The following is a 72,089-nucleotide window of genomic DNA, read 5'->3' as shown; positions in this document are numbered from 1 at the left end:
TCTCCTACTGGTTCGATAACCTTGGTCTCATCACTGAGGGAAATACCTACCGTCGTTGTGCTGTATCATCCCTTCCTCTTTGGGGAAATACCGACGTAGCTTCAAGCCACATCAAGTAGCAGTAGCATTTCCTATGGACAGCGCTACTGCTAAATTTTCTTGTATTTTTTCCCACAGCTTATTGGCGCTGTATTTGTATAGGTTTTACACAGTACTTTCATCATATAATTTTTTGACCATGATGAGTTATTATATATACCAGTTGGTGAAATGAACGTGGATTAGATTCAAGTGGAGGCAACATGGTGCAGATCGAAAGTACTACTTGGATTAGTAGTACTTTCGATCTGCACCATGTTGCCTCCACTTGAATCGGATTAGTAGTACTTTCGATCTGCACCATGTTGCCTCCACTTGAATCTAATCCATGTTCATTTCACCCACTGATATATAATAACTCATCATGCTCATACAATAACTTAGCATCATGCATCGCCATAATATGTAACAATCATTGTTATCATAATAACAAGTCCTATACTCATCATCATCATAGTCATCCAACAACTTCTACTCGTTAATAATAAAAAGTCATACTCATCATCATACAACTTCTACTCATTATCATAATAACAAGTCACTCTCATCATCATACAACTTCTACTCGTTATCATAATAACAAGTCATACTCATCATCATATAACTTCTACATAATAGCAAGTCATACTCATCATCATCTTAGTCATCTAACCAACCCTAGTTAATTATTCTTAGCTCAAGATCATGAGTATTAGCTAGGACCTACTACCCTCTCTAAGGTAAAATAGCATAAAACAAGATAGCCCCTGACACTCCATTATGGAGAATGGAGATTATCCCGTCTCCAATTCTTGTGATTCGCACAATGTTGCTTCCAAGTAGCTCCCTATGATTGTCCATACATTTTTTCCATTCTTTGATTGTCATGTCTTCATCGGTTTTAGAAATCTGGTATGAACAACGGTGAAGCCTACGATGACCTGGCCGTAAGCTAATAACATCAAGGCGGCCTTTCAGAAACATCAGATCAGGCACACAATCCTTTGGGATTTTCTGTTGAAAAACATAATAATAATGTCATAGTTAGCAATGTAGTTTATCTTTAGAAGAATATATGCAAAAGATGAATGGATGTCGTAATAGTAAAAAATCTTACCAGGCCATCTCCATGGATGTTATCGTAGTTCAACACGTGCACTGTAGCATGTATTGACCATAATGTGCAGGAGTTTCATAATTGATATTGTAATTCTCAACATCAATAATAGATGAGATAAGATGTTCTTTCTCCTCATAAGTTAATTCAGCACCATCAGTGTAGTAGGTTCTGTCTACCATCTTCCGTACATTTTTTGAAGAATAAAAATAAGCTATCAATGGAAATAAGCTATCAACTAATTTGAAATAAACAATATAAATTACTTAATAAATATGTTTGAGCAGCTCACATAGAGGTAGAATTGGAAGCGTATCAATAAGGACCCAAATGTCCATATTTTCTTTGTTGATGTCATCTTTAGGATCACCAAGATCGAAGGTGACATACATACCCTCCTGGAAATCATACGCCTTCCACACTGCTTCTCAATTCCAGCAACCAAAATGGGATACGCTCTCCGAATTATATAGCTTTACAGCAAAATCATAACCATGATGGGTCCTGAGATGAACTATCTTTGTCTCCATATTTTCATGATCTTTGAAACTCAGATGCTCCAAGACATAGCGTCTTGCATGGCATGGGATAAGCTAGTTGAATTGTAAAAGACGGAAATTACATGTTGAAGAAGCAGAAGTCATGCTTAATTATGAAAAAAGACTTGTTGTTGCGTACCATTTCAACAGCGAAGGTCTCGTCAAGCTTAATACTAAAGCGCCGATCGTCTACCAGGTGAGGGCTATCTCACAGACCCCGGTCGTTGCCGCACCAATCGCACTCTGGGATCCTATCGTCGTCGTCAGACATTTCATATGTTCATAATTGAAAGATTAAACTTCTGAAATTAAATATATGCACTACAAAAACTGAATTAGATCATTATTATTCATCACTGGTTGACTATCGGTCTATCGAGTCTTTTCTTGAAAACTCTCAGCGCACGTGTGTATATATTCGACCGTCGGTGATGGTCGCTCCTCCCTTCGTCCCCGAGTGCATTACACCAAAATGTCTAGCACATGGGAACGAAGGAGAAGTGACCCCCACGACAACGGTCAGGATTCTTCGTCCTCTCATATATGGTGGAGACTCTCCCTCATTGATTCCTCTCTGACTTTTGCGACCGTCGGTGATGGTCATTTTTCTCTTCCTTCCGTGCATTACCAAAAGGTCTATCACAAGAAAGAAGAAGAAGAACGACCCCCACGATAACAGTCTGCATTCTTCTTCTCTCATATATGGTGGAGTCCTGATAGACTTAAAGTCAACCTCAAATACGTTTAATTATGTTTCTAGAAAATCCAGGCCACTCGATATTTCCTACATATTCTAGCACAAGTCATGCCAAAATTCATAGAAAAATCTGGCATGACCTTTGCTAAAAAGGAAATATATCGAGCACCTGATATTTGCGAGAATGGAAATTAATCAACACTAAGGTAAAACATAGGCCACTATGAGGTGTTCCCTGCAAACATAGGCCACTTGGGTAAGCACTAGTAGTACACAACACTACATATCACATGTCTAAATCTCCATCATATTTGAAAGACCTACATTGAAAATTTTCTGTTCAATGGAAATTGTCACAACTACTCATCTAGCTACTAATCTACTAAATCTATCAAAACATCTACGTCATCATCGACAAGGGGATTTGGCTGGTCTCACCTCGAGGTTGGAGGGGGTCGGTGACGGGGACGAGGGCGGGGATGATGCAGGGGCTCATTGATTTCTGCAAAACCGAAATATAAACAAAAACATTATTATCCTCATCTTAGGGCTTAGTGAAACCCTATGTCTAAAAAAACAAAATTTGTAAAACGTAGTTCTAACCCTAATAATTTGTACTGCCCATCTATCCATCCATTTGCCTAGGACTCGTTCAGGCTATGATTCGATATGGGTTGTAGTCGATCGGTTGACGAAGGTAGCACATTTCATCCCAGTAAAGACCACTTACACCAGTGCTAAGTTGGCAAAGATATACATGACCAGGATCGTATGTCAGCATGGAGTTCCGAGGACCATCGTATCAGATAGAGGAACCCAGTTTACCTCAAAGTTCTGGAATCAGTTGCATGAGACTTTGGGTACCAGGCTAGAGTTCAGTACAGCCTTTCATCCACAGACAGATGGACAGACCGAGAGAGTCAACCAGATTCTGGAGGACATGTTGAGAGCTTAATTTTCTGGGATTTTTTTAGGCTAATTTGTTTGTATTTATCGGTGTTTCATTGCTTCTGTAAAAAAATGTTTTAAAAAAAACTGCAGCCCACTAGGCCCAGCCTCTCCACGACCCAACTCTGTCATCTTCCCCCTCCATGCACGTACACTTACAGAACTTAGAAACGCCATGGCCGCTCAACCTTCTGCTTCTTACTCCATCAATTCTAGTCACCGTTTCATCTTGCAATAAACACGAAAGTTACTGCCCATCCTTCCACGAGTCCATTCAGACCATTTATCTTGTGCATAATTGCCATAATCTTCCATTAGAAACCGATGTACTGAACGTTAGCATGCGGCGCCAGATCTCCCTCTCCCGTCCTTCCTTGACCCCTATAAAACCCTCTGCGCATTCCCCTCTCAACCCTCGTCCGAAGCCCTCTCCTTCTGGAGATTTTCCCCCTCCCTAACCTCGCCAATTGCTCGCCGGAGTTCGTGGATTCCGGCGGCTTATCCACCACACCAGGAGGCGATACCGACCCCGCGTACTGCTCCTCGGATCCGCCTCACGTTGCTCTTCACCGTCCCCCATGCTTCCTTCGCCGAAACACACCGGAGCCGCCTTCTTCCTCATCGCCGGCGACAAGTCCGGTGAACACCCATGCCAAATTTTTCTCTTTTTCCAGTATGTTTTTCAATTTCAGATTCTATACCAATTCTTGTATCTTGTATATCTTTTAGTCTATAGATCCGATTTAGTTGATTCTTTTTCCTTCTAGTTCATAGAAATGCCCTCTATCTAGAGAACCAAACGAAAAATATTTTTGAAAATTTTAAAATTTGAATTCAAACAGATCTGAATTCAAACTTCGTTAGGCCGTAACTCGAGTTTCGTAACTCCGTTTTAGGTGATTCTTTTTGCGAATCGAAGCTCGTAAAGTGTACTTTCTGTTAAACCCAAACACACATATTTTTGCTACTATAAAAATTACGTTCTGTACAGAAACTTTATTTGGATGTTTTGGAGTTTTTCGAAGTCTTTCATTTGTTTTCTTTTTGGATCTTTGCTTGTATGCTTATGTATGTTATTGCTTGCTTACGCTAGATCATCCGGAGTGCGAAGCTTGCTACTACGAATCTTTAGGGTTCAACGATCATCAGCAAGGCAAGTTCACACTTTGATCATAATTTTCAATACCCAGTTTTTTACTATGCATTAGTTTCACCCTCAAAGATTGCATGCATAGGATTGGGAACATGTGGTTATGCTATGTAGTTCATGTGGTGGGAACCTATGACCTTTGATCACCCCGGGAATATTCGCTATATCATATCTTGCTTAGCCATGCTCGTAGATGGGGATTGGTATGTGTGATCCATGCAAGTTGTGAGAGTTTATAATTTTGGGATAACCTAAGGTGGCAACTTTAATACACATCTGAGTGGAATGTTCGGGGCACCTGGAGTAACCATTGCTTGCCCAAGGGGAATCCCGGAGTACCCGTGTGATTACCCTAGGTCCACCACCCAGGCTCAAAGGGATCATAAGATATTTCATGCCTAGAAACTTACGTGTGCATCCACAAGCCATTATGGTCTCTGGCATAGTCGAGTAAGTTGTGTGACCTCTTTCCGTGGTAGACTAGCTGATGTAGGGGAAATTAGGTGTACCGGTCGACCCAGGATTAAGGGAAAACGCTTCTGAAAGGCTATGTCTTGATCTTCCGATCATGGAGGTGGTCGAGTCTTGTGGGGAAAAGTGCGCAAATCTCTGCAGAGTGTACAAACTAATCATGATTAGCCGTGTCCCCGGTTATGGGCAACTTGAGTATCTAGAAGTGAATTATTGGTTGATCTCATCACTCTATTTAATGAAATTATTGGGTTACTAATAACTTGGGAATTTTGGGATTGAGTTGGAGGAACCTTCTCAATAATGGCATTTTAATTTACTAGTAAATAAAAATTTATTCCTTTGTTGTAGGGTAAAATTGGCTTTATGCAAAAATTAAACTTAGAGCCTCTACCAGCTAAATTTGCATATAGAGATAGTTTTATTATTATTATTATTCTAAGGTGTGAAATTGCCAGCATATTCCATGTGCTGACCTACACGGCTGCAACATCTCATGTTGCAGACTTTTCCGACGAGGATTATAGGTGCGATAGGTCGTTGTTCTGCACTCAGTTTGCCGTGGAGTTGGATGGACTCATTTATCTTTGAAGCTTCCACAGTTATTTTTATTTAGATGGCCCTTGGCCATATTATTGTAATAATTACTCTTTTGAGGACCTCGATGTAATAAAGTGTGATTGAACTCTGTTATAATTCCTCGAGTACTGTGTGTCAGCATACCGATCCAGGGATGACACCTAAGCACAGAGACTTCGATGCATTTTGGGTCGGGTCGCTACATGGAGACTGTCAGTTGTTTGGACCAGATTTGATTAAGGAGTCTGAAGAGAAGGTTAAGCTGATTCGCGACAGACTCAAGGTAGCCTAGTCCAGGCAGAAAAGCTATGCAGATTCCAAACGCAAGGAGATAGTTTACGAAGTCGGAGATAGAGTTTATCTTTGTGTGTCCCCACTTCGAGGAGTTAAGCGATTTCGAGTTAAGGGAAAGTTAGCACCACGTTTTGTGGGACCATACAAAGTTTTGGAACGTATGGGAGAAGTTTCTTACAAGTTGGAATTGCCCGAAGGATTGTCAGGAGTCCACGATGTGTTCCATGTTTCCCAGTTGAAGAAGTGCCACGCAGAGATGGCCGATATCCCTCTGAGAGATACAGTGCCATTGGAAGCGATTCAGTTGGATATGGATTTGACCTACGAGGAGAAACCAGTCAAGATTCTTGAGTTTGTCAGCCGAGTCACACGCAGCAATGTTATCAAGTTCTGCAAAGTTTAGTGGACCACCGTACCGAGGATGAAGCCACTTGGGAGCGAGATGAAGACCTACGGAAGGATCACCCGCATCTATTTTATAGCCAACACGAATCTCGAGGGCGAGATTCATCTTAAGTGGGGTAGGTTTGTAACATCCCAAATTTTCAATTTGGAATATTATACATTAGATCATCATTGCATATCATATTTTATTGCATTTTGGGTTGATCCTAGAAATTCTACGCAACTCAAGGACCCATGGAGAGAGTTGGGGATTTCGTCGTTTTCATATTTGAGTTTTCTCAAATTTGGAAAAGAGGATCGTTTGGTTTAAATTATTTTTCTCTTTGAATATTTCTTATATGAAAATAAAAGAGAGGGGCTAAAATGACTTCACCAAAATAAAGAAATATTGGAGGTTAAATATTAAAATCAAATAAGAATTTTATTCGGAGTTTTATCGCTATTTTATTTGAATTAGGAAAAAATGCATTTTTCAAAATTGCATTGGAGGTCCAAAGAAATGTTCACTTTGTCATCTATATTTTTCTAGGACGGGGAAAATTTATTTTAGGATTTTTGGAGTCCATTTAGTATTTCTTTTCTTTGTTTATCTGCGCATCGAAATATTTTTCTTAAAAAATCCTACCAACCTAACCGGGCCGTGTTCGCCTGGGACACTGACCCGGCCGGCCCTTTTAAAGGCCGAAGGCCCGAGCCACCAGCGCCCCGCCCCCGAAACCCTAGCGCCGCTCGAACCGCCGCCGCCGTGCCGCCGTCCCGCGCCGTCGCCGCGTCGCCCTCGCCGCCTCGCAGCGCCGCCGCCGCCTCGTTCCGCCGCCCCTCCGCCGAATCCCCTCGCCGCCGCCAGCCCCACCGGAGTCGCCGCCGACCCCGCCGGACCTCGCCGAGGTAGCCCGCTGACCGCCGGCGGTTTTCGTAGGAAACCGTATGTTTTTTTTCTGAAAACCCTAAGTTTTTATTTAGTTAGATCGGTTTTTTTATCGATTTAGTTAATTAGCGGACGTTCGTCCATACTTTCGTTTTAATGAACGTTGTTCACCCGTTAGCCGCAAACAGCGAACGTTCATTCATTAGCCTATTAGTCAGTTTTTCTTTTTCCAGGGTTTTTCCGTGATTATTTTTGATCGCGATTTCTGCCCTGATTTTTGTTTTAGTTTATCTTTTGGCTTGTTTATCGGAATCAGGCGATTCAAGCGCCTAGATCTTCGTCGCGAAGCCCTCTTTATGTTTAACCAACTTGAACAAGAATTTTGTACTGCAAAATTTGACTTCAGTCCAGATTAGTAAACAGATCTTGTTTCTTTCACAGTTTGAGTTTCGTTGCTTCGTTTGATTTGATTCTTTTCGCAAACCAGAGTTCTTAAGTTGAACTTTCTGGTTAGATCTCTTATTTGAGTTTTACCCATGCTTCTAGTTGAGTGCTTATTGTATGCTTTGTTTGTTTGCGATAGAGTACCCGGAGGGTGAAGTGTGCTACTATGAGTCTCTAGGTTTCACGGATCATCAGCCAGGCAAGCAACACTTTGATCATACCCCTTTACTACCCAGTTTTACTGCATCAGATCAACCCTTAGACAATTGCATGGTTAGGATCTGTTTTAACATGTGGGTTCTGGGAAGTAGATGATGAGGTAGAACCTATCGCCCTGTTTACTTATCAAACTATGGGAGTTACTTCTACGTTGCTTATATTGCTATGCTATGCTCGTAGATGTGGATTGGTTTGAGTGATTCATGACAGTTGTGAGTATTGTTAATTAATGGTTAACTTAAGGTGGCTACTTTAATACACATCTGGGTGGATTGCTTGAGGCACCCTGGAGTATCCACTGGTTGTCAGGGCACCTGGAGAATCCAGTGTTGTCCTAGGATATCCCATAGAACCCGTGTGATCATCCTACGGTCCGCCACCCAGGCTCAAAGGGATCATAAGATTATTCATGCTAGAAACATCTGTGTGTAGCCTCAAGCTATTATGGGCTCTAGCATAGATGAGTATGTTGCATGACCTCTTTTAGTGGTGGGCTAGCAGATGTAGAGGAAAGTTGGTGTAACTGTCCATCTAGAGTAAAGAGTTATTATTTCAGAAAGACTTTGTCTTGATTCCTTCACCATGGATGTATTCGATTCTTGTGGGGAAAAGTGCGCAAACCTCTGCAGAGTGTATAAACTAATCATGGTTAGTCGTGTCCCCGGTTATGGACGTTTTGAGTATCTAGTTCTTGGATTATCATGTTAATCTCATCACTCTAATATAATTTGATTGGGTTTAATGTGATGCTTAATTGGGGTTGAGTTGGAGGAACCTTCTCAATGTTTAACAACCACCATGATAGTTAAATAAAATTTATTCCTTTGTTGTAGGAAAAAATTGGCTTTATGCAAAACTGTAACCATAGAGCTTTCCACCAGCCATATATGCATGTAGTGTTAGCATTTGTTTTGTTCAATACTCTATGTGTTACATTGCCAGCATATTCCATGTGCTGACCCGTTTCGTGCTGCAACGTTCATGTTGCAGACTTTTCAGACGATGAGTAAGGTGCCATAGGTCGTTGTCTTTCACTCAATGATGCCGTTGGAGTTGATGGACTCACTTTATCTTCCAAGCCTTCCGCTGTTATCGATTTTAGATGGCCTTAAGCCATATTATTGTAATAAGTTCTCTTTTGAGACATTCGATGTAATAAGTGTGTGATTGCTACTCTGTTATAAATCCTCAAGTACTGTGCGTGTCAGCATTACTGATCTAGGGATGACACTGATGCACAGAGATCGGACTGTTTGAGGTCTGGTCGCTACAATGCAATATATCAAAAATACCATAGTCCTAACCATCTATCTATCTATCTATTCATCTATTTATCCATCTATCTATGCAATGCATGAGGGGTCAAAGGGAGGGAGAGGGTTAGAGGGAGAGGGCTTACAGGGAGAGAGGGATGGAGGGAGAGGGTCGATCAGAGGGAGAAGTGAGGGTTGGAGGGAGAGGCAGGGTAGGAGGGAGGGAGGGAGGGAGACATACCGGGCGACATCGGTAGTGCGACGATGGCAGCGGATGACGGCAGCGGGGGATAAAGTGTGGGAAAGGGAGAGTGATCAGGCTGGCTGTGGGGAGGATGAGGTACCATTAGAAGTAGTGCTGGCTGGTGGCCCAGCGCTATTGCTAAGTTGGGCCCACCTACTGGCACCATGCAGAATTAGCGGCAACGCTGGGCAGCCAATAGGTGCTACTGCTACGTCATTAGTAGTAGCGCTGTTTCCGGACAACTGCTACTAATACGTGTATCCCTGCCGGTGGTGGTGGGACCACTTAGCAGTAGCGCTACCAGTAGTACCAGCGGTACTGCAACTATGCTCTTTGTAGCGGTTGTTGGCATCCAGCGCTATGACTAAGTAGTAGTAGCGGTGGCCTGCTAACCTGCGCACTACTAAATTTCTATGTATAAGCTTTCTCCTAGTATTGGATCCACACTCTAAGATGCGTTCTCTGAAGTGCTAAGAAAGAATATGTGTTGGATCGACCACTTGGTGATTTCCTGGCACCAGGAGTGTCTCAGGATGCCATCAATGTGTTTATATCTCACAACAATGATTTCAGTGTTGTCAAAAGTATAATGCTATCTTGCAAGGCTCAAGTCTTATAGAAACATTTTGAACAACTCAGTGTTGTCGAGATTGTCGAGGCACTGGAAGTTCTGTATCACAAAGAACCAGCTGATTTTCATGATATGACTAAATTAATGGATGAATGCAAAATAGCAGAAGTTGGGGCATAAGATGTCAGGCTTGCAGACTATTATGATAGTATTAATGCGATGGAAATTGATTTTCCAAGACACCAAAAAATGATTTGATCCTTACTTCGCTTTGAAAGTGATGTTCAAAACCAACAAAATCGGGATGCAGAACCAACAAAAGTTTTTGGTGAATAAAACAGAAAGTTTCAAAAACAAACGCAACACCAAGAGGAACAAGGGTGGAGCTTCTTACAAGACTATATGTTTCTACTTCAGAGAGAAAGGACACTAGAAGAGAAATTGCTTGAAATATCTGGTGGGTAAGAAGAACTTGTCTTCTAGTAAAAGTATAAAAGTTATACAAGTTAATGTATTGATATTCTACTTGCTGAAAACTTCAAATCATGGGTATCAGATACCGGATTTGTTGCTCATATTTGCAACACGATGCAGGGACTACAAAAGGTTCACAAGTTGAGAAGAAATGAAGACATCACGCATGTTGGGAATGGTGATGGGATTGGTGCTCAAGCCGTCGTTGTCATGACTTTATGTACCTTCAAGATTTATACTAGAACTAAATAATTGTTATTTTGTTCCGAAGTTATGTAAGAACATTATCTCTAGATCATGTTTGATAGGTGACGGTTATTCTTACAAATCAAAGAACAATGGTTGTTCAATATATTATGAGCTGAAAGCCATGCAATCCGAAATGGAGTCCATGTACAAAAACCAAGTTTGGAACTTGGTCAATCCTCCAGAGGGTGTGAAACCCATACAATGTAAATGGATCTTCAAGAGAAAAACAAATGTGAATGGTAATCCTACCATCTATAAAGCAAGGCTAGTTGTTGATTATGATGAGACTTTCTCACCAGTAGCTATGCTTAAGTCTGTACAAATTATGATGGCTATAGCTGCGTATTTTGATTACGAGATATGGTAGATGGATGTCAAAACTGCTTACCTAAATGGATATATGAAAGAGGATGTGCATATGATACAACCAGAAGGTTGTGTCGATCTTATAGATGCCAGAAAAGTCTGCAAGCTTCAAAGGTCCATCTATGGTTTGAAGCAAGCATTAAGGAGCATGAATCAACGTTTTGATGAAGTGGTAAAAGAGTGTGACTTCACAAAAAATGATGAAGAAGCTTGTGTATACAAGAAGTTTAGTGGGAGCTCTGTAGCATTTCTAATCTTATATGTGGATGGCATATTGTTGACTGGAAACGATACAAAATTCCTTAGCACAATAAAAGTCTATTTAAAGAGTGTGTTTTCAATGAAAGATTTAGGCGACGCTGCATATATATTGGCCATAAAGATCTATAGAGATAGATCAGGATGTGTAATTGCGCTAAGCCGGCGCACGTATGATGACGGGAAAATGGCGGGCGTGAAACACGCGTCCACGTCATTGATACAGAGTAAAATTTAAATGCATAAAATAAGGGTAGAATCAAATATTGCAGGTACTTTATTTCCAGAACTCTTACATTTACATAAAAACTCTGTTAATTACATCTCCGAAAAGAAAACCCCTAATTAAGAATTCCAACTATCCTATTACATAGAATTGCAACACATGACCACTACAAAATGATAAAGAAAAAATCGCTCCTCGTTGTCGTTGAGGCCGGTGTGCTCAGGGGAGCATCCTCGATCTTCTTCAAGTTATCATGTGTCTTGTTCATTTATATTTTTACCCTTGTACTATTATGAGTAGTACATAGAGTATGAGTGCGATGTATGCTTTTTGCAGATACCTAATTTGTGTAGTCGACTTAACCAACATATGCTAGTATGACCATGCGGCTATCTTAATCAACTTTCAGGTCATTTCATTTTAAGGAGTGATGAGTCGACTAGCAGAGTATCCACTTAATACATGCATGCTACATCTTTTATTGATGCATATATAACCATGCATGCGATGATGATATATGATTTAATCCATGTTAGCCTCTGTGCATGCATGGAAATTTAAGAAAAGGGGGGTTCTAATATTAGAACCCTCTCATATGTTATCTTGTTGGATTTTGTTTGGTATGTTTTGATGATGGCATCTGCTAAGCGAATCGGTCTCTTTTGATTGGGACTAAAGCGAGCTAGATGCAATATCTATCATTTTATTATGGGTCACATGCATATACCCTAACTATTGGTGGACAGTATATGCGTGTTGCATAGAGTCTATACGCTCTAGATTTCATATTTTTAGATATGTAGGATTATATTTTTTTTACTTAACCTACACGCATTCATTTTCTTTTATGGGCATATTTTATTTTAGTGCAAAATGAGACAACTAACATTTTTATTATCATATGTTTACACGTTAGATTTCACTTAGCGTATTCTATATGCATTAGAGTATGCTCATTTCATAATCTGTATGACAGATGTATGTGATGTTTATACCTCCCTGTTTGTATTACTACTGACGTGGCATAGCATGTATGTACGCAGTGTAACCAACAAGAGGCCTCAAATATGATTTGGCAAGCACCCGATTTATGCATTTTCATGCACTAGGTATGGAGGTACATGCACAATTTACATGACCTTGTTTTGTGCAACTCAAATGAATGAAGAGTGCTTTTTTTGTAAGCACGTACTTATTCTATGATTTTATGTAGCTGGTTATATGGGGTTTGTGTATGTTCCATATTTGTTTTCCCCCGAACTTTACCTTTGCGTCGCTCTCATTTATGATGGAAGGGAAAATATGTCCTCCTTAGTTTGGGTCGCCATGATAAACCAAGGAGTGAAATTTATCCTCTTTGACATAATCGCACTTTGGCTCGTATCATGATGATAAGCCAAAGGCAAAGTTGACAAGATGGAATTATATGTTGTATGCTCCTTGATTTGTATCATGATGATCCGCCAAGGAGTATTTTTGTTTCTGCTCTTAAACATATTTGCTCCTTGACTTGTATCATGATGATCAGCCAAGGCGAAATGTCAAGATGGGGCTATATGGAGAATGCTCCTTGGTTTGTATCACAATGATCAACCAAGGACAAATTTTCTTTTCTTAAATATAAGTGCTCTTTAACTCGTATCATGATGATCAGCCAAGGAGTATTTTTTTGCTTTTAAACATATTCGCACCTTGACTTGTATCATGATGATCAGCCAGGGCGAAATGTCAAGGTGAAAATATGTGAAATATGCTCCTTGGTTGGTATTGCAATGATCAACCAAGGGTAATTTTCCTCTCTTGAACATAATTGCTCTTTGGCTCGTATCACGATGATGAGCCAAGGCAAAATGTCAAGATGAGGCTATATGGCGAATGCTCCTTGGTTTGTATCACAATGATCAACCAAGGGGAAAATTTCCTCTCCTAAACATAACTGCTCTTTGGCTCATATCATGATAATCAGCCAAGGCAGCATGTCAAGATGAGGACACATGAGGCATACTTCTTGGTTTGTATCACAATGATCAACCAAGAAGAAAAATGAATATGATGATAGATATGGGGAGGAGCAAGAAGATTAGAGGAGGATCATGATTCCCACCTTGTCTACCTTCCTCAGGTTTCTCCTGGACGGCGGCCTTGCAGCAGCAGCGTATATGTGGATGAGAGCAGCAACGGCAGCACAACAGCAGCGGTGGTGAAAAGAGCGCAACAGCGTGCACAACAGCAGCAGCGGCAGCACAACGGAGATTAGGAAAAAAGGAGCCCCAAGAGCATTCCCTTTGGAGGTATTTATAGGAGGGAGCAGCGAAGGAACTCAACGGAGGGACGCGCCCACGTTCTCCAGTTCGTGGGTGAGATCGTGTGAGCGTGGGGCTGCCTCCTTTATTTATTTGTTTAATCACTAATTTATCCAACTGTGTGGTTTGGCTGGCAAGTTACTTACGTGGTTAGCTCATGTGGGCTAAACACCTTCTTTACTAATTGACCTATGGGCCTTGGCATCATCAAGCATATTTTAATGGGCTAGGCTTAATTAACTATTAATGTCACATTGGGGATTATTTTCTTAGTGTGACATGCCGTATATAAATACATGGAAGATATTTTTTTATGTGGCATTATATCCCTCATACCCATATTTCATTAGGAATCACGTGCGTCTTTTTTCCTATGTTGCCGCGATATTTTATTAGCGGCGATGAAATAATGCCCATGTATATTGCATGGTTTAATATTTGCCAAATAAGCGCCGCCCGTGCTGATTCTATGCTGACATTTTATGCGGTCTAATATGTGAAGATATTAGTGCCGCCTATAATATTGTGTCTCATGGTTATTATTTCATCGGGAAAAAACCTTTTATGGAGATTTTATTTTTTCATTTTACCAACTTTGTGAATACCCAATATTTTCATTTTCTAAGCCAATGTAAGTGTTCAACAATTATATATTGATATTTGGCTCATTCCTTTTATTTCCGCGCCTGCTATTTTCTAGTACGCGGCCCAAGTCAAACAAAGTCATTTGCTCTTCCCATTGGGTGATTCATTATTTTTACCATTCGGATTAATTTATATTTTTATAATAGCTATTGCACCATATTTTACTTTGGCGAAATTCCGTGTCAACAACGTACATTGACAAGGTTTTAAAGAGGTTTAAAAGGGAGAATGCAAAGAAAGGATTTCTCCCAATATCACATGGCACTACACTCAGCAGATATCAATGTCCCAAGACAGTTGATGAGCGAGTGCAGATGAGTGGAGTCCCATATGCCCCGGCAATCAGATCCATCATGTATTCTATTATATGTACTAGACTAGATGCTTCTTATGCGCTAACTGCTAGTAGCAGGTACCAAAGTGATCCTGGAGTGGCTCACTAAGCAGCTGTTAAACATATCCTTAAGTACCTCAAAAGAACAAAGGACATGCTCCTTGTCTAAGGAGGAGATAAAGAACTCGTTGTAAATGGTTACACCGATGCTAGCTTCATGACTGATATAGATGACTATAAATCTCAATCGGCATATGTTTTCACCATTAATGGTGGTGCAGAGGTTTGGAAGAGTTTCAAACAAAACACTGTTGCGGGTTCTAAGACACAAGTAGAGTATATTGTGGGTTTAGAAGCTTCAAAGGAGGCAGCCTGGATCAAGAAGTTTCTTGATGAAAGTTGGTGTGGTCCCAAGTGCGATGAACCCAATGGCGCTCTATTGTGATAATAGTGGTGTTGTTACTCAAGGAAAGGAACCAAGATCCCACATGAAGACCAGACACATCGAGCACAAGTATCACAATCCGACATCATGTCGAGAAGGGTTTTGTGAAGGTTCTCAAGATTCACACAATTTGAATGTGTCAGATCCAATGACAAAGTCTCTACCACGAGCAAAGCGTGAGCAACACCGGATAACCATATGTGTTAGGGAAACTATTTAAACTAGATTATTATCTCTAGCGCAAGTGGGAGTTTGTTGGAAATATGCGCTAGAGGCAATAATATTGTATTATTATATTTTTCGCAATTAAGAGTTTATATGTTATAACTGCTATGATCCTCAAATATGTGATTCGGTTGAAAACTCATATGCACGTGTAGAACAATAAACAGCAAAATATGATTCCTAGTCTCGCTTCTAAGAATAGCTCAAGTGTTGTTGGTGATCATGTTTTTTGGATCTTAGGATATCGTTAACTATAACAATAGTCCTAAAACAACATTGGGGGTACAATGTTAGAAGAATGATCATATTGAATCGACCCAAACTCGTTTGTTATACTTTGAGATAATATTGTCTGAAATCAATCAATTGTTATAACACGGAGTGTTAACATGTGTTTTTTCTCCTTTGACCATGAGAGTATCGTAGTCACGTATTACAGTATGATGAGCTTTGGGGTTGCTCAAACATCATCTCTAACACGGTGATCATAATGAAAACTTATAGGTTCATTGGAAAGTTTGACAAGGGGCTAGATAGCTCAAGAGTGGGATTTGCTCCTCCGATGATGGAGAGATATTCTTAGGGCCCTCTCGGTGTGATGGCATCCATCATCGTCTGGCCAGACAAAGGTGACTATGTCACAGGGATGCCGGAACATATCAACGAGAAATAGGAACAAAACCGATAATGAGGATGACGGTGTGTATAACTCAAGAGGATACCGATACATATCGTGTTTTGTAAAGTATCACAAAGCAAAGGGAACGTCACATGATAACCAAAGGTTAACTCGAATGCCATTATAATCATAGGGATCGATATGGACATCCACGGTTTTGCCGAAGTTTCGTTCATGTCTGTGTTTTTATCGAACCTACAGGGTCACAAACTTAAGGCAATCAGGATATGCTAAATATTAGTTGGACGAGAGCATTACTGATTTATTTGTGGATTTTTTCATTAATATTGATATAGTTTCGAGAGGAACCGAAAGTGTTCTGGGGTCATCGGAAGGGTTTCAGAGTTTATCGGGCAATACCGGTATTGCCGGTTCAAATAATATATAGGTGAAAAATGTTTTGGGGGTTGCTAAATTAATAATAAAAGGCTTTAGTAATTTTTAGGAGGCTTTTATATTTAATTTAATATCAACGGGCGTTAAAAGGCCAAACGGTGGAAGACAACTTGGGCCACAAAGGCCAAAGTGGGGAGGCGCCCCCCTTTCCCTCCATGGGAGGCCGAATTGGAAAGGGGGAAGGACTCCTCCTTCCCCCCTTGGCCGACGCAAAGGGAAGGGAGTCCTTTCCCTCCCTTGTGGCACCCCCTTCTCCCCTCCAACCTATATATACTTAAGGTTTAGGCACTTTTGAACACACAAGTTTTGGAGCCTCCTCTAGTTCTCTAGTTCTAATTCTAGTTGGTGCTAGTTGATCAATTAGAGCTTGACCTAGATCCTCTAATCCTCATAATTAGGAACCCAGTGTGGTTCCAATATCGTCTCTCTAATTCTCTGTTGACGGTTAGCTCTAGTTGGTCAAGTGTTGCCAGATCATGAAGGTCGTACTCTTGGAACTCGTAGAGAGGCTGTCCTTTCGTCTTCCGTTCGAGGGATGTTTTGTGGGCAGTTCGCGGGATCATTCATCTATGGTTTGAGGGTCTCCAAGTATGATCTACATCAACTCGTCTACTTCCACCGCTACTCAGAGTCGATAACGATCATGATCCAAACCGTTTATGCATCTTCATATTGTTGTTAGGTGATCGTAGGGCGATTTTTTTGTTTTCTACTACATTTCCCAATAGCCCCCATCTCGCCCGGAACTTGTTTGAGCAAATTCCCCCAGGGTAAAGCATCATACAAACTTGGAGGTTTTTTTATCAGGGTTGAAGATGTAGTTTGATGGTGATTTCGGCATTGTAGATAAGCTCGTGTGTCACCTCTTTCGTGGATGATTCCTCGTCAGATGAGGAATTTGATTTGATCGAATAAGAGTAGATTGTTATGCTAGTGGGGATGCACAAGGGGAAGAAGTTGATTCGAGGTGCTTCCATGTATGACCGTGTGTTCATCTGGAGAGAACGGGTTGAGGCACACGTGAGGTTGATGCGTAACTATTTTGGTACACCACCTGTTTCTCAGAGAGGTACTTTCGGCGTCGGTTCATGATATCTACATATTTTGTTCATCCGCATTTGAAATGTCGTGAAGTATCATGATCGATCCTTCCAGCAGAGAAGGAATTGTGCTTGTTTGCTTTGGAATAGCATGAAGCAGAACGCCAGTGCTGCTTTGCACTTGATGGCCTATCTTGTTCCGGCAGGTTTTATCGATGACAATTTTGTGATGGTAGATAGCACATCTATCTTCTGTGTCCAATAATTTGCAAATACTATGGTAGAACTGTTTGGTCCATAGTAAATGAGAGCACCCAATGCTCAGGACACTCAGAGTCTTCTGGAGATGAACAAAGCCCGTGGGTTTCTAGGTATGCTCTGGTCCATCGATTTCATGCACTGGAAGTGGTAAAATGGTCCTAAAGCATGGCATGGACAGTCCAAGGGATCCTTGAAGGATGCCATCGTCATTCTTGAGGTCATTGCCGATCAAGAAATATGGATTTGGAATCCATATTTTGGGATGTCTGGATCTTGCAACAACATCAATGTGCCTGACCAGTCACCTCTTTTTGATAGGTAGCCAATGAAGAAGCTCCACCAGTGACCTTTGAAGAAAATGCTCACACATACAACTATGGGCACTACCTTGCGGATGGGATCTACCCCAGGTGGACTACTTTTATCAAGCCAATCCAAACCCTCCAAGGTAAGCAAGAACTCTCCTTTCACAAGGCTCAACGGCGTCTAGGAAATATGTTGGGAGAGAATTTGGGATTTTGCAATGCCAATTTGCTCTGGTGCGAGGAGCGTCTAGATTCTGGGATGAAAAGAACCTTTGGTGCATCATGACTGCTTGCGTGATCATGCATAACATGATCATTGAGAATGAGCATAGATATGATTTGTATTGCACCTTCTATGATCTCATGGGAATATACTTTATACCAACGAGAAAAGAGGAGCGAGTCAGACGTTTCGTGATGGTGTACAATGAAATTCGAGATTCTGATACACACGATCATGTTCAGAAAGACTTGATGGAGGAGTACTGGAAGTGGAATGGCAAAAGAACTGCCTAGTTCATTTTGTTTGTTGTATTGTGCAATAACTTCGTTGTATTATTGTTGCATTTGCTGAATAATATAATATTTTGAAATTGTGGACAAGTGAAATTGAAGTTTTAATTCAGGATGTTTTTATTTGAAATTATGTGGTTGTACAGTGGTTGTACACAGCTGCGTGGTCGTTGGCCGGTTTTACATCTCCAATTTGCATCATCTATTCGAGTTGCACTTTTATTTATTTTTTTGGAACAAGGCAAAAGATTTGCCATTTTCATTTATTAAGAGGAGGGGTTTGAATTACATACACTGCCTAGGTGGCAACCTCTAACAAATTACTCTTGCGACATTACATCTTCCTTAATAGCACCCGCAAAAACCCAAAAAGTTACTTCTTCCTTAATAGCTCTAACAATCACCTCCATTAGCGCCGCCATGTTCCTAAAGACACGTGCATTTCTTTCTTTCCAGATTTCCCATCCATCAAGGTGGATGAGGGAGGTAAGAGCCTTCCTCTGCTACACATGGTTGATGATTCCTTCCCACCAGTCTTTGAGCATGTCAAAACTATGCCAAATTGTTGTGTCAACTTGAATGCCTAGCCAAGAGAGCACCTCCTTCCAAATTTGTATTCCAAACCAACACTTGAAAAAGAGATGGGTTGACGATTCCTGCACTTGCTTGCAAAGAGGGCATAGATCACAGTTGGGCCAACCTCTACGTTGGAGTCTATCTGCGATCCAAACTCTATTTTGGTAAACCAACCAAGCGAAAAATTTGCACTTGGACGGCGACCACACCTTCCAAACCATGTCTTGCAAATTTGAGTAGACAACCCTAGCGAATTGGGCCATGTAGGCCGACGATGTAGTGTAGCTTCCTCCATTAGGGAGCTTCCAGACGATGGAATCTTTAACTTCAGGATGAATGTTAACATTAGCTATCATTTCCCAGAGCATGGCGAATTGCTAGATGTAAACAAGTGTCATTCTATGTTGGTTCTCAATATGGCTAATCCAAGCATTATCCCTCAAGATCTTGGCCAATGTGAATCCTTTCCTGCAAGAGATCTCATAAATTTTTGGTGCAATGTCTTTTGGTCGCAACTCCTCCAGCCAAAATAATTCCCAATATCTTGTCGTTGTACCATCACCGCTTGTCACCTTAGTGGCCCGCGAAGATATCCCGGTCCTCCTTATTACAAGGCGTCCCCAACCCAAGCCAAGATCTCGGTGGATCATGCCATTCAATCCATAACCATCTTAAGCGCAACACCGAGGCGAACTTCCCCGGATTAAGGATACCCAAGCCCCCATACTCCTTGGGTTTGTAGACTAGATCCCAATTAATTTTGCACTTTCCACTAGACACCTTATCCGAGCCCGCCCAGGGATAGGCGCACATTAGCCAATGGAACTTCTTTAGCATCGCCACCTGGAGGAAAAGCGGTGTGAGATGAAAATTTGCCGGTGCCGTAAGAACCACTTTGACTAGTGTCAGTCTACCTGCAATAGCAAGATGTCACCCCCTCCAAGGAGCGAGCTTCTCAGCTGCTTTGTCTTCCAAGTGTTGCAAATGCACTCTTCATGGTCTTCTGATTGCTAATGGAAGGCCGGGGTATCAGATGGGAAGGACGACCGATAGGCCAGGAAGGGCTGCAAAACATCATCATGTTCAATGTTCTCACATCAAATGGGCGCGACCAGACTCTTAGCATAGTTTGTGACCAAGCCAGTGTCCTCCCCAAAGGAGGCAAGCGCAGTGTTGAGGAATTGAACAGCTTCCTTGATGGGGGCATAGAAAACAACCGCATGGTCCGCGTAAAGAGAAGCTCAGTTGCCTACTTGTCGGCCAGTAATAGGGTGGAGGCATCCTTGCGCCGTGGCCTTGCTTAGAATATGATGTAGTGCATCGATGGCTAGCACGAAGAGAAAAGGGGACATCGGGTCTCCCTGACGAAGACCTTTGTCGTGCTTGATTGGGGCTCCCACTATTCCATTGAGAAGAACCCGGGAGGAGGCCGGAAAGTAAGGCTGATTTCCAATCTCCGAAGCGGGGTGAGAAACCATGATGAGAGAGCGTGTCCATCAAATAGTCCCATCTAACTTAGTCGAAGGCCTTCTTAATGTCTAGCTTGAAGAGACGCATTGGCTTCTTGGTGCGATGGAATTTGCATGCCAAGTTTTGTACGTACAGAAAGTTGTCATGAATGCTTCATCCCTTGATGAATACACTTTGGGCAATGGAGACAATGTCATTCATGTGCAGAGTCAAACGGGTGGCAAGTATTATCGTATTAAGATTGGCCACAACATGTATGTGGCTAATAGGCGTAAAGTCGGTGATGTCCTCGGTGCCATCTTTCTTGGGGATGAAAGTAATATTGGCCGAGTTTAGCCATTGCAGATTTTTCACGTGGAGGTTCAAGAAGTGGTTGATTGCAAGGATGAGGTCATCCTTGATAATATCCCAAAATTCTTTAAAGGATTACCTTGTGAAGCCGTTGGGCACTGGATCCTTGTCACTATGTAGGGCAAGAATCGCCACCTTGACCTCCTTCGTGATGGCGTCTCCTAGATGTGAAAGGTCATGGCCAGCAGTAGTTATGGAGGCCCAGTTGATAGACATGGCCCTTGGGTTGCTGTTTTTAACCATCTCCAAGAAATGTGCATGGACAATATTCTTTTTGTCATCATGATCCGTTACCCATCCACTCCCGTGCATAAGATGGTGAATCAGATTTTTTTCCCGCCTCCTTCCATTGATCTTTAGATGGAAATATTGGGTATTGGCATCTCTCTCCTTGATATTAGTGACGCTGGAGCACTGTCTCTTGCCCTCTCCATGGCCGCAAGCCCCACCATCCTCCTTTTGAGTCTTTTCTGAAATCTCTCTCATCAGCACTTAGCTTTCTAAAGTCATGTGCGTTGTCCAACCAGACGATTATTGCTAGGGCCATGTGGATCTGGATTTTGGCATTAGAGAAGAGCGCCTTACTCCAAGTCTTGAGCTTGCGGCTAGTAACTTTGAGATTATGAAACAACCTTTGGTAGGGTTCAGTGTGCGTGCACTTCAGACGCCCCCTATACAAATGGTTTTTACCACCTTTCCATGACAATGTTTTAAACCATCACCTTGACAATGCGTGCGATAGGGGGGGTCCTTCCCACATGACCTAGAAACCGTCGGCGATAGGTCCTCTGGTCACAGAAGTGGGGCAAAAAGAGCTCGTGTGTGATTGGGCCCATCACTGGCAAATATTATACATGCCCAGTTTTGTCCGTTCATATGTACATCTCACACAATGAATCCCAGAAAAACGTTTCTATTCATATGTACATCACACACATTTTTTGTGTGGAAACGTTTGAGCAAGGTGGCCTAACGCAAACATTTGTCCGGCGGAAGTCCTGTGTGATTGTTCATTGATCCAACACACCTACTTTCTAGAAACTCTGTGGGTTGTTTGAGTTCATTGCCCACGGTGTTGTGTGAGATGTCTGCAATAGAAAAACCCAATAAGAAGGCTAATTGGCCTATTATTGATAATCCATTTAGTAATCGAATTGACATTTATATCAAACACACCATATATTTCATATCCGTATTACGGCAACCAGGATTTCATAATTGAATTACACAATATCACCAAGTTTCACATGCAACATCTAGAACCTTTGCAAAGTACCATCATACACGGTACATAGATAGATGAATCTCGGCTGGAAAACTGCTGAAGCGGAAGGCAAATATTGAGACCTGAATGATGTTGAGTGTCCTTGCAAATTTAGGCCAGTGGCGGTGGATAATTGCTCATCTAACCTTTGTACTCTTGAGGAAGACTTCAATATTATACCGTGGGTGTTCAATGAATACCTTCTCGCCTCTTGACCACGCAGGTGGTTTGAGAGGTAATCATGAGTGAACTGCTTTAGAAAGGACTGAAAACAAAGATATGCATAAATGTTCTAAATTTTGAAATGGCGTAAAGAAAAAAAAGCAAGGTAAAAGAGTTAGTACCATCCTATAGTTGACTGATGTCTTCTTCATTGTGCAAACAAAGATCTTGCTGTTATTCTTTGCTAGTTTCTTTATTCTAATAATCTCTCTAAGTTTCTTGACTTGATTAATATTCATGGACATGTCATTTCCACATATAAAAAATGGGTCGAACAGTGGGTCTAAACCTCTGACAATAGGACCATGTGCAAGACCAAATTGTTTAAAACCTAAATATTAGAATGGTTCCTGCAGTTGCACACTAATGTGCTATTAGTCAGAGGACCATTCATGTGCAAACCTCGATGGTAAACCTCAGTGCCTCCCATTATTTCCCTGCAACACATATAACACATATAAGGAAGATATTGATCAGGCTAAGTGAGAATTGGCGTACTATCAGTAGAATATGTTGATGTAAAATAAACAAATTGCAGATCTAACAGATTAATTCGAGCCATGTGGAAAAGTCAGCTAACCAAACCAAGCATGCTAATCAACTTGGAAATATAGCAATTGTATATCTTTCTCATGTATTTAGTACAACCAAATTCGATTTATTTCTCACATGCATAACAATACAAAATTATACCCATAGAAAATGAACATCATATTGCAGAATTGAACCAAACAGTTAACTAGACACCACAACAAATGAACCAAATAGTTAACTGAGCACCACATTGCAGAATAGAACATATACTATAAGATGAGACAGTTAACCAAACCAAGTATGCTTCAGAACTACTAGGAACTATAGCAATTGTCTATGTTTCTCATGTATAGAGTACATCCAAATTCGATTTTATTTCTCACATGCATAACAATACAAAATTGTACCCACAAGAATTGAACATCACATTTCAGAATTGAACCAAATAGTTAACTGAACATCACAACAAATGAACCAAACTGTTAACTGAAGATCACATTTCAGAAAATCAGATCGCATATTAACATCACAAAGGACAATTCACTAGAAGGCACCAGCGGTGGCCTTGAGAAAACACCATGAATTGTCGCTTAAAGCAGCCAACCGCATGGCGGCGGCTGCGCATGAGGCGTTGACGGTGGCCTCCGCGGCGAGGTGCTCCACCAAGATCTAGCGGTCGGCCCGAATGGCAGCCATCTGACCACATCCGCCCATGCGGCCGTGATTTGCTTCTCCACTACCAGATGCTCCCTGAGCTCCTGGCTATACTACGTGCACCATGGCTATGAGCGGCACTTATTTGGAGGATGGAGCAGTGATTTGGGTGCAAGTTTTCACACCGGTGGTCGGGGCATGTGGGATGGAGAAGTAGGAGGATGACGGGAGTGGGGTGTGGATTACTTGACTATATCGATGTCGCCGCGCAACAGGAAGGAGCATCGCTGGCGAGGAGGCAGCGCTGCAAGCAAACAATGAAGGCTTGACTTGGAATGGAGGAGGAAATAGTGGAAATGTCGCTTTTGGTTGGGGGAGGGGCGGGGTGCTAGATATTTCCATGTTGCCGAAAAGTTTCGCTCGGAGCAGCAAAAAACTGGCGCGCAGTGTGGTAGACACACGGGCGGTGGACTATAGCCGATGGAGCTTGCAGTGCAAGCCATACATGCGGGTGCCCCAAGATATTTTATATTGCATCACACATGGTTCTTGCTAATCAACTATTTATGGTGTACTTGATATTTTCATTTTTTTTGAAAGACAAAATGGGTTACAACGGGAAAGGACGATGTTTGAATTGCTAGAACATTTATCTGCAGTGAACATGCAACTATAGGAGAGTCCTGTTAAAATTTGGAAATATTCAGGGTACGTTTGGCCTTTTTATACATTAATTGAGTTCCTAGGCATTTATTGTGCATAGTTAAAATTTGAACTACATGCACATGCTCCAGTGGACCAAAGTGGGTTGAAAAATCATATGTGTCATTGATTGAATGTTTAGGTCCCATGCAAGAAATGGGAATGAATTTCAAACATCTGGGCATCATGGCTCTACTGAAAACATTGAGAAACTTGGTTTTTAAATTCCTATAAATCCAAACTCGCCTAAAAATCATGAAACTTGGCATGGTGTCTTGACATGGAACCAACATGCTCTGGTAAAAAAATTGCTTGATTTGGGACATGTTTTGATATAAGCTTCTTACAAACTGGAGCTTCTCTCAAAAAGCCTCATGGTTCTGAGAGGGAACATGTCACCTTTGTTGGCAAAATGACATACGCTGCCTCTTCCTACCTTGATTTTGTTTACAGAGGCAACATAGACCAATAGGAGTGTCGTCCTAAAATTTGGAATTGTTCCGGGTTCGTTTGGCCTTTTTATACATTAATTGAGTTTTCTAGGCATTTAATGTGCATAATTCAAATTTGAACTACAGGCACATGCTCCAGTGCACAAAAATGGGTTGAAAAATCATATATGTGTCCTTAGGTGAATGTTTAGGTCCCATCCAAGAAATGAGAATGAATTTCAAACATCAGAGCGTCGTGGCTTGGTCGAAAACATTGAGAAACTTGGTTTTTAAATTTTTGTAAATCCTAAACTCACCTAAAAATCATGAAACCTGGTATAGTGTCTTGACATGGCACCAACATGCTGTGGTAAAAAAAATTGCGGAAGAATATGTGGCGGCTCTAGCAGTCGAACCACTGACCGACCTCTCCAACCCAAGTAACTAATTGGTCGTCGAGACCATGGACACAGCTAGACGTGTTCGGCGCACCAATATTTGTAGCAGCCCAGATAAACCTGAGCTTGATTAACGGCTATGCCCCCATATGTGGTGCTAGGGGATGCCCGCACGAAATGAATCTATAGTCCGACTGGATCATATTTACACTCAAGAAATTGAATTTTCACGGTTCATTAAGTTTAACCAACGTTACGCACGGTCACAAAAGATTATTTCACCTGAGTTTTTCTTTCCTTTTACAGATCACTATACCCTTCCAGGGTACGGCACAATAGAGACAAAGGCACAGACGTGCAGCAGGGACCCGTTCCAAGGTTTCTTTTTTGATTAAGACCCTATGTAAACCTTTTTTATTGTTTCTTGTTGGCTCACACCCTCCTGGTACTTAAAATGACCAAGAGGTATACCAACGTTATTGGCAAACTTATAATTCGCCGATCTAAAATGGACGTTATAAGGGCAACATCCAATGTGTTCTTGGGATTTATGCCCTTACCACAGCTGCTCTTTCATCACGCCGAATTTATGCACGTACCCGGAAATTCAGGGATCATTATCGAGGGCGGTATTCAGCCCAGTATATGTTGTAAGGTCCGAATACCTTCGGGAGTGTTCGGCGTCGCGAGTTTGGCCTTATATGCATCAGCTCCGAATCATGTCTTTGGTCAATAGTTGGGTTTGCCTGGCTCCCGTGTTTTGCTACCTTGCGTTCCTCTCTATCGGCTAAGGAGGCACCGAGAGAACTACTACGATTGTGCCCAGGTTCATCTGGATGAGCACCTCAGTAGAGAAAGCCAAAAACTGACTGCCATGATAAAGCGAGAGACTGGTCAACCACTCGATGGCCCAGCGGAATCTTCATGATTCCTCCGCATTAATGAAGTACCAGTTTCTCGGTCACATATGTACACGCACCGTATTCGGATGAGCGCGGACATACCAGGGGCTATATAGTAGCCCCACCGTCAAACTCCTATGGCTAAGTGAAAGTGTTAAAGCTATATAGTCTGATTGCCTTGGTCGCCGCGCCATCACCTCCTTAACGGACCAAGACACTGGATCAAGTGTGATTACGCGCTTTGCCGAACACCCCCGCATTATATGCGTGGGGGCTGAAGCCGACAACTGCAAACTTTCAGGTTATATACATACATACATAAACGGCCGCATAGGAGGCACTACAATACTTTACGGGCAAAAGTATAAATATAGCCTTTATTATCAAAAGCATTGTTTTTACAATCAAGATACATGTCACTGGAACATGGTATTCTTTGAGAACTGAGCCTCTATTAAACGGGAACCTTCTACGACTTCTTCAAAATAGTGCTCGGGCGAGTCCTGACCCCCCGGGCGGACCCCTGGTTGCAATATCGGTGGTCTCCATCTTCGCCCAATATGTCTTAACACGGGCAAGAGCCATCCGCGTACCCTCTATGCACGCTGACCTCTTGATAGCATCAATATGCGGCACAACACGAAGAAATCGTTCCACCAAACCAAAATAACTACCCGGGCTCGGCTCCTTCTACCACAGATGATCCACGACAGCCTTCATGGTAAGCCCGGACAACCTATGGAGCTCAGCCCACTCGGCCATTTGCTCATTCAACAGCAGCAGATGCTTTGGAGCACTGAACTGCGACCAGAACAATCTTTCCACCTCATGATCTTTCCGATCTTCGAAATACTCTGTCGCATCAGCAGCACTCTTTGCTAAATCCAAGTATGCGTCTGCAGAACTCCACAATTGATCAAGAGGGGCATATTTCGGATCGCCGAACTTCATTCGCAATAAAAAGGGCCTCCCGCGCCGCTCTGATTTCAGAGCATGTTTCCTTTGCTGCTTGCAAGGCCTTCTCTAGGTCAGCCGTTTTCGTTTGGTTTTCCCTTTAGAGAAGCTCATATCGGCTGGCGGCATTTTGTAGCTCAATAGCCATGTTAGCTATTTTATCCTCACTTTGGCGATGAGCAGCCTATTCTGCTTTTAATTCTTCGGCTGCCTTCAGGGCGGCCGCATCACTTCTCCTGGCTTGCTCCTTGGCTCGGGCAAGTTCTGCCCGAAGGGTCTCCACGGCGGCAGCTCCATCTGCAGTCCAAGCATACTATAAATACTAGCATCACGTTCTTCTTAATATTTGTTGACCACCTGAATATACATACCCTATGCCTCTTCAAGCCGCTTGTTCACAAGTGTGATCTCCGCATCCGCCACGTCAAGTTGCCGCCTCAATTCATCATATTCAGCAGTCCGGTCAGCCGCTGGATCTGCAGCCGCTTGTGCACGAAAGCAGCGCTATCATTACTTGAGACTATGATCCTCTGCTCGCCTCGTCTGGACAGCAACCAGAGTCTCGGGGGTTACTATCAATACAAAGCACACCTTGCGTGTGCGGTACAGTCAAAAAAAATATCACTTTGCGTACCTCAAAGCCTCTTAGCAGGCTCGTAAAAGCTTCATTCAACCCGCTTTTTGCGGATGAAATCCTCTCAACCACCGTACCCATTAAGGTACGATGTGCCTCTGAGATAGCCGCTTACTCTATAAGACCCATCAATGTGTCCGGTTGTACACCGGACAATCCCGGGCTTTTCCTGTTGGTCTCCTTAGGAGCCGAGAACTCCGGACTTTGGGCGGCCGAAGAGTTACCCTCTGGCCTTTGCGGATCAGGAGAGATCCTCCGGGACGACACCTCAGGGTCGTCCGCCTCGTGAGGCGGGGAAGCAGGGGGGGCGTTTTGCTCTCCATCATCTCCGGAAGAAGATCCCCCGAGGACGAACATTGTTGAGAAGGGCTATGATTCGGACTGCAAAACATATGTCTCGGTTGTTGTCCTCAGGAAAAGAGCAGGGCATGCTTACTAAAGTGCCTTTGTTCACTTATGGCTCGGTTGACGGCTGGCCCCCTTGTGGGTGCTGTGCGGTAAGGGTGCCCTCTGGGACAGGGCCCCCTGTGGAAGGTTTCTTCCCTCATTTCGAAACCTCCGTTTCCAAGTCTTCAGGGGCGGTCCTTTTATTCCCGTGGGGAGAGGGATTCTAGATTCTCCTCCCCGATCATCCTCAAACTCGGGGGCACTAATTCCCCCGGTTAGAATGCGTAATGTACCTCCAGCATGAAGCCCGCTTTCGGCTTTGCTATTCCTCCTCTCGTTCTCTCCCGATGGCACTTGATAAGATGCGTGAGCCAGCATCATGGTTAGTACAGGATCTGTCGAGCCCTCGGGAAGAGGGTTCGAACACCTGATCCTCTCCACCTTTCTTATCCAATCCTGGCCAAGGGTGATTTTTCAGAATAATGTTGTGACAAATATAATGACAGCATGTTCGCTCGCGGAGTTACTTACTTGGGTATATGGACGGTTGCAGTTGAGACCCGCATCCTCTGTTGTGTCCGGACACTTTACTCGTGATCCGAAGAATAATTGGTACATCCCTTCGAGCGTCATGCCGACGAAGTGTTGAATGGTCTGCGGTCCTTCCAGGTTGAACTCCCACATATGGAGAGATCGACTTTGGCATGGCAGGACCCGACGAACTAACATTACTTGAATTACTTTGATGAGACTGATATCCCTCTTGAGGAGATCTCGGATGCAGCTTTGCAGTGTCAGCACGTCATTAACTAGTTCCCCGCCCAGCCCCTTGTTGACCCATGATGCCAGTTGTGGCGGAGGGGCAGAGCGGAAGGCTAGGGCGGCTTCCCACTTTGTACCTCGGGGTGCTGTGATGTAAAACCACTCCCGTTGCCATAGGTCGGATACCTCCGAGAAGGAACCCTTTGGCCATAAGGCATTGACACCTTTGCTTATTATAGCACCTCCGCACTCCATGTGTCGCTCGTCGATCATCTTCGGCTTCACATTGAAGGTCTTGAGCCATAAGCCAAATTGTGGAGTAATGCGGAGGAAGGCCTCACACACGACGATAAACGACGAGATGTGAAGGAAGAATCTGGAGCTAGATCATGAAAATCTAGCATGTAATAGAACATGAGCCCTCTAACGAAGGGATCAAGACTAAATCCTAGCCCTCGGAGGAAGTGGGATATGAATACGACACTCTCGTTAGGTTCGGGAGTGGGGATAACCTGCCCTTGAGCAGGTAGCCTGTGAAGGATTTTGGCGGTCAGATAGCCTCCCTAAGCTTGTTGATGTCCTCCTCTGTGACGGAAGAGGCCATCCACCATCCTTGAAGGTTGGATTCGGACATGGTTGAAAGTCCAGAGCGCTTAGACTGAACCTTGGGTGTTGGAACTCGAGGTAGGGGAAGGGAAGGATCAGGCGTGGAAAGAAAAGGACAGGTCTTGACCTCTTTATAAAGAGGGCGAATATCAAGCGTCCTCCGCGTGGCCGTTTGGAACTTGCCTAAACCGAGGAGTCATACTAACGGCATGGTTGGGTTACCCGCGCCTGTATTGATGAGAATCCCGTGATAAGGGGAACACGATCTCTACTTCGATAAGACATGCCAATAAAACCGCCTCGCGAGACGTGCAGTAGCAGGTTGAGAAAAATGGTTCGTATAATGACCGGGCCGCGGCGTGATGTCACACTATGAAAAGTTGTCAGCAGATTAGATTTGTGGAATATTGTGCTCTCTACAGTGGCACGTGGAATTTGTTTTGCAGAGCCAGACACGATTCAAGTGTTCAAAATCTACCTTGGAGTATTCGGAGAAGGAACTCGCCTTGCAATGCCGAAGACAATCTGCGCGCCGGACTCATCGTCATTGAAGCCTGGTTCAGGGGCTACTGAGGGAGTCCAGGATTAGGGGGTCCTCGGACAGCCGGACTATGTACTTATGCCGGACTATTGGACTATGAAGATACAAGATTGAAGACTTCGTCCCGTGTCCGGGTGGGACTCTCCTTTGCGTGGAAGGCAAGCTTGGCAATTTGGATATGTAGATTTCCTTCTCTGTAACCGACTTTGTGTAACCCTAGCCTCCTCCGGTGTCTATATAAACCGAAGGGCTTAGTCCATAGGACAACAACGATCATAATCATAGGCTAGCTTCTAGGGTTAGCTTCTACGATCTCATGGTAGATCAACTCTTGTAATACTCATATCATCAAGATCAATCAAGCAGGAAGTAGGGTATTACCTCCAAAGAGAGGGCCCGAACCTGGGTAAACATTGTGTCCCACACCTCCTATTACCATTAGCCTTAGACGCATAGTTCGGGACCCCCTACCCGAGATCCACCGGTTTTGACCCCGATAGTGGCCGTGCTCACGGCGGAACCAGACACAAAGCGCGGCAGGGACCAGCCGGAGTCGTCCAAGGGCGGCCGACCATTCTGCGCCTACCACAACCTCCACACCCACAACACCAACGATTGTTAGGAGCTCAGGGCCGTTCGAAAAGGACACTTTGGTCGACACCTCGAGTGCGACGACCGGGGCTACGAACAAGGAGGAGGATGTGGCGGAGGAAGATGGGACAACCGTGGCCCTCGCCAGGAGTGGCGTGACCGACCTCGTGAGGATCGTTGGCATGACCAGCCTCGTGAGGGCGCTTGGAGGGACCAGCCTCGCGAGGGCGCCTGGAGGGATCAGCCTCGCGAGGACCGCCACCAGGGCAACGCAGGCCTTCCTCCACTGCCACCGCTGCCAAGAAGGAATGATGACCATCATCAGGAGGAGGGGGTAGGGGGCTTCCAGGAGCCACGTGCTATCGCTTGCATCTTGGGTGGAGCTCAGGCCCCAGCCTCTGAGCGTATCTTCAAGTAGTTTGCTCGCGAGGTGAACGCGGTCCTCCCCAGGCTCGAGGCCACACGCCCGCTCAGGTGGTCCAAGTGTGCCATCACCTTCAGCTCGGCAGATCAACTCAAGTGCCCGGCTACCGCTGGCGTCTGATACGTCTCCAACGTATCTATAATTTTTAATTGTTCCATGCTATTATATTACCCGTTTTGGATGTTTATGGGCTTTACTTTACACATTTATATCATTTTTGGGACTAACCTACTAACCGGAGGCCCAGCCGTATTGCTGTTTTTTTTGCCTATTTCAGTATTTCGAAGTAAGGAATGTCAAACGGAGTCCAAATGCAATGAAACCTTCGGGAGCGTGATTTTAGGAACGAACGTGATCTAGAGGACTTGGAGTGCAAGTCAAGAAGCAGCCGAGGCGGCCACGAGGGAGGAGGGCGTGCCCACCCCTACGGGGCGCGCCCCCTATCTCGTGGGCCCCTTGGGCGGCCACCGACCTACTTCTTCCTCCTATATATACTCACGTACCCCGAAAACATCATAACAAGCCACGAAAACCTTATTCCACCGCCGCAACCTTCTGTATCCATGAGATCCCATCTTGGAGCCTTCGTCGGTGCTCCACCGGAGGGAGAATCGACCATGGAGGGCTTCTACATCAACACCATAGCCCCTCCAATGAGTTGTGAGTAGTTTACCACAAACCTTCGGGTCCATAGTTATTAGCTAGATGGCTTCGTCTCTCTTTTTGGATCTCAATACCATGTTCTCCTCGGTCTTCTTGGAGATCTATTCGATCTAACTCTTTTTGCGGTGTGTTTGTCGAGATCCGATGAATTGTGGGTTTATGATCAAGTTTATCTATGAGAAATATTTGAATCTCCTCTGAATTCTTTTATGTATGATTGAGTTATCTTTGCAAGTCTCTTCGAATTATCAGTTTAGTTTGTCCTACTAGATTGATCTTTCTTGCAATGGGAGAAGTGCTTAGCTTTGGGTTCAGTCTTGCGGTGTCCTTTCCCAGTGACAGCAGGGGCAGCAAGGCACGTATTGTATTGTTTCCATCGAGGATAAAAAGATGGGGTTTATATCATATTGCATGAGTTTATCCCTCTACATCATGTCATCTTTCTTAATGCGTTACTCTATTCTTTATGAACTTAATAATCTAGATGCATGCTGGATAGCGGTCCATGTGTGGAGTAATAGTAGTAGATGCAGGTAGGAGTCAGTCTACTTGTCGCGGACGTGATGCCTATATACATGATCATGCCTAGATAATCTCATAATTATTCGCTTTTCTATCAATTGCTCAACAGTAATTTGTTCACCCACCATAATACTTATGCTATCTTGAGAGAAGCCACTAGTGAAACCTATGGCCCCCGGGTCTATCTTTTATCATATAAGCTTTCAATCTACTTTTATTTGCATCTTTACTTTTCCAATCTTTATTATCAAATACCAAAAATATATTTATCTTATCAAACTATCTCACTTTCGCAAGTGGCCGTGAAGGGATTGACAACCCTTTATTGCATTTGTTGTGAGTTATTTGTTTGTTTGTGTAGGTGCGTGGGACTTTTGAGGAGCCTCCTACTGGATTGATACCTTGGTTCTCAAAAACTGAGGGAAATACTTACGCTACTATTGCTGCATCACCCTTTCCTCTTCAAGGAAAACCTCTTCAAGGAAAACCAACGCAAGCTCAAGACGTAGCAAGAAGGATTTCTGGAGCCGTTGCCGGGGAGGTCTTCGCTCAAGTCAAGACATACCAAGTACCCATCACAAACTCATCTCCCTCGCATTTACATTATTTGCCATTTGCTTCTCGTTTTCCTCTCCCCCACTTCACCCTTGCCATTTTATTCGCCCTTTCTTTCCCAATCTCCTCTCTCTTCCGCTTGCCTTTTTCTATTTGCTTGTGTGCGGATTACTTGTCGCCATGGCGCAAGATAATACCAAATTGTGTGATTTCTCTAATACCAATAATAATGATTTTCTTAGTACTCCGATTGCTCCTCTTAATGATGTTGAGTCTTGTGAAATCAATACTGCTTTGCTGAATCTTGTTATGAAAGATCAATTCGCCGGCCTTCCTAGTGAAGATGCCGCTACCCATCTAAACAACTTTGTTGATTTGTGTGATATGCAAAAGAAGAAAGATACGGATAATGATATTGTTAAATTGAAGTTATTTCCGTTTTCCCTTAGAAATCATGCTAAAGTTTGGTTTTCACCTTTGACCAAAAATAGTATTGATTCTTGGAACAAGTGCAAAGATGCTTTTATCTCTAAGTATTTTCCTCCCGCTAAGATCATGACTCTTAGGAACGATATTATGAATTTTAAACAACTTAATCATGAGCATGTTGCCCAATCTTGGGAAAGAATGAAGTTGATGATTCGCAATTGCCCTACTCATGGTTTGAATTTATGGATGATCATACAAAATATTTACGCCGGATTGAATTTTGCCTCTAGAAATCTTTTAGATTCGGCCGCGGGATGCACGTTTATGGAAATTACTTTAGGAGATGCTACAAAACTTCTTCATAATATTATGGATAATTATTCTCAATGGCACACCGAAAGATCTACTAGTAAAGAAGTGCATGCTATAGAAGAAATTAATGTTTTGAGTCAAAAGATGGATGAACTTATGAGATTGTTTGCTACTAAGAGTGCTCCTATTGATCCCAATGATATGCCTTTGTCTACTTTGATTGAGAATAGTAATGAATCTATGGATGTCAATTTTGTTGGTAGGAATAGTTTTGGAAACAATGCTTATAGAGGAAACTTTAATCCTAGACCGTTCCCTAGTAATTCCTCTAATAATTATGGAAATTCCTACAATAATTCTTATCATAATTTTAATAAGATGCCCTCTGATTTTGAGAATAGTGTGAAAGAATTTATGATCTCTCAAAAGAATTTTAATGCCTTGCTTGAAGAAAAATTGCTCAAAGTTGATGATTTGCCTAGGAACGTTGATAGACTTTCACTTGATGTTGATTCTCTTAAACTTAGATCTACCCCTCCTAAGCATCATATCAATGAGTCTCTCAAAGCTATGAGAATTTCCATTGATGAGTGCAAAGAAAGAACCGCTAGATTGCGTGCTAAGAAAGATTGCTTTGTAAAGGCGTGTTCTTCTAGTTTCCATGGAAATAATGATGAAGATCTTAAAGTTATTTATGTGTTCCCTATTAGATCTTTGTTTTGTAATATGAATCTTAATGATAATGGGACTGGATATGAGTCAACTTTAGTTAAAAGGCTTCCCAATAATTCGGAGTTTTTAGATCTTGATGCTAAATTAGGTAAAAGTGGGATTGGAGAGGTCAAGACTTTAAATAGCATTGAACCCACTATCTTGGATTTCAAGGAATTTGATTATAATAATTGTTCTTTAGAAGGTTGTATTTCCTTGTTGCAATCCGTTGTGAATTCTCCTCATGCTTATAGTCAAAATAAAGCTTTTAATAAACATATTGTCGATGCCTTGATGCAATCTTTTGATGAAAAAATAATAATTTGGAAGTTTCTATACCTAGAAAACTTAATGATGAGTGGGCACCTACAATAAAGATTAAAATTAAAGATCATGAGTGTTATGCTTTATGTGATTTGGGTGCTAGTGTTTCCACGATTCCGAAAACTTTATGTGATATTCTAGGTTTCCATGATTTTGATGATTGCTCTTTAAATTTGCACCTTGCGGATTCCACCATTAAAAAGCCAATGGGAAGGATCATTGATGTTCTCATTGTTGCAAATAGAAATTTGGTGCCCGTAGAGTTTATCGTTCTTGATATAGATTGCAATCTTTCTTGCCCTATTATTCTTGGTAGACCTTTCCTTAGAACGATTGGCACGATTATTGATATGAAGGAAGGGAATATTAGATTCCAATTTCCATTAAGGAAAGGCATGGAGCACTTTCCAAGAAAGAAAATTAAATTACCTTATGAATCTATCATGCGAGCTACTTATGAATTGAGTGCCAAAGATGGCACTACTTAGATCTATCCTCGTTTTTATGCCTAGCTAGGGGCGTTAAACGATAGCGCTAGTTGGGAGGCAACCCAATTTTATTTGTGTTTTTTGTTTTTTTATGTCTAGTAATAAATTTTGCATCTACCTTCTGTTTAGATGTGTTTTTATGTTTTAATTAGTGTTTGTGCCAAGTAGAACCTATAGGATAACCTACGGTGATAGTTAATTTGATTTTGCTGAAAAACAGAAACTTTGCGCGCACGAAATTAGTTTTGTTAAATCACAGAAACGTGCTTGTGTGTTGATTCTTGTTGCTGTAGATCAATAGAGAAATTTCTCAGTACTTCCTATTTTGGTAGGATTTTTAGAGTTCCATAAGTATTCGTGGGTTACATATTGCTACAGACTGTTCTGTTTTTGACAGATTCTGTTTTTCGTGTGTTGTTTCCTTATTTTGATGCATCTATGGCTAGTATTAAGTGGTATGAACCATAGAGAACTTGTAATACAGTAGGTTTAACACCAATATTAATAAAGAATGAGTTCATTACAGACCTTATGTGGTGGTTTTGCTTTCTTTCACTAACGGAGCTTATGAGATTTCCTGTTGAGTTTTGTGTTGTGAAGTTTTCAAGTTTTGGGTAAAGATTTGATGGATTATGGAATAAGGAGTGGCAAAAGCCTAAGCTTAGGGATGCCCATGTCACCCCAAGATATTCCAGAATATCCCAAAGCCTAAGCTTGGGGATGGCCCCGGAAGGCATCCCCTCTTTCGTCTTCGTTCATCGGTAACTTTACTTAGAGCTATATTTTTATTCGCCACATGATATGTGTTTTGCTTGGAGAGTCTTGTTTCATATTAGTTTTTGATTTTTAGTTTACCACAATCATCCTTGTTGTAACACCTTTTGGGAGGAGCCCACTTGATTAGAATTTATTAGAATACTCTATGTGCTTCACCTATATCTTTTGAGCTAGATAGTTTTTGTTCTAGTGCTTCACTTATATCTTTTAGAGCACGGCGGTGGCTTAATTTTGAAGAAATTGTTAGTCTCTCATGCTTCACTTATATTATTTTGCAGTCTCTTAGAACAGCATCGTATTTGCTATGGTTATAAAATTGGTCCTAGAATGGTAGGCATCCAAGTTGGGTATAATAAAAACTATCATAGAAAGTGAATTTGATGCTATGATCAATTTGGTACTTGATAATTGTTTTGAGATATGGAGGTAGTGATATTAAAGTCATGCTAGTTGGGTGATTATGAATTTAAAGAATGCTTGTGTTGAAGTTTGTGATTCCCGTAGCATGCATGTATGGTGAACCGCTTTGTGATGAAGTTGGAGCACAATTTTATTTATTGATTGTCTTCCTTATGAGTGGCTCACGTGGACGAGCGATGGTCTTTTCCTACCAATCTATACCCCTAGGAGCATGCACGTAATACTTTGTTTTTGATGACTTGTAGATTTTTGCAATAAGTATATGAGTTCTTTTGACTAATGTTGAGTCCATGGATTATACGCAGTCTCACCCTGCCACCATTGCTAGCCTCTCTTGTGTCGCGCAACTTTCGCCAGTACCATACACCCACCATATACCTTCCTCAAAACAGCCACCATACCTACCTATTATGGCATTTCCATAGCCATTCCGAGATATATTGCCATGCAACTTTCCACCGTTCCGTTTATATGACACACGTCATCATTGTCATATTGCTCTTTGCATGATCATGTAGTTGACATCGTATTTGTGGCAAGGCCACCCTTCATAATTTTCATACATGTCGCTCTTGATTCATTGCATATCCCGGTACACCGCCGGAGGCATTCATATAGAGTCATATCTTGTTCTAGTTTTGAGTTGTAATTCTTGAGTTGTAAATCAATAAAAGTGTGATGATCTTCATCCTTAGAGCATTGTCCCAGTGAGGAAAGGATGATGGAGACTATGATTCCCCCACAAGTCGGGATGAGACTTCGGACTAAAGAAAAAAGGAAAAAAAAGAAAGGCCAAAAAAAAGGCCAAAGAAAAAAATAAAGAAAAGAAAAAAAGAAAAAAAAGAAAAAAAAGAAAAAAATGAGAGAAAAAGAGGGAAGGGACAATGCTACTATCCTTTTACCACACTTGTGCTTCAAAGTAGCACCATGATCTTCATGATAGAGAGTCTCCTATGTTGTCACTTTCATATACTAGTGGGAATTTTTCATTATAGAACTTGGCTTTGCTACGTCTTGAGCTTGCGTTGGTTTTCCTTGAAGAGGAAAGGGTGATGCAGCAATAGTAGCGTAAGTATTTCCCTTAGTTTTTGAGAACCATGGTATCAATCCAGTAGGAGGCTCCTCAAAAGTCCCACGCACCTACACAAACAAACAAAGAACTTGCAACCAATGCAATAAAGGGGTTGTCAATCCCTTCACGGCCACTTGCATAAGTGAGATCTATAGAGATAGTGTGATAAGATAAATATATTTTTGGTATTTTATAATATAGATGCAAAAGTAAAGATGCAAATAAAAGTAGATTGAAAGCTTATATGATAAAAGATAGACCCGGGGGCCATAGGTTTCACTAGAGGCTTCTCTCAAGATAGCATAAGTATTACTGTGGGTGAGCAAATTACTGTCGAGCAATTGATAGAATAGCGAATAATTATGAGATTATCTAGGCATGATCATGTATATAGGCATCACGTCCGCAACAAGTAGACCGACTCCTGCCTGCATCTACTACTATTAGTCCACACATCGACCGACTCCTGCCTGCATCTAGAGTATTAAGTTCATAAAGAATAGAGTAACGCATTAAGCAAGATGACATGATGTAGAGGGATAAACTCATGCAATATGATATAAACCCCATCTTTTTATCCTCGATGGCAGCAATACAATATGTGCCTTGCAACCCTTTCTGTCACTGGGTAAGGACACCGCAAGATTGAACCCAAAGCAAAGCACTTCTCCCATGGCAAGAAAGATCAATCTAGTAGGCCAAACTAAACTGATAATTCGAAGAGACTTGCAAAGATAACTCGATCATACATAAAATAATTCAGAGGAGATTCAAATATTCTCATAGATAAACTTGATCATAAACCCACAATTCATCGGATCTCGACAAACATACCGCAAAAAGAGTTTACATCGAATAGATCTCCACAAGAGAGGGGGAGAACATTGTATTGAGATCCAAAAAGTGAGAAGAAGCCATCTAGCTAATAACTATGGACCCGAAGGTCTGTGGTAAACTACTCACAACTCATCAGAGGGGCTATGGTGTTGATGTAGAAGCCCTCCGTGGTCGATTCCCTCTCCGGCGGAGCGCCGACGAAGGCTCCAAGATGGGATCTCGCGGATACAGAAGGTTACGGCGGTGGAAATTGTGTTTCGTTGGCTCGCTGGATGTTTTCGGGGTACGTAGGCTTATATAGGAGAAAGAAGTACGCCGGTGGCCGCTCGAGGGGCCCACGAGACAGGGGGCGTGCCCTGTAGGGGTGGGCGCGCCCTCCTATCTCGTGGCCGCCTCGGCTGCTTCTTGACTTGCACTCCAAGTCCTCTGGATCACGTTCGTTCCAGAAATCACGCTCCCGAAGGTTTCATTCCGTTTGGACTCCGTTTGATATTCCTTTTCTTCGAAATACTGAAATAGGAAAAAAAACAGTGATACGAGCTAGGCCTCCGGTTAGTAGGTTAGTCCCAAAATTGATATATATGTGTAAAATAATGCCATAAACATCCAAAAGGGGTAATATAATAGAATGGAACAATCAAAAATTATAGATACGTTAGAGACGTATCATGCATCCCCAAGCTTAATTCCTACTCGTCCTCGAGTAGGTAAATGATAAAAACATAATTTTTGATGTGGAATGCTACCTAGCATAATTCTCAATGTAATTTTCTTTATTGTGGCATGAATGTTCAGATCCAAAATGATTCACAATAAAAGTTCACATTGATAAAAGAAATAGTAACACTTCAAGCATACTAATCAAAGTAATCATGTCTTCTCAAAATAGCATGGCAAAAGAAAGTTCATCCCTACAAAATCATATAGTTAGGCTATGCTTAATTTTCATCACACAAAGATGTTCCCAACTTCTATACCCCTGATGACAAGCCAAGCAATTGTTGCATACTTAAATAATCTCAAACTTTTTCAACCTTCACTCAATAGATGAGCGTGAGCCATGGATATAGCACTATGAGTGGAATAGAATATGATGATGGGGATTGTGTGGAGAAGACAAAAAAGGAGAAAGTCTCACATTGACGAGGATAATCAACGGGCTATGGAGGTGCCCATCAATTGATGTCAACATGAGGAGTAGGGATTGCCATGCAACGGATGCACTAGAGCTATAAATGAATGCTCAACAAAAGAAAACTAGTGGGTGTGCATCCAACTTGCTTGCTCACGAAGACCTAGGGCATTTGAGGAAGCCCATTGTAGGAATATACAAGCCAAGTTCTATAATGAAAAATTCCCACTAGTATGAAAAAGACAACTTATGTGACTCACTATATGAAAAACATGGTGCTACTTTGAAGCACAATATATGAGACTCACTACATGAAAGAACAAGGTGCTACATTGAAGCACAAGTGTGGAAAAAGAGATAGTAACATTGCCCTTTTTATTTATTTTCTTTTTTCCCCTTTTTTCTCTTTTTTTCTTTTTTTTGGGCCTTCTTCTTTTTTCTTTTGGCCTTTCTTCCCTTTCTTTCTTTTTCTTTTTCTTTTTGGGCAATGCTCTGATAATGATAATCATCACACTTTTATTGATTACAACATATGAATTACAACTCGAAACTAGAACAAGATTTGACTCTATATGAATGCCTCCGGCGGTGTATCAGGATGGTGCAATGAATCAAGAGTGACATGTATGAAAAATTATGCATGGTGCCTTTGCCACAAATACGATATCAACTACATGATCATGCAATGGCAATATGACAAAAGTAAAGTATGTAATGATGATGATGAACGGAACGGTGGAAAGTTGCATGGAAATATATCTCGGAATGGCTATGGAAATGCCATAATAGGTAGGTATGGTGGCTGTTTTGAGGAAGATATAAGGAGGTTTATGTGTGATAGAGCATATCGTATCATGGGGTTTGGATGCACTGGCGAAGTTTGCACCAACTCTCAAGGTGAGAAAGGGCAATGCACGGTACTGAAGAGGCTAGCAATTGCGGAAAGGTAAAAGTGCGTATAATCCATGGACTCAACATTAGTCAAACGAACTCATATACTTATTGCAAAAATTTATAAGTCATCAAAAATCAAGCACTACGCGCACGCTCCTAGTGGGATAGATTGGTAGGAAAAGACCATCGCTCGTCCCCGACCGCCACTCATAAGGATGCACAAGCCAGGTACACTTCATGTTTCAAATTTATTACACAACTTTAACCATACGTGCATGCTACGGGACTTGCCAACTTCAACACAAGCATTCTTTAAATTCATAATCACCCAACTAGCATGACTTTAATATCACTACCTCCATATCTCAAAACAATTATCAAGTATCAAATTTATCATAGCATCTGAGGGAGTCCTGAACTAGGGGGTGTCCGGATAGCCGAACTATCATCATCGGCCGGACTCCAAGACTATGAAGATACAAGATTGAAGACTTCGAAACGTGTCCGGATGGGACTTTCCTTGGCGTGGAAGGCAAGCTTGGTGATACGAATATGTAGATCTCCTACCATTGTAACCGACTCTATGTAACCCTAGCCCTCTCCGGTGTCTATATAAACCGGATGGCTTTAGTCCGTAGGACGAACAACCATTACAACAATCATACCATAGGCTAGCTTCTAGGGTTTAGCCTCCTTGATCTCGTGGTAGATCTACTCTTGTAATACCCACATCATCAATATCAATCAAGCAGGACGTAGGGTTTTACCTCCATCAAGAGGGCCCGAACCTGGGTAAAACATCGTGTCCCTCGTCTCCTGTTACCATCCGCCTAGACGCACAGTTCGGGACCCCGTACCCGAGATCCGCTGGTTTTGACACCGACATTGGTGCTTTCATTGAGAGTTCCTCTGTGTCATCACCGATAGGCTTGATGGCTTCTTCAATCAACAACAACGCAGCCCAGGGTGAGACTTTTCTCCCCGGACAGATCTTCGTGTTCGGCGGCTTTGCACTGCGGGCCAATTCGCTTGGCCATCTGGAGTAGATCAAAAGCTACGCCCCTGGCCAACTGGTCAGGTTTGGAAGCCTAAACTTTACTGCCGACATCCGCGGAGACTTGATCTTCGACGGAGTCGAGCCACAACCGAGTGCGCCGCACTGTCACGACGGGCATGATTTAGCTCTGCCACCGGACAGTACCCTGGAGGCCGCACACGAGTCCGCTCTGACCTATAGTTTGGAGCCGACCATGCAGATCGAGGACAGGTGTCTGGACACCGCCTCGGGGGCTCGACTCCTACGGCGATGGAGCCGGATACTAACCTTGTCCTTTGCAAAGCTCGTGACTCCAAGGTGCCGGACTCCTCGCCGGACTCCGAACCTCCTGCGCCCCTGCCAATCAAATCCGATTGGGCGCCGATCATGGAGTTCACCGCTGCGGACATCTTTCAGCACTCACCCTTTGGCGACATCCTGAATTCGCTAAAGTATCTCTCATTATCTGGAGAGCCTTGGCCGGACTACGGTCAGGATGGTTGGGATGCGGACGACGAAGAAATTCAAAACCCACCCACCACCCACTTTGTAGCCACTGTCGACGATCTAACCGACATGCTAGACTACGACTCCGAAGACATCGACGATATGGACGACGATGCCGGAGACGACCAAGAGCCAGTGCCTATCGGGCACTGGAAGGCCACCTCGACATATGACATATACATGGTGGACACCCCAAAGGAAGGGAATGGCGAAGGAACATCAGAGGAAGATCCCTCCAAGAAACAGCCGAAGCGCCGACGTCAGCGGCGCCGCTCTAAATCCCGCCACAGCAAGAATGGCGATTCCGGCACTGGAGATAACAATACCCCAGACAGTGCCGAAGACAACCCCCTCCAGCAAGATTCAGCACAGGAAGACGGAGATGCCAGCCCGCGCAAGAGGGCGGCAAACGAAGAGGTAGAGGATGATAATTACATGCCTCCCTCTGAAGACGAGGCAAGCCTTGACGACGACGACGAATTTGTCGTGCCTGAGGATCCCGTCGAACAAGAGCATTTTAAATGCAGGCTTAGGGCCACGGCCAACAGCCTCAAGAAAAAGCAGCAGCAGCTTAGAGCTGATCAAGATCTGCTAGCCGACAGATGGACGGAAGTCCTGGCGGTCGAAGAGCATGAGCTCGAACGCCCCTCCAAAACCTACCCCAAACACAAGTTGCTCCCCCGATTAGAGGAGGAGGCATATAAACCTGCGTCACCAGAGCACAATACGGCTGATAGGCCACCTCGTGGCCGCGACAGAGAGGCTTCTAGGCCCTTCACCAGAACCGTGCCCCGGTATTGCCCGAACAGCACAAGGCCACAGGGGAACGCTCCGGACTTGCGAGAAATATTGGAGGATAAGGCAAGGCAATCAAGATCGATCTACGGATCGCGTTGGTGCCCCACGACCCACGACGACTACCGTCGCGCCGGATACAGTAAGTCCGGCCGGGCCGAACACATCAGACAAAACTCGTTGGAGCTTCGTCGAGATATAGCCCAATACAGAGGCGCCGCACACCCACTATGCTTCACAGACGAAGTAATGGATCATCAAATCCCCGAAGGGTTTAAACGCGTAAATATCGAATCCTATGATGGCACAACAGACCCCGCGGTTTGGATCGAAGACTATCTTCTTCATATCCACATGGCCCGCGGCGATGATCTTCATGCCATCAAATACCTCCCACTCAAGCTCAAAGGACCAGCTCGGCATTGGCTTAATAGCTTGCCAGCAGAATCAATCGGATGTTGGGAGGACCTGGAAGCCGCATTCCTTGATAACTTCCAGGGCACGTATGTGCAACCACCAGACGCTGACGACCTAAGCAACATAATTCAGCAGCCAGACGAATCGGCCAGGCAATTCTGGACATGGTTCTTAACGAAGAAAAACCAAATCGTTGACTGTCCGGACGCTGAGGCCCTCGCGGCCTTCAAACATAACATCCGCGATGAGTGGCTTGCCCGGCACCTGGGGCAGGAAAAGCCGAAATCCATGGCAGCCCTCACATCACTCATGACCCACTTCTGCGCGGGAGAGGACAGCTGGCTAGCTCGCAGCAACAACCTCAACAAAAAATCCGGCAGTCCGGATACCAGGGATCGTAATGGCAGGCCGCGTCGCAGCAAAAATAAACGCCGCATTAACGGCAACAACAACGAGGATACGGCAGTCAACGCCGGATTCAGAGGCTCCAAACCCGGTCAACGGAAGAAGCCATTCAAAAGAACTATTGCGGGTCCGTCCAATTTGGACCGAATACTCGACCGCTCTTGCCAGATACATGGCACCCCCGAAAACCCATCTAATCACACCAACAGGGATTGTTGGGTATTCAAGCAGGCAGGCAAGTTAATTGCCGAAAACAATGACAAGGGGCTGCATAGCGACGACGAGGAGGAGACCCGGCCGCCGAACAGCAGAGGACAGAAGGGGTTCCCTCCACAAGTGCGGACGGTAAACATGATATACGCAACCCACATACCCAAGAAGGAGCGGAAGCGTGCACTTAGGGACATATCTGCGATGGAGCCAGTCGCCCCAAAGTTCAATCCATGGTCCTCTTGCCCGATCACTTTCGATCGAAGGGACCACCCCACCAGTATCCGCCATGGCGGGTTCGCCGCATTGGTTTTAGACCCAATCGTCGATGGATTTCACCTCACCAGGGTCCTGATGGACGGCGGCAGCAGCCTGAACCTGCTTTATCAGGACACAGTGCGCAAAATGGGCATAGACCCCTCAAGGATTAAACCAACAAAGACAACCTTTAAAGGCGTCATACCAGGTCTAGAGGCCAACTGTACGGGCTCAGTCACACTGGAAGTGGTCTTCGGATCCCCGGATAACTTCCAAAGCAAGGAATTAAGCTTCGACATAGTTCCATTCCGCTGCGGCTATCATGCTTTGCTCGGACGGACCGCGTTTGCAAAGTTCAACGCGGTACCGCACTATGCATACCTCAAGCTCAAGATGCCAGGCCCTCGAGGAGTCATCGCGGTCAACGGGAACATTGAGCGCTCCCTCCGAACGAAGGAACATACAGCGGCCCTCTCAGCAGAAGTACAATGCATCCTCTCAAGGCAATTCTCGAGTCCGGCCGTTAAGCGATCGTACACGGCCAAGCGCGCCCGAAGTAACCTACAACAAGACCACCTGGCGCGTTCCGAGCATGCGTAGCAATGTGGCCCCAACCCCAGCCCTTGCAAGATCGCACGACTGGTCCTTCGCGTACATCATTATGCTCTGGAGATACCATGGGCATAGGGGAAGGGGCACGACCACGACAGGCCCAGAATGTGGCTCAACCACATCAGGGGCTCCCAAGTGTGTCATTTTCCTTCCTTGTCTTTTATTACTTTTTCTTACCTACAGGACTCCGTTCATCAGAGGCCTTGTCCGGCAATAGACCGGCCGAACTCACGATGCAACAGCCAGGGAAGGAAAAAGGCTGTGACGAATACTCAGGTGGTCTCCCTTACGAGCATTAACTCTACCTTATAAGCCACTCCGCAGCCTACCCCTGGAGGGGGACATGTTTAATAGTCCCGTTCCTTGCTTATCACACTATTTGTATCATTTTGCATTCATAGCAGTACCTTTTGAATAAAACAATGCAGCACATTTTTGCTTCTAATTGCATTTATTTCTTATACATGTGTTCATTTATGGCATGTTGCATCCGTACACTTTGGTACGGCTAAAAACACCAGGGGCTTAGGTTCCCCACATCTTGGTGTGGTAAGTCCGAACACTTTCACAAGTGCGGCACCCCGAACTTATAGCATTATATGCATCAGCTCCGAATCATGTCTTGGGTCAATAGTTGGGTTTGCCCGGCTCCCATGTTTTGGTACCTTACGTTCCGTTATATCGGCTAAGGTAGCACTGGGAGAACCACTGCGATTGCGCCCAAGTTGAGCTGGGTTAACGCCTCAGTGGAGAAAGCTAAAACTGACCGTCATGATGAGGCGAGAGCCGGTCGCTGTTCGAGAGGTTTTTTCGAGTCCCTAAAGACTTATGCCGCTTAGAGCGAGGAGCCGACTAACTGTCCGGCCCAGGCGTGGATAGCGCCCCAAATTCGGCCTTCCGAACACTAGGGGCTTCGCCGAAATTTAAAATTATAGAATTCTATGGCTAAGTGAGAGTGTTCAAGCATTATAAGTCCGGTTTCCTAGTTCGTTGTGTTGAGCGCCTCCCTAGATGGACCCAAATATGGGAACAAGAGTGCTCAAATTTATCCCGAACACCCCAGCCCTCGTGGCATGGGGGCTGAAGCCGACGACTTGCCATCTCTCAGATTTGATAAACAGCCGAACAAAAGGTAATATTTTAAATAAACAAGCGTTGCTTAGCGCATATGAACAAAGTTTTCTGCGCACAGGATAACAAAATATGAGTCTACTCAAATATTACATTATTGGGGCACTCACCCGCAATACTGCGGGCACCCTTCAGGACACTCTTGTAATACATCTCCGGTGTGCGATACTCCTTGCCCGGCGGTGGCGCGTCCGTCACAAGCTTCTTAGCATCCATTTTGCCCTAGTGCACCTTAGCACGGGCAAGGGCCTGACAAGCACCTTCAATACAGGCGGATCGCTTGATGACGTCCACCCATGGACACGCATCCACCAACCGCCGCACCAGGCCGAAGTAGCTCCCAGGCATGGCCTCATTGGGCCACAGCCGAACTATGAGGCCCTTCATGGCCTGTTCGGCCACCTTGTGGAGCTCGACCAGCTGCTTCAGCTGGTCACTTAGGGGCACCGGATGTCCGGCCTCAGCATATTGAGACCAGAAGACCTTCTCCGTCGAGCTCCCCTCCTCGGCCCGGTAGAAAGCGGCAGCTTCAGACACGCTGCGGGGGAGATCTGCGAACGCCCCTGGAGAGCTCCGAATTCGGGTAAGTAACAGGTAATTTACATTCACATGCTTGCTTTGCATGAAAAATGCCTTACATGACGCTATTTTCTTCAACGCCTCAATCTCCAAAAGGGCCTTGTAGGCTTCGGCCTTAGCGGCTTTGGTGCTTTCAAGAGCCGATGCAAGCTCGGACTCTCGAGTCTTCGAGTCACGCTCCAAACTCTCATGTTTTTCCATGAGAGCTTGGAGCTCTTGCTGCACCTCCGCCACCCGCGCCTCGTGCCTTTCTAGCTCGGTGCGCTCCGCGACCGCGTTACGTTCGGCCACGGACACCGCCTCCTTCAGGGCTGCCACCTCGTCTATGGCCCCTGCAATACCCACGTTATCCTTGTCATTTTTCTTGCAACCAAATCCTTTTCTGTAAGGTACATTTTTAATAAGGTTCTACTCACCTTCTTTGTCCTCGAGCTGCTTCTTGGCACAGCCGAGCACGTTCTCGGACCACTCGAGGTTTTGCTTTAAAGCATTGACCTCTGCAGTCAATGCGGCGGAGGTCAGCAGCGTACCCTGCAATCCCATATTGACATATTTTTTAGGACTCCTGCGTATATCTTTTTAGATCCTCAGTTCGGTTTTTCTTTCCGAACACCGAACCGAGCATCAGGGGCTACTGTCTATGCGGTACTATTTTACATGTATTAACATTCTTACCTCGAAGCCTGATAGAAGGCTGTTGCAGGCTTCAGTCAGCCCGCTCTTGGCGAGCTGAACCTTCTGAATCACCGCACTCATAATAGTGTGGTGTCCCTCTTCAATGGAGGCGCTATTGAGCGCCTCCAGCAAGTTATCCAGCGCCTCCAGTTGGACGGAGGCCGCCGGCGCCACGGTCTTGCCCTTCTTACGAAGGGGCCGCCCGCCGCACTCCGGAACCACTGCGGGTTCCGGTGTGGAGTCCGGCGCGAAGTCCGGGAGGTCGCCCTGTGCCACCTCCGGTCCTCCTCCTCCGGATGGGCCCCTCTCTGGGATCCCACCTCGACGTCGTCAGTGTCGTGGGGAGAGGAGGCGGTTGGAAGTGAGGTGCTGTTCACATCCGACGAACCCAAGGACCTGCTCGACGAAGCGGGAAGATCGTCCTTGGGCGGACTACATGGTTGTATGCGGCGTTAGAAAGACACCAAGTGGCAAAAAGAAAATTCATGAAGTCATTCGGGAGTCCGGATACTTACGATTTCGCCAGGGGCTTGGCCCTTGAAGGCCAATCCTCGTCGCTGTCGCCTGCGTTGGCGGAACAGTCCGGGGGAAGAGTCTTTCCCCTCTTGGACCCTTCGGCCTCCCCAACCGGGGAGGCCTTCCTTTTCTTCCCTTCCCCCGCTGGGGAAGGGGCCTTTTTCTTTTCCTCCTCCTCGGGGGAGGAGTCTGCCTCGGAGTCATCGGACACCTGAAAACGGGAACTCATTCAAGTACCCGTGGCCTCCTTCTTGGCCTTCTTCTCCGGCACCACATGGGGTGCCGGAACCAACAGCCCCGCTAGACGGGCATCTATTAGGTCTTCTAGCAAGGGAGCCAGACAGATAGTCTGCTCGGCCTTCTTCAGCCAGTCCTGTCAAAGGAAAGGGGAGATTAGATCCCACATAGGGTCAAACTATGGAAAACAAGTGCCCCATAGAGGGTAGAATCACTTACCTCGTCAGCCGGACGCTGCGAGCGAAATCCGCGATCTTCAGTAGCGGATGCGGGAGCTTCGGCGCCCTTGAAAAGCACCTTCCAGGCATCTTCGTACCTAGTGTCGAAGAGCCTGCTCAAGGTTTGGTGTTGTGCCGGATTGAACTCCCATAATTTAAAGGCCCGTTGTTGGCACGGGAGAATCCGGCGGATGAGCATGACTTGGACCACGTTGACGAGCTTGAGCTTCTTGTTCACCAGCTTCTGGACGCTGGCTTGGAGTCCGGTGAGCTGTTCCGAATCACCCCAAGTCAGGCCACTCTCCTTCCAAGAGGTGAGCCGCGTGGGGATTCCAGATCTGAATTTGGGGGCCGCTACCCATTTAGGGTCATGCGGCTCGGTGATGTAGAACCACCCCGATTGCCATCCCTTGATGGTTTCCACGAAGGCGCCCTCGAGCCAGATGACGTTGGGTATCTTACCCACCATGGCACCTCCGCACTCCGCCTGATTCCCCTTTACTACCTTTGGCTTGACATTGAAGGTCTTGAGCCACAAGCCGAAGTGGGGCTGGATGCAGAGGAAGGCCTCACACACGACGATAAACGCCGAGATGTTGAGGATGAAGTTTGGCGCCAGATCATGGAAATCTAGGCCGTAGTAGAACATGAGCCCCCGGACAAAGGGGTGAAGTGGAAAGCCCAGTCCGCGGAGGAAATGGGGAAGGAAAACCACCCTCTCATGGGGCCTGGGGGTGGGGATGAACTGCCCCTTGTCGGGGAGACGGTGCACGATGTCGCTGGACAGGTATCCGGCGCCGCGCAGCCTTTCGATGTGCCCCTCCGTGACGGAGGAGGCCATCCACTTGCCTCCCGCTCCGGACATGGCTGGAGAATGTCGAGGTGAGATTTGCGGGCTTGGGCGCTGGAGCTCAAGTGTGCGGAGATGGATAAGCAAAGGAGGAAGAAGGCGTAGGTAAGGAGGTGGATCCGTATCCCTTATATATGGGCGGACGAAGACTATGCGTCCCCGCTGGCCTGGTAAAACTCGCTTATCTCCCAAGCCCCACAATCAATGGCGCGGTTGGGTTACCCACGTCCGTATTGATGAGAATCCCGGAATAAGGGGAACACGATCTCTGCTTCGACAAGACGTGCCAAGGAAACCACTTCGCTAAACGCGCTGAGGTGCTATAATAAAAATGAATCAAGTAAAGGCTTGGTAGTGGTGTGACATCACGCCACGAAATACGTCAGCAGATTGAGCTTGTGTAAACATTATTCTCTCTACGGTGGAATGTGGAATTTATTTTGCAGAGCCGGACACTATCCTGGTGTTCACAATCTTCTACAAACTATTCGGAGAAGGAACCCGCCTTGCAATGCCGAAGACAATATGCGCGCCGGACTCATCGTCATTGAAGCCTGGTTCAGGGGCTACTGAGGGAGTCCTGGACTAGGGGGTGTCCTGATAGCCAAACTATCATCATCGGCCGGACTCCAAGACTATGAAGATACAAGATTGAAGACTTCGTCCCGTGTCCGGATGGGACTTTCCTTGGCGTGGAAGGCAAGCTTGGTGATACGGATATGTAGATCTCCTACCATTGTAACCGACTCTATGTAACCCTAGCCCTCTCCTGTGTCTATATAAACTGGATGGCTTTAGTCCATAGGACGAACAACCATTACAACAATCATACCATAGGCTAGCTTCTAGGGTTTAGCGTCCTTGATCTCGTGGTAGATCTACTCTTGTAATACCCACATCATCAATATCAATCAAGCAGGACGTAGGGTTTTACCTCCATCAAGAGGGCCCGGACCTGGGTAAAACATCGTGTCCCTCGTCTCCTGTTACCATCCGCCTAGACGCACAGTTTGGGACCCCCTACCCGAGATCCGCCGGTTTTGACACTGACAGCATCCAAGTCACTTCCTATGATAGTTTTTATTATACCCAACTTGGATGTCTACCATTCTAGGACCAATTTTATAACCATAGCAAATACCATGTTGTTCTAAAAGACTCTCAAATTAATATGAGTGAAGCATGAGAGACTAGCAATTTCTACAAAAATAAGCCACCATCGTGCTCTAAAAGATATAAGTGAAGCACTAGAGCAAAAACTATCAAGCTCAAAAGATATAAGTGAAGCACATAGAGTATTCTAGCAAATTTTAATCAAGTAGGCTTCTCCCAAAAGGTGTGTACAGCAAGTATGATTGTGGTAAACTAAAAATCACAGACTAATATAATACATGACGCTCCAAGCAAAACACATATCATGTGGTGAATAAAAATATAGCTCCAAGTAAAGTTACCAATGAACAAAGACGAAAGAGGGGATGCCTTCCGGGGCATCCCCAAGCTTAGGCTTTTGGCTATTATTGAATATCTTGGGGTGCCATGGGCTTCCCCAAGCTTAGGATTTTGCCACTCTTTATTCCATAGTCCATCAAAGCTTTACCCAAAACTTGAAAACTTCACAACACAAAACTCAACAGGAAATCTTATAAGCTCTGTTAGTGAAAAAAACCACCACAAAGGTACTGTAATGAACTCATTCTTTATTTAATTTGGTGTTAAAACTACTGTATTCCACGTCCGTATAGCCTTGAGAGGCTGCTGGGTAAAACTAATCTGGATCACTGGCAAGAGTGATTATTCCATTGGGTCCGGGCATTTTGAGCTTCATGTACCCGTAATGGGGTATAGCTTGGAAGATTGTGAATGCCTCTCGCCCTAACAAGGCGTGATATCCGCTGCCGAATGGGGCCACTTGGAACGTGACCTCTTCGGACCTGTAATTGTCCGGCGAGCCGAACACTACATCTAGTGTGATTTTTCCTGTGCAGCGTACTTCTCGACTAGGGATTATTCCCCTGAAGGTTGTGCTGCTTCGCTCAATGCGGCTCGAGTCTATTTCTATTTTTTGGAGGGTTTCCTCGTAGATGAGGTTTAATCCGCTGCCGCCGTCCATGAGTACCTTGGTAAGACGAAAGTCGTCCACTATGGGGCTGAGAACCAATGCGGCTGGCGCTCGGGCTGTTCGGAATTTTGGTTCGTCGCTGGCATTGAAGGTGATTGCCGTGTCGCTCCATGGATTTGCTGTTGCTACTTGGTACACTTCGGCGAGGCTGCGGATTGTTCGTTTTCGCATATTATTTGATGCGAAAGTCTCGAAGACTGTTGATACCGTACTGGTGTTGTTAGGTTGGTTTTCCGGGGCTAGAAGCCTTCGCCACTTTTGGCCACCTGCCGTAGTATCCAACATGCCCGGAGGCTATGTGTTGGAGTGGCGCCTTCTGCATTATGGATTTTGCAGGGTCCGCTGAGCCATCCTTCCAGTACGGTTCCGTACCCTTTAGGGGGTTTTTGCTTTTTGGTTTTTGATCCAGGTGCTTGAATATGCTGCACCTTTTTATTCCGGACTAGGGTTGTGTTAAGGGCCGGATTGTCCCAAAATCTAGTTTCGGTTTTCCAGGCGCTCTCCATCGCACAATACTTTCGTACTATGGTTGACAGGTCGGCGAAGTGCGCAACCTTGCTGCGATTTATGGCGTTCATAATTCCCTTGTCCGTGCAATTACTGCAAAAAATAGAGATTGCGCTTTCGTCATGGCAGTCCTTTATCCTGTCCATAACCAGGAGGAATCTGGCCCAGTAATGATGTACTATCTCGTCGGGCTCTTGCCGTATTTGAGATAGATCGCTTATACTTGGGTGGGTGGGTGGAACTAAAATCGGAACCCCACCCAATCTGAGGCTCAAGGGCCGAGGAGTTTCCGGATTTGGAAGCATGGACTGCTGGAGATCGTCCCGTGAATCCAGTCCGCTGCCTGACTTTAGGTTCAGTACTCGGTTGGCGTCCATCTCTCCGCGGGAGTCCGGCATGGAGGGATCGGGAATCCGGACATAACTAGTTTTTAACGTAGGGGAAGAATCACCACGTTGTTCTTCTACCACGGCAACATGGTGGGTAGCCTGGGGAGAGTTAATTTCTCTCACATCGGGTTTAAGCCCAATCTGATCGTAGTCTGTAGCGACTGCCAGTGCGGCGATGCGATCCAAGAGCTCGGTTACAGAGGAGAGCTCAATCGGATCCAGCTGCTCGGCGAATTCGGAGCTGACGCGAAGATCGCTTTTAATGACCTGAGAGGTCATTGTCGGAGCGGTGGCCGAACAGGCGGCCAAAAGGAAACCGCCCAGCCGGATAGTCTGGCCGGCGGCCAAAGCTCCCTTGACGACGGTGCCGTCTTTAAAGATGGGAGAAGGCATCCTTCCTGACGGTGACGGCATAGAGGAACTCTCAATGAAAGCACCAATGTCGGTGTCAAAACCGGCGGATCTCGGGTAGGGGGTCCCGAACTGTGTGTCTAGGAGGATGGTAACAGGAGACAAGGGACACGATGTTTTACCCAGGTTCGGGCCCTCTTGATGGAGGTAAAACCCTACGTCCTGCTTGATTGATATTGATGATGTGGGTATTACAAGAGTAGATCTACCAGGAGATCAAGGAGGCTAAACCCTAGAAGCTAGCCTATGGTATGATTGTTGTAATGGTTGTTCGTCCTACGGACTAAAGCCATCCGGTTTATATAGACACCGGAGAGGGTTAGGGTTACATAGAGTCGGTTACAATGGTAGGAGATCTACATATCCGTATCGCCAAGCTTGCCTTCCACGCCAAGGAACGTCCCATCCGGACACGGGACGAAGTCTTCAATCTTGTATCTTCATAGTCTTGGAGTCCGGCCGATGATGATAGTTCGGCTATCCGGACACCCCCTAGTCCAGGACTCCCTCAGTAGCCCCTGAACCAGGCTTGAATGACGACGAGTCCGGCGCGCATATTGTCTTCGGCATTGCAAGGCGGGTTCCTTCTCCGAATAGTTTGTAGAAAATTGTGAACACCAGGATAGTGTCCGGCTCTGCAAAATAAATTCCACATTCCACCGTAGAGAGAATAATATTTACACAAGCTCAATCTGCTGACGTATTTCATGGCGTGACGTCACACCACTACCAAGCCTTTACTTGAATCGTTTTTATTATACCACCTCAGCGCGTTTAGCGAAGCGGTTTCCTTGGCACGTCTTGTCGAAGCAGGGATCGTGTTCCCCTTATTCCAGGATTCTCATCAATACGGATGTGGGTAACCCAACCGCGCCCGTTGCCACGCCTCCTCCATCGAAGGCGAGTTCCACACGGTTACGGGGACAGCTCTTGGTATTCTCCCTCTTTATAACGAGACCAAGGCTCGTTTCTTTTCTTCAATCCTCAACCGAATCCGCCCCTTGCCCCGAGCTCCAACACTCAGGGCTCCAGATTCGAGTGCTTCGGAACTTCGACAATGTCCGGCTCCGACTTGCAGGGCCGGTGGATGCCCTCCTCCGTCACGGAGGAGGACGTGCTAAAGTTGAGAGAAGCCAGGTACTTAACCTACGAGATTTCGCATAGGCTACCTGCCGAAGGGCAAGTCATCCCTACCCCGAGCCTGGCAAGAGCGTCGTGTTCATATCTCACCTCCATCGGGGTTTAGGCTTCCCGATGGATCCCTTCGTGAGGGGGCTCATGTTTTACTATGGGTTGGAATTCCACGATCTAGCTCCGGAGTCCATCCTCCATATAATACACGACGCTCCAAGCAAAACACATATCATGTGGTGAATAAAAATATAGCTCCAAGTAAAGTTACCAATGAACAAAGAGGAAAGAGCTTAGGCTTTTGTCTATTATTGAATATCTTGGGGTGCCATGGGCTTCCCCAAGCTTAGGATTTTGCCACTCCTTATTCCATAGTCCATCAAAGCTTTACCCAAAACTTGAAAACTTCACAACACAAAACTCAACAGGAAATCTTATAAGCTCCGTTAGTGAAAGAAAAAAAAACCACCACATAAGGTACTGTAATGAACTCATTCTTTATTTATTTTGGTGTTAAAACTACTGTATTCCACGTCCATATAACCTTGAGAGGCTGCTGGATATCACGCCTTGTTAGGGCGAGAGGCATTCACAATCTTCCAAGCTATACCCCATTACGGTCACCTGGCATCTTGAGCTTGAGGTATGCGTAGTGCGGTACCGCGTTGAACTTTGCAAACGCGGTCCGTCCGAGCAAAGCATGATAGCCGTTGCGGAATGGAACTATGTCGAAGATTAATTCCTCGCTTCGGAAGTTATCTGGGGATCCGAAGACCACTTCCAGTGTGACTGAGCCCGTACAGTTGGCCTCTACACCTGGTATGACGCCTTTAAAGGTTGTCTTTGTTGGTTTAATCCTTGAGGGGTCTATGCCCATTTTGCGCACTGTGTCCTAATAAAGCAGGTTCAGGCTACTGTCGCCGTCCATCAGGACTCTGGTGAGGTGAAATCCATCGACGATTGGGTCTAAAACCAATGCGGCGAACCCGCCATGGCAGATACTGGTGGGGTGGTCCCTTCGATCGAAAGTGATCGGGCAAGAGGACCATGGATTGAACTTTGGGGCGACTGGCTCCATCGCATATACGTCCCTAAGTGCATGCTTCCACTCCTTCTTGGGTATGTGGGTTGCGTATATCATGTTTACCGTTCGCACTTGTGGGGGGAACCCCTTCTGTCCTCTGCTGTTCGGCGGCCGGGTCTCCTCCTCGTCGTCACTATGCAGCCCCTTGTCATTGTTTTCGGCAATTAACTTGCCTGCCTGCTTGAATACCAACAATCCCTGTTGGTCTGATTAGCTGGCTTTTCGGGGGTGCCATGTATCTGGCAAGAGCGGTCGAGTATTCGGTCCAAATTGGACGGACCCACAGTAGTTCTTTTGAATGGCTTCTTCCATTGACCGGGTTTGGAGCCTCTCAATCCGGTGTTGAGTGCCGTATCCTCGTTGTTGTCGCCGTTAAAGCGGCGTTTATTTTTGCTGTGATGCAGCCTGCCATTACGATCCCTGGTATCCGGACTGCCGGATTTTTAGCTGAGGTTGTTGCTGCGAGCTAGCCAGCTGTCCTCTCCCACGCAGAAGCGGGTCATGAGTGATGTGAGGGCTGCCATGGATTTCGGCTTTTCATGCCCCAGGTGCCGGGAAAGCCAATCATCGCGGATGTTATGTTTGAAGGCCGCGAGGGCCTCAGCTTCCGGACAGTCGACGATTTGGTTTTTCTTTGTTAAGAACCATGTCCAGAATTGTCTGACCGATTCGTCTGGCTGCTGAATTATGTGGCTTAGGTCGTTAGCGTCTGGTGGTCGCACATACGTGCCCTGGAAGTTATCAAGGAATGCGGCTTCCAGGTCCTCCCAACATCCGATTGATTCTGCTAGCAAGCTATTAAGCCAATGCCGAGCTGGTCCTTTGAGCTTGAGTGGGAGGTATTTGATGGCATGAAGATCATCGCCGCGGGCCATGTGGATATGAAGAAGATAGTCTTCGATCCAAACCGCGGGGTCTGTTGTGCCATCATAGGATTCAATATTTACGGGTTTAAACCCTTCGGGGATTTGATGATCCATTACTTCGTCTGTGAAGCATAGTGGGTGTGCGGCGCCTCTGTATTGGGCTATATCTCGACGAAGCTCCAACGAGTTTTGTCTGATGTGTTCGGACCGGCCAGACTTACTGTATCCGGCGCGATGGTAGTCGTCGTGGGTCGTGGGGCGCCCGCGCGATCCGTAGATCGATCTTGATTGCCTTGCCTTATCCTCCAATATTTCTCGCAAGTCCGGAGCGTTCCCCTATGGCCTTGTGCTGTTCGGGCGATACCGGGGCACGGTTCTGGTGAAGGGCCTAGAAGCCTCTCTGTCGTGGCCGCGAGGTGGCCTATCAGCCATATTGTGCTCTGGTGACGCAGGTTTATATGCCTCCTCCTCTAATCGGGGGAGCAACTTGCGTTTGGGGTAGCTTTTGGAGGGGCGTTCGAGCTCATGCTGTTCGGCCGCCAGGACTTCCGTCCATCTGTCGGCTAGCAGATCTTGATCAGCTCTAAGCTGCTGCTGCTTTTTCTTGAGGCTGTTGGCCGTGGCCATAAGCCTGCGTTTTAAACGCTCTTGTTCGACGGGATCCTCAGGCACGACAAATTCATCGTCGTCGTCAAGGCTTGCCTCGTCTTCAGAGGGAGGCATGTAATTATCGTCCTCTACCTCTTCGTCTGCCGCCCTCTTGCACAGGCTGGCATCTCCGTCTTCCTGCGTTGAATCTTGCTGGAGGGGGTTTTCTTCGGCACTGTCTGGGGTATTGTTATCTCCGGTGCCGGAATCGCCCTTCTTGTTATGGCGGGATTTAGAGCGGCACCGCTGACGTCGGTGCTTCGGCTGTTTCTTGGATGGATCTTCCTCTGCTGTTCCTTCGCCATTCCCTTCCTTTGGGGTGTCCACCATGTATATGTCATATGACGAGGTGGCCTTCCAGTGCCCGATAGGAGCTGGCTCTTGGTCGTCTCCGGCATCGTCGTCCCTACCGTCGATGTCTTCGGAGTCGTAGTCTAGCATGTCGGTTAGATCATCGACAGTGGCTACAAAGTGGGTGGTGGGTGGGTTTTGAATTTCTTCGTCGTCCGCATCCCAACCATCCTGACCGCAGTCTGGCCAGGGCTCTCCAGATAATGAGATATACTATAGCGAATTCAGGATGTCGCCAAAGGGTGAGTGCTGAAAGATGTCCGCAGCGGTGAACTCCATGATCGGCGCCCAATCGGATTCGATTGGCAGGGGCGCAGGAGGTTCGGAGTCCTGCACCTCAGAGTCATGAGCTTTGCAAAGGACAAGGTCAGTATCTGGCTCCATCGCCGTAGAAGTTGCAGCCCCCGAGGCGGTGTCCAGACACCTGTCCTCGATCTGCATGGTCGGCTCCGAACTATAGGTCAGAGCGGACTCGTGTGCGGCCTCCAAGGTACTGTCCGGTGGCAGAGCTAAATCATGCCCCTCGTGACAGTGCGGCGCGCTCGGTTGTGGCTCGACTCCGTCGAAGATCAAGTCTCCGCGGATGTCGGCACTAAAGTTTAGGCTTCCAAACCTGACCCGTTGGCCAGGGGCGTAGCTTTCGATCTGCTCCAGATAGCCAAGTGAATTGGCCCGCAGTGCAAAGCCGCCGAACACGAAGATCTATCCGGGGAGAAAAGTCTCACCCTGGGCTGCGTTGTTGTTGATTGAAGAAGCCATCAAGCCTATCGGTGACGACACAGAGGAACTCTCAATGAAAGCACCAATGTCGATGTCAAAACCGGCGGATCTCGGGTAGGGGGTCCCGAACTGTGCGTCTAGGCGGATGGTAACAGGAGACGAGGGACACGATGTTTTACCCAGGTTCGGGCCCTCTTGATGGAGGTAAAACCCTACGTCCTGCTTGATTGATATTGATGATGTGGGTATTACAAGAGTAGATCTACCACGAGATCAAGGAGGCTAAACCCTAGAAGCTAGCCTATGGTATGATTGTTGTAACGGTTGTTCGTCCTACGGACTAAAGCCATCCGGTTTATATAGACACCGGAGAGGGCTAGGGTTACATAGAGTCGGTTACAATGGTAGGAGATCTACATATCCGTATCGCCAAGCTTGCCTTCCACGCCAAGGAAAGTCCCATCCGGACACGGGACGAAGTCTTCAATCTTGTATCTTCATAGTCTTGGAGTCCGGCCGATGATGATAGTTCGGCTATCCGGACACCCCCTAGTCCAGGACTCCCTCAGTAGCCCCTGAACCAGGCCTCAATGACGACGAGTCCAGCGCGCATATTGTCTTCGGCATTGCAAGGCGGGTTCCTTCTCCGAATAGTTTGTAGAAAATTGTGAACACCAGGATAGTGTCCGGCTCTGCAAAATAAATTCCACATTCCACCGTAGAGAGAATAATATTTACACAAGCTCAATCTACTGACGTATTTCGTGGCGTGACGTCACACCACTACCAAGCCTTTACTTGAATCGTTTTTATTATACCACCTCAGCGCGTTTAGCGAAGCGGTTTCCTTGGCACGTCTTGTCGAAGCAGAGATCATGTTCCCCTTATTCCGGGATTCTCATCAATACGGACGTGGGTAACCCAACCGCGCCCGTTGCCACGCCTCCTCCATCGAAGGCGAGTTCCACACGGTTACGAGGACGGATCTTGGTATTCTCCCTCTTTATAACGAGACCAAGGCTCGTTTCTTTTCTTAAATCCTCAACCGAATCCACCCCTTGCCCCGAGCTCCAACACTCAGGGCTCCAGATTCGAGTGCTTCGGAACTTTGACAATGTCCAGCTCCGACTTGCAGGGCCGGTGGAGACGTGCTAAAGTTGAGAGAAGCCAGGTACTTAACCTACGAGATTCCGCATAGGCTACATGCCCAAGGGCAAGTCATCCCTACCCCCGAGCCTGGCGAGAGCGTCGTGTTCATATCTCACCTCCGTCGGGGTTTAGGCTTCCCGATGGATCCCTTCGTGAGGGGGCTCATGTTTTACTATGGGTTGGAATTCCACGATCTAGCTCGGGAGTCCATCCTCCATATCTCATCATTCATTGTCGTCTGCGAAGCCTTCCTCCGCACTACCCCTCACTTTGGTTTGTGGCTCAAAACCTTCAACGTGAAGCCGAAGACGATTGGGGGGCGCCAGGCAGAGTGTGGCGGGGCGGTCATAAGCAGGAGGGCCGATGCTCCATGGCCCGAGGGCTCTTTCCAGGAGGAGCTCGGCTTATGGCAACAGGAGTGGTTTTACATTACCGCTCCCAGGGGTAGCAGGCAAAAGCCGCCACCCATCTTTCGCTCGGGCCCACCACAGCAGCTGATGTCATGGGTCAACCAAGGGCTCAACTGGGGGCCGTCAAAGGACGTTCCCATATTGCAGGGCCGGATTCGAGACCTACAAGAGAGGGAGATCAATCTGGTCGTAGTGATGCAGGTCATGCTGATTCGGCGTCTTCTGCCCTGCAAGCGTCGCCCCCTACGCCTGTGGGAATTCAATCCGGACGGGACACGAGTTCTCCAACACTTCATGGGTACGACACCCATGGAGATGTATAAATTGTTCTTCGGATCACAGGAAGTGTGTCCGGAATTAACCGAGGATTCCGGCCTAAGCTGCAATCGCCCGGATGCTCAAGTAGTAGCCCAGAGTCCGGACACATCGTTTGTTTGCGCCTTCTTGACTTTGCTTATTAACCAGTCGCCTCTTGAACAGGAGCGGATAGTGCAAGTGAAACTAATACGGTGTCCGGCCCCCCTCCCGGAGACTGCGCCTGATCCCGTGCTGGTCAGGATGCTGAAGGTTGTGCCTTCAGAGGAAGGCGAAGGGGAGAACAGAGAAACTACCGCCTCTACCAAGGAGGCTTTTGAGAAAGGGGGAATCGAGAATCCCTCCTTCCAAGGGGAGAAGAGGACTGCTTCCGAAAACCCGGAGGCCAAGGCCTCGAAGCGGGGGAAGAAATCTTCGCTAGAGGGTCCTGCGCCAGGGGTAGCCCCGGCCGCACCATCTTCCCAAGTGAACCAGCCCTCCAGCGAGCCGTAAGTAGAAAAAGCGGAGTTTTGTAATAAGAGACATCCCTATTTTTGCTTCTGAGGATAACCGAAGTTTTTATCTTGTAGTTCGGATCTCCGTCCTTCTCAGCTGAGCTCGTCTTCGGGGGACCTTCGCCTGGAGATGATGGAGAGTGAGACGCCTCCATCTGCCGCGCCATCAGGCGGAGCGGACGACCCTGAAGTATCGTCGTGGAGGGTGTCCCCAAGTCCGGCGGGGCCGGAGAGTTCGGCTCCAACTGGTGTGCGGCCGGGGGAGCTAAAGGATCTGCTCAAGAGGGCATCTATCTCAGAAGGTCACCGTACATTGATGAGTACGGTGATTGAAAGAATTTCATCCGCCGAGGGCGGGTTGCATGATGCCGTCAGAAGTTTGCTGGCGGGGTTTGAGGTACGTAAAAGATGACATACCTTTTGACAGTTTTACACATAAAGTGCGCCCTGTATAGATAGTAGCCCCTGAGACTCAGTGCGTTGTCAAAAGCGACGGTGTGCCGAGGATCAAAATCGCAGGTATTAATTTTCTCCTTTCCTATGTAGGTGGCGGATAGTCCGGTGGCCATCCGGACTGATGGAGTTGCCGAACTAAAGCGGCAACTCGACGTCGCGGATGCGGACATCGCGCTGTTCAATAAGCGACTTGACAAGTCGCAAGGTAGGTTGTGTCTCCGTGGTCACCTAGTAAGGGAGCCGAAGCCCACTCCTTACAACATGTGTGCTTAATGCAGATGGTGCCGCTGCTGTGGAGGGCCTTCGGGCGGCACTTGCTCGAGCCAAGGAGCAGGCCAGAAGGAGTGATGCGGCTGCCTCGAGGGCGGCCGAAGAGCTAGAAGCTGAAAGGGTTGCTCACTGTCGAAGTAGGGAGGAGATGGCCGAAATGGCCGTGAAGCTGAAAGATGTTACCGACCGCTATGAGGTGCTTGAAAAAGAACGCCGAGTGGCACAAGAAGACCTGGAGAAGGACACCGCCGAAGCCAAGGATGCCCGTTCTGCAATGAGGGCTATAAAGGAGGAGCTGCGCCAGGCCGGAGATATTGCGGCTGGCAAGCCGTTTCTGCTGCGTAGGAGGTTTACAGATCCGAAGTATGCTCAGCTTGGGCAGCTTTGGGGTCCGGAGGATCCTTATATGGATTTAGTGGCGAGTGCGGCAGATGTTGTTGTGCACTTCCGAAGTCAAAAGGATCACGAGACGGAAGAGCTTTTTTGGTCTCAATTCCATAGTCCGGAGTGTTGACTTCCGCTGACCGATCGGTTGACTGAGTGGGCTGAGCTGAATAGATTGTCCGGACATGCCATGACCGATATCGTGGCTCATGTCTGGCCGGATAAGCCCAAGCCGAAGAGTTACTTTGGCTTATTGCAGCAATTCCTTGGGGCAGTGCCACATATAAAGGCGATGAAGCGGTCGGCCTGCATAGAGGGTGCACGGATGGCTCTCGCCCGTGTGAAGACATACTGGACAGAGATGGATGCCACCGCTGTTGCAACCCGGGGTTTGGACGAGAGCCGGTTACCCGCCGAGCACTATTTTGGGGAAGTTCTGCGTGGTGCTCATGTAATAGAGTCGCAGTGCTCGAAAAATGTCATGCTCAAATGATCTTTAGGGTTTGTAAAACGATATTTATAATATAAACGCTTTTTATACTTGTGCGTTCAAGTATTAAAATATTTCCTGTGCGGCCGTTAATGTATACTGGTGTATAACCTGAAAGATGGCAGTCTTCGGCTTCAGCCCCCACGCACATGGTGCGGGGGTGTTTGCGAAATAGCGCATTTTCACACTTAATCCAATGTCTTGGTCCTGTGAAGGAGGTGATAGCGTAGCAAACAAGGCAACCAGACTATATTGCTTTATCACTTTCACTTAGCCATAGGAATTCGAAGGTGGGGCTACGATATAGCCCCTGGGGGCACAGCGCTCTCCGGATTTGGGGCGCGTGTGTGCCTGACTGGGAAGCGGTCCTTCGTCAAAGCAGAGGAATTCTAAACATTCCAGAGGTCGATCGAGTGGTTGACCAGTCTGTCGCTACATCATGACAGTCAGTTTTTGGCTTTCTCTACTGAGGTGCTCACCCGACCGAACCAGGGCACAATCACAGTAGTTCTCCTGGTGCCGCGTTAGCCGATGATACGGAACGTAAGGCAGCAAAACACAGGAGCCGGGCAAACCCAACATTTGACCAAAGACATGATTCGGAGCTGATGCATATAAGGCCTAACTCGAGACGCCGAACACTCCTGAGGTGTTTGGTCTTTATGATGACGGGCAGATTAATGCCCTAAGCCCCTAGTGTCCAGGTACACGCGAGATCCTCTGACGCGTCTGATGCCAAAACGTCAGCCTCCTCTCTGGTTATGGTCAGAAACCAGGGGATTTATAGCAACAAGAGACAGTAAAAAAGGTTTACGCAGGGTCTTAATCTGAAAAGAATCCTTGCAACGGGTCCCTACTGCACGTCTGCGCCTGTGTCTCCATTGTGCTGTATCCTGGACGGGTGTCACATGCTGTTCATCTGTAAAAGAGAGGAACTTAGTTTTGAAAAGAAATCGTGTGAAAACTGTATTTAAAACAGAGTATGAATAAATGAATAAGGTTGAGCTGTTGTTGGCTCTTTATCGCTCATACGCACAGCCCCTTGTGAAGGAGGTGTGCGGCTAGGAAGCCCCTAGTTTAGTTATGCCGGACTCGCCTAGCCGTGTCCGGGGTTTTGAATGACCTTTTAATGCAATGATGCCGCGTGGACCGGGCATTTTAAGTGTAAGAGACGCGTAGTGTGGTATTGTGTTAAAGCGGACAAAAGCTCCACGTCCCAATAGTGCTTGATGGCTACTTTTGAATGGGGCGACATGGAAGATTAGCTTTTCGAATCGGAAGTTGTCGGGTGAGCCGAACACAACTTCTAGTAGTAAGGAGCCCGTGCACTTGGCGTAAGGGCCTGGCGTCACTCCTTTGAAGGAAGTGTGGCTATGGAGAATTTTAGTAAGGTATATCCCCAACTTGCGGATTGTGTCCGGATATAGCAGGTTTAAATCGCTGCCGCCATCCATTAGGACTTGTGTAAATTGTAGTCCGTCGATTATAGGATCCAATATTAGGGCAGTCCATCCTGTGTTTCGAACGCTTCTGGAATAGTCCAGGTGGTCGGAAGTAATTGGTTTTGACATCCAATCTCGGGGTTCCGCTAGGGTGGACCGTGCAACGTGCACTTCAGCAGATGCCGCACTATTGTTCCGTAGTATCACATGAAGTGAGTTTACTGTTTTGACTTCTTGGGGGAAAGTCTTTTGGTTTCCGGCGCTCTGCTGGTGGGGTTCGTCGTCATCCTCACTTGGTGCGTCGAGCCCCTTGTGTTCGGCGTTGAGCCGGCCGGACTGTTTGAAGACCCAACAATCTCGGTGGGTGTGGTTTGCAGGCTTCCCGGGGGTACTGTGGATTTGACATATCCGATCCAAAATTTTGTTTAGGTTAGATAGCTCGTCGCTGTTGTCCTTAAGAGGCAGCGTTTTGTTGTTCGGACGCGAGCTTTTGAATCCGGCGTTGACCGCCGTGTTCTTTGGGCTTTTTTCTTTATTCCGGCGTTGGTCCTTTCTTCGCCGTGATTTTCCGTTTCCATCTCTGATTTCGGATGTACTCGGGTCGCTGGTGCCGCATCTTGCTAGCCAGCTATCTTCCCCCGCGCAAAAGCGGGTCATGTGGCTTGTTAGCGCGGCCATTGTTCTCGGCTTCTCTTGGCCGAGGTGTCTGGCGAGCCATTCGTCTCGGACATTATTTTTAAAAGCTGCTAAGGCTTTGGCGTCCGGACAGTCGACTATTTGGTTCTTTTTGGTGAGGAACCTGTTCCAGAATTTGCGCGCTGACTCCCCGGGCTGTTGGGTTATGTGACTTAAGTCGTCTGCATCCGGAGGGCGGACATAAGTCCCCTGAAAATTTGCTCTGAACGCGTCCTCGAGCTCTTCCCAACTTCCAATTGTATTTTCTGGGAGGCTTTTGAGCCAATGTCGAGATGGCCCTTTGAGCTTGAGGGGTAAATATTTTATGGCGTGGAGATCGTCTCCTCTAGCCATATGTATGTGCAGGATGTAATCCTCGATCCAGACTCCGGGGTCTGTTGTTCCATCGTATGCCTCTATGTTTACGGGTTTGAACCCCGCTGGAAATTCATGATCCAGCACCTCATCGGTGAAACATAATGGGTGTGCGGCGCCCCTGTATTTAGGTGTGCTGTTAGCTTCGAATACTCGGCGTGTTGTGTTGCTTCCTGGGGCCCTCTTCTTTGGCCCGTAAATGGACCTGATCGGGCCATCCGTTTTGCGAGGATCTTTATGTATGTCATGTGCCGGATTGTGTGCGGCACCGCTTGCCGCTCTTGGCCTATCATCTGGTCGCCTATCCGGCCAGGCAGCCTTTTTGCTTTTTGATTGTGGGGGCTCTACGGCCTCCTCGTCGAATTCGGGAAGCAGCTTGCGCTTCGGGTAGCTCTTTGTTTGGTGGCTATTGCCATATTTGTCCGCGGTCTTGAGTACTTTGCTCCATCTCACTATGAGTATGTCTTCCGCTGTTTTGAGCTTCCATTTCTCCTTCTTCAAGCTTCTTCCAGTGGCGACAAGCCTTTTTGGAACGTTCTTATGCTCCGGTGGTGTGTCCGGTGTGAGATCGTCTGGACTGTTGTTTTCGCCGAGGATGAGCTGATTATCCGATTCATCCTGTTTGGATGGTTGCTTAGTTGCATGTTTGTCGCCCACTGGTTTGCCCTGCTCTATGGCTGGGTCTTTGTGAGTGCTGCTGTTATCGAGGCGGGACTTGGGGCGGCGCTTGCGTCGCCGTTTTTGTTGTTTTTCGGGGGAATTGTCCTTCGCCGCGTTCCGTTGTTCCTCGTCATCGCTCCCTTTTGGGTGTCCACCATGTATATGTCATATGATGAGGTAGCCTTCCAGTGCCCGATAGGCGCTGGCTCTTGGTCGTCTCCGGCATCGTCGTCCATACCGTCGATGTCTTCGGAGTCGTAGTCTAGCATGTCGGTTAGATCATCGACAGTGGCTACAAAGTGGGTGGTGGGTGGGTTTTGAATTTCTTCGTCGTCCGCATCCCAACCGTCCTGACCATAGTCCGGCCAGGGCTCTGCAGATAATGAGAGATGCTTTAGCGAATTCAAGATGTCGCCAAAGGTGAGTGCTGAAAGATGTCCGCAGCGGTGAACTCCATGATCGGTGCCCAATCGGATTCGATTGGCAGGGGCGCAGGAGGTTCGGAGTTCGGCGAGGAGTCCGGCACCTCGGAGTCACGAGCTTTGCAAAGGACAAGGTCAGTATCCGGCTCCATCGCCGTAGAAGTCATAGCCCCCGAGGCGGTGTCCAGCCACCTGTCCTCGATCTGCACGGTCGGCTCCGAACTATAGGTCAGAGCGGACTCGTGTGCGGCCTCCAGGGTACTGTCCGGTGGCAGAGCTAAATCATGCCCGTCGTGACAGTGCGGCGCGCTCAGCTGTGGCTCGACTCCATCGAAGATCGAGTCTCTGCGGATGTCGGCAGTAAAGTTTAGGCTTCCAAACCTGACTTGTTGGCTAGGGGCATAGCTTTCGATCTGCTCCAGATGCCAAGCGAATTGGCCCGCAGTGCAAAGCCGCCGAACACGAAGATCTGTCCGGGGAGAAAAATCTCACCCTGGACTGCGTTGTTGTTGATTGAAAAAGCCATCAAGCCTATCGGTGATGACACAGAGGAACTCTCAATGAAAGCACCAATGTCGGTGTCAAAACCGGCGGATCTCGGGTAGGGGGTCCCGAACTATGCGTCTAGGCGGATGGTAACAGGAGACAAGGGACACGATGTTTTACCCAGGTTCGGGCCCTCTTGATGGAAGTAAAACCCTACGTCCTGCTTGATTGATATTGATGATGTGGGTATTACAAGAGTAGATCTACCACGAGATCAAGGAGGCTAAACCCTAGAAGCTAGCCTATGGTATGATTGTTGTAATGGTTATTCGTCCTACAGACTAAAGCCATCCGGTTTATATAGACACCGGAGAGGGCTAGGGTTACATAGAGTCGGTTACAATGGTAGGAGATCTACATATCCGTATCGCCAAGCTTGCCTTCCACGCCAAGGAAAGTCCCATCCGGACACGGGACGAAGTCTTCAATCTTGTATCTTCATAGTCTTGGAGTCCGGCCGATGATGATAGTTCGGCTATCCGGACACCCCCTAGTCCAGGACTCCCTCAAACTCATTCTTTATTTATTTTGGTGTTAAAACTACTGTATTCCAACTTCTCTATGGTTTATAAACTATTTTACTAGCCGTAGATGCATCAAAATAAGCAAACAACACACGAAAAACAGAATTTGTCAAAAACAGAATAGTCTGTAGCAATCTGTAACTAACGCAAACTTCTGGAACTCTAAAAATCCTACAAAAATAGGAAGTCCTGGAAACTTTGTCTATTGATCAGCAGCAAGAATAATGAATGCAAAAGCATGTTTCTGTGATTTAACAAAACTAAATTTATGCGCGCAAAGTTTCTGTTTTTCAGCAGAATCAAATCAACTATCATCATAGGTTATCCTATAGGTTCTACTTCGCACAAACACTAATTAAAACATAAAAACACATCTAAACAGAAGGTAAATGCAAGACTTATTACTAAACAGGAACAAAAGCAAAAAACACAAAGAAAATTGGGTTGCCTACCAACTAGCGCTATCGTTTAACACCCCTAGCTAGGCATAAAAGCGAAGATAGATCTAAGTAGTGCCATCTTTGATTTTCAGTTTTTTAGCGGAGTCATGCTCAAATCTGGGAGGTTCTTTCCGCTTCCCTTTCATACTCGGAAATATTTAGATCTAAAGAATCCAACCGCTTGTTGCAAAGAGTAATCAACATATTTATGCGATGAAGATTTCCGCTAACACTTTTAAGAGGCTCAAGAGACTTTTGTAAAAAAATTGTTACTTTGCAAATCATTCTGAACACTTGTGTTTCTTCTTCGGTAGGATGCGATCCTCCCTTTTGAGGTAGTGTTCCCACTATTCCCTCTATAATTTCATGCGCAATACTAGGATCAATTTCAATAAAATTTCCCTTGGCAATGCAATCCAAGAGTTGTCTATGCGTCATATTTAACCCAACATAAAAATTGCGAAGAAGAATTCTAAAGTTCACCTCTAGGGTGCACTTGTGATAAGATTCCATCATCCTATACCAAGCATATTTTAAGTTTTATCCTTGCCTTTGCTTGAAGTGAAGAACTTCAAACTCGGGAGACATAGGAGCGGATAAGGAACTAGACATAATGACGAGCAACAACGGGCAAGCAAAAGAGAGGAGGAGATTGGGAAAGAGAGGGCGAATAAAACGGCAAGGGTGAAGTGGGGGAGAGGAAAACGAGAGGCAAATGGAAAATAATGTAAATGCGAGGGAGATGAGTTTGTGATGGGTACTTGGTATGTCTTGACTTGAGCGAAGACCTCCCCGGCAACGGCGCCAGAAATCCTTCTTGCTACGTCTTGAGCTTGCGTTGGATTTCCTTGAAGAGGAAAGGGTGATGCAGCAATAGTAGCGTAAGTATTTCCCTCAGTTTTTGAGAACCAAGGTATCAATCCAGTAGGAGGCTCCTCAAAAGTCACACGCACCTACACAAACAAACAAAGAACTCGCAACCAACGCAATAAAGGGGTTGTCAATCCCTTCATGGCCACTTGCGAAAGTGAGATCTGATAGAGATAGTATGATAAGATAAATATATTTTTGGTATTTTATAATATAGATGCAAAAAGTAAAGATGCAAATAAAAGTAGATTGAAAGCTTATATGATAAAAGATAGACCCGGGGGCCATAGGTTTCACTAGAGGCTTCTCTCAAGATAGCATAAGTATTACGGTGGGTGAACAAATTATTGTCGAGCAATTGATAGAAAAGCGAATAATTATGATATTATCTAGGCATGATCATGTATATAGGCATCACGTCTGCAACAAGTAGACCGACTCCTGCCTGCATCTACTACTATTACTCCACACATCGAACGACTCCTGCTTGCATCTAGAGTATTAAGTTCATAAAGAACAGAGTAACGCATTAAGCAAGATGACATGATGTAGAGGGATAAACTCATGCAATATGATATAAATCCCATCTTTTTATCCTCGATGGCAACAATACAATACGTGCCTTGCAACCCTTTCTGTCACTGGGTAAGGACACCGCAAGATTGAACCCAAAGCTAAGCACTTCTCCCATGGGAAGAAAGATCAATCTAGTAGGCCAAACCAAACTTATAATTCGAAGAGACTTGCAAAGATAACTCAATCATACATAAAAGAATTCAGAGGAGATTCAAATATTTCTCATAGATAAACTTGATCATAAACCCACAATTCATCGGATCTCGACAAACATACCGCAAAAATAGTTTACATCGAATTGATCTCCACAAGAGAGGGAGAGAACATTGTATTGAGATCCAAAAAGAGAGAAGAAGCCATCTAGCTAATAACTATGGACCCAAAGGTCTGTGGTAAACTACTCACAACTCATCGGAGGGGCTATGGTGTGATGTAGAAGCCCTCCGTGGTCGATTCCCTCTCCGGCGGAGCACCGACGAAGGCTCCAAGATGGGATCTCGCGGATACAGAAGGTTACGGCGGTGGAAATTGTGTTTCGTTGGCTCCCTGGATGTTTTCGGGGTACGTAGGCTTATATAGGAGGAAGAAGTACGTCGGTGGCCGCGCGAGGGATCCATGAGACAGGGGGGCGCGCCCTGTAGGGGTGGGCGCGCCCTCCTATCTCGTGGCCGCCTCGGCTGCTTCTTGACTTGCACTCTAAGTCCTCTGGATCACGTTCGTTCCAAAAATCACGCTCCCAAAGGTTTCATTCCGTTTGGACTCCGTTTGATATTCCTTTTCTTAGAAATACTAAAATAGGCAAAAAAACAGCAATACGGGCTGGGCCTCCGGTTAGTAGGTTAGTCCCAAAAATGAAATAAATGTGTAAAATAAAGCCCATAAACATCCAAAAGGGGTAATATAATAGCATGGAACAATCAAAAATTATAGATACGTTAGAGACGTATCAGGCTTGTATATTCCAATGACGGCCTTCCTCAAAATGCCGTAGGTCTTCGTGAGCAAGCGAGTTGGATGCACACCCACTTAGTTTCTTTTATTGAGCTTTCATACATTTATAGCTCTAGTGCATCCGTTGCGTGGCAATCCCTACTCACTCACATTAATATCTATTAATGGGCATCTCCATAGCCCGTTGATATGCCTAGTTGATGTGAGACTATCTTCTCCTTTCTGTCTTCTCCACAACTACCATTGAATTCCACATGTAGTGCTACGTCCATGGCTCACGCTCAAGTATTGTGTGAAAGTTGAAAAAGTTTAAGATTACTAAAGTATGAAACAATTGCTTGGCTTGTCATCGGGGTTGTGCATGATTAAATACTTTGTGTGATGAAGATAGAGTAAAAGCCAGACTATATGATTTTGTAGGGATAACTTTCTTTAGCCATGTAATTTTGAGAAGACATGATTGCTTGATTAGTATGCTTGAAGTATTACTATTTCTTATGTCAATATGAACTTTTATTTTGAATCATTTGGATCTGAACATTCATGCCACAATTAAGAAAATTACATTGAGAAATATGCAAGGTAGTATTCCACATCAAAAATTCTGTTTTTATCATTTACCTACTCGACGACGAGCAGGAATTAAGCTTGGGGATGCTTGATACGTCTCCAACTTATCTATAATTTTTGATTGATCCATGCTATTATATTACCCGTTTTGGATGTTTATGGGCTTTACTTTACACATTTATATCATTTTTGGGACTAACCTACTAACCGGAGGCCCAGCTCGTATTGCTGTTTTTTTGCCTATTTCAGTATTTCGAAGAAAAGGAACGTCAAAAGGATTCCAAATGCAATGAAACCTTCGGGAGCGTGATTTTTGGAACGAACGTGATCCAGAGGACTTGGAGTGCAAGTCAAGAAGCAGCCGAGGCGGCCACGAGGGTGGAGGGCGCGCCCACCCCTACAGGGGGCGCCCCCGTATCTCATGGGCCCCTCGGGCGGCCACCGGCCTACTTCTTCCTCCTATATATACCCACGTACCCCGAAAACATCAGAACAAGCCACGAAAACCTAATTCCACCGCCGCAACCTTCTGTATCCGCGAGATCCCATCATGGAGCCTTCGCCGGCGCTCCGCCGGAGGGGGAATCGACCACCGAGGGCTTCTACATCAACACCATAGCCCCTCTGATGAGTTGTGAGTAGTTTACCACAGACCTTTGGGTCCATAGTTATTAGCTATATGGCTTCGTCTCTCTTTTTGGATCTCGATACCATGTTCTCCTCGGTCTTCTTGGAGATCTATTCGATGTAACTCTTTTTGCGGTGTGTTTGTCGAGATCCGATGAATTGTGCTGTTATGAACAAGTTTATCTATGAGAAGTATTTGAATCTCCTCTGAATTCTTTTATGTATGATTGAGTTATCTTTGCAAGTCTCTTCGAAATATCAGTTTGGTTTGGCCTACTAGATTAATCTTTCTTGCAATGGGAGAAGTGCTTAGCTTTGGGTTCAATCTTGTCGTGTCCTTTCCCAGTGACAGAGGGGCAGCAAGGCACGTATTGTATTGTTTTCATCGAGGATAAAAAGATGGGGTTTATATCACATTGCATGAGTTTATCCCTCTGCATCATGTCATCTTTCTTAATGCGTTACTCTGTTCTTTATGAACTTAATACTCTAGATGCATGCTGGATAGCGGTCAATGTGTGGAGTAATAGTAGTAGATGCAGGCAAGAGTCGGTCTACTTGTCGCGGACGTGATGCCTATATACATGATCATGCCTAGATAATCTCATAATTATTCGCTTTTCTATCAATTGCTCGACAGTAATTTGTTCACCCACCGTAATACTTATGCTATCTTGAGAGAAGCCACTAGTGAAACCTATGGCCCCGGGGTCTATCTTTTATCATATAAGCTTTCAATCTACTTTTATTTGCATCTTTACTTTTCCAATATTTATTATAAAATACCAAATATATATTTATCTTATCATACTATCTCTATCAGATCTAACTTTCGTAAGTGGCCATGAATGGATTGACAACCCCTTTATTGCGTTGGTTGCGAGTTCTTTGTTTGTTTGTGTAGGTGCGTGGGACTTTTGAGGAGCCTCCTACTGGATTGATACCTTGGTTCTCAAAAACTGAGGGAAATACTTACGCTACTATTGTTGCATCACCCTTTCCTCTTCAAGGAAAACCAACGCAAGCTCAAGACATAGCAGCATCCTCCCGATGCTCTGTTCACCAGTCATCAGCAACGTGCAAGTCACCAAGACCATCATCGATGGCAGCGCAGGGCTTAACGTCCTGTCCGTTGAGATGTTCGACAACCTTCAAGTTCCATACGATCAGCTCCAACCTATGAAGCCTTTCTCAGGAGTTACCGACGGTTCCACCACCCCGATAGAGCAGGTCCGCCTCCCTGTCACCTTCCGACAGCGCGACAACTACCGCACCGAGCTCATCGACTTTGACGTCGCCCACATCCACCTGCCGTACAATGCCATCCTTGGGTATCCAGCCCTGGCCTAGTTCATGGCAGTGACCCACCATGACTACAACATCCTCAAGATGCCAGGAAGCAGCGGAATCAACACGGTCCCCTGCGAAGAGAGAGATGCGGTGTGCTCCCTCGAGCGTGCCTTCCAAGCCGCAGCAATCGAGGTCCCGAACAACAAGGGCGAGAACCCTCCTGAGGCCATCCCCAAGAAGAAGAAGCAACCGCTCCACACAAGGCCTCAGGAGGTCGACATCTCGGGTGGTGCCGCGTCAGGATCAGTGCCCGTGCCTGGGGCGCCTCCTTCCATCGCATAGGAAGGCGCGCCCGATGCCCTTCTCGGGCAGGGCTTGGGGGCTCTCTTCTGGAGGGCCTCATACCTCGCCAACATCACGAGGAAGGCGCTCGGGCACCACTTGGAGGCGTGATTCACGGCACGTTTCCCTCAGGAAGACATAGGGCATGGAAAGCCCAACGTTCAGGAGTTCATTGCGAAGACCACTCAGGAGCTTCAGGAAGCGAGGGCCATTCGCAGCGACCGCCGCTCGCCTAGCGTGGCTCCCCATCCAGGCGAGGATGGTGGGCTGCGCATCTGGATCGACATCCCAGGGCTCAACCGAGCCGCATCTCAGGAGCGCATCTGGCCTTCGCGCATGGGACGCTGCGAGGGTCCGCCGCACAGCTACATTCGCATGCCTTTTAGCTTGCCGAACGCGGCTGCCACCTACCAGTGACACCTATGGAGCATCCTGGCGGCTCAGGAGGCTAGAAAACACGCGATCCTAGTAGATATGGAGACGGTCCTCAAGGAACCACCTGGCCCCCCAGAGCCTCCTGAGGCTCAAGGCCCCGGTGGCTCGTGAGGGTCGGCCCCTCAACCACGCATCTTCAGCTGCCCTAACACCCCCTCTACAACGGAACCAGGTGAAATCTCCCAAGTTCATTTCAGCTGGGACCTCCCTCAGGGTTGCGTCATTCTCAAGCCGCGTGGGACCGTCCCTGCAGCATGTATCTCTTCTTATGTCTTTAGCTTACCTTGCTGGGGGCGCCCCTTGGGCTGCATCATCCCCAAGCCGCTTGGGTCTGACCCAGTGGCATGTATCCGTTCTGCATTTACCCGAGCTGATTTTCCTTTCATGCCTAGTCTACCTTTGATTATCACCTACTCGATTGCCACCTACCACGTGAGCCGCTCGCATTGGGACGGCGCTTGCGCACGGGTCCGTCCCTGCAACGCCGACAAATCTGAGCAGTCGAGCTCTGGCCCGCGGCATGCCTCGTGCGCGTCACCTCACCAGGCCCTCAGTGCCCTCACCCT

The sequence above is a fragment of the Triticum dicoccoides genome, chromosome 5B, assembly GCF_002162155.2.
Source record: "Triticum dicoccoides isolate Atlit2015 ecotype Zavitan chromosome 5B, WEW_v2.0, whole genome shotgun sequence".
NCBI lineage: Eukaryota > Viridiplantae > Streptophyta > Magnoliopsida > Poales > Poaceae > Triticum > Triticum dicoccoides.
The sequence above is the reverse complement of the archived record's forward strand: the minus strand, read 5'-3'. Positions refer to the sequence as shown.